General features: G+C 40.6%; 2 protein-coding genes across 13 annotated transcripts; one reads left to right on the top strand and one right to left on the bottom strand.

Moving 5' to 3' along the window:
• Window positions 1-1,352: 1,352 nt before the first annotated feature.
• NDC80 (NDC80 kinetochore complex component) lies at window positions 1,353-16,400 on the bottom strand. Of its 7 annotated transcripts, none has more exons than XM_083748337.1 (17): window positions 16,322-16,400; window positions 15,049-15,181; window positions 13,217-13,306; window positions 12,070-12,196; window positions 11,371-11,543; window positions 9,213-9,315; window positions 8,598-8,687; window positions 7,863-7,956; window positions 6,448-6,554; window positions 6,185-6,329; window positions 5,411-5,616; window positions 4,724-4,876; window positions 4,226-4,315; window positions 3,655-3,747; window positions 3,047-3,177; window positions 2,714-2,816; window positions 1,353-1,788 (listed from the first exon to the last, which is right to left on the bottom strand). In XM_083748337.1, exons 2-17 carry the CDS (start codon window positions 15,147-15,149, stop codon window positions 1,651-1,653), a joined length of 1,944 nt encoding a protein of 647 aa, XP_083604463.1. In that variant the 5' UTR covers window positions 15,150-15,181; window positions 16,322-16,400; the 3' UTR covers window positions 1,353-1,650. The 7 variants fall into 7 exon arrangements, with proteins under 7 accessions (XP_083604463.1, XP_083604459.1, XP_083604460.1 ...); XM_083748333.1 differs by having other exon boundaries at window positions 15,049-15,178; window positions 16,169-16,328; XM_083748334.1 differs by lacking the exon at window positions 16,322-16,400 and adding an exon at window positions 16,169-16,314.
• Window positions 16,401-16,503: 103 nt separating this feature from the next.
• On the top strand, window positions 16,504-32,681 carry METTL4 (methyltransferase 4, N6-adenosine). 6 transcript variants are annotated; one of them, XM_083748345.1, is made up of 9 exons: window positions 16,504-17,117; window positions 18,223-18,720; window positions 19,355-19,417; window positions 19,794-20,154; window positions 20,725-20,794; window positions 22,942-23,116; window positions 24,125-24,231; window positions 25,526-25,617; window positions 31,413-32,681. In XM_083748345.1, the coding sequence occupies exons 2-9, from the start codon at window positions 18,298-18,300 to the stop codon at window positions 31,562-31,564; spliced, it is 1,443 nt and encodes a 480-aa protein (XP_083604471.1). In that variant the 5' UTR covers window positions 16,504-17,117; window positions 18,223-18,297; the 3' UTR covers window positions 31,565-32,681. The 6 variants fall into 6 exon arrangements, with proteins under 6 accessions (XP_083604471.1, XP_083604473.1, XP_083604470.1 ...); XM_083748347.1 differs by having other exon boundaries at window positions 16,512-17,684; XM_083748344.1 differs by having other exon boundaries at window positions 16,517-17,684; window positions 24,125-24,237; window positions 25,529-25,617.
• The last annotated feature ends 28,267 nt before the right edge of the window (window positions 32,682-60,948 follow it).

Here is a 60,948-nt window from a genome sequence, read left to right as displayed (position 1 = left end):
TAAAAAGTTGAATATACATGAAAGAAGTATGGCTAGTATTGTTTAAACTCAAATTAATGTAAATAAAGGATATATTAATCATGGATAATTAAGAATAGATGTTTGTAGACAGTTTAAAAATAGAATAATTAATCAGAAATAAATGTCTAATAAACTAATAAATAATAAAATTAGACATTGAAGGATGGCAGTGTGTAACCACACTATGAGAAAGTTGGGATGGGTTAGTCAGAAGAGAATAAGGCTCCGATTGCTCACTGTGTAATACCGGTTTAAGAAAATAGAGCTTTGAACCTTCATTTGTGGTCTGGTTATTTGTCTTAATTGTTGCAAAGAAAGACCACAGGTTGTGGTCTGGTTGTTCATCCTAGTATCTTTGCATCCCCCTTTTGCAAAGAAAGATTCCCAAACTGGGTATCTCATACCTGATCAACGTGGCACACACAGCAAGGCTGTTGTTCAAAGTTCACTATTCAGTTCCATCCCCAAAGTGGCATATGACAATTGTGCTGCATCCCAAGAACTCATGAGTTGATCTTCCTACCACTTCTGCTAAAGAAGGAGGCCCTTTTTCTAATTTTACATTCTTGCAAAACCTGCTTAAGGGTAGGAGTCGTCTGAAGCAGCATGAGCAGCTTAATGTATGACGAAAATTCACACACACACAAATCCTCCCTATCCTTTTAGCAAGCGCCTCCATTGGACTGAAGGCCCTTTTTGTTCACAGAGCAGTGCCTTAGGATCCTGTATGATTGTACAATATGCAGGAATACCAGAGAACTTTGCATTTCAATTCATCTCTGTACAAACAATGTCATGGGTATTTCTGAAGAAAGCATGGTCACCTTCCACTATGTGCTCATAGCTTATCTTAGTAACAGTGGTTTCACCTTGAAAAACCTTGGTGACCTTCTTAAGGACCAGGAGAGTGGCCATCATTCATATATTTTAAAAACCACCATAGCATATAGCACAGGGTAGCAAGCAACATCTATTTAATAAAGGTAACTATGGATAACACACAAAAATAATACACAAAAATAGGATAATACAAATGATGAAAAGTATAAAATTTAACAAAACATATACATGTTATTAAACTCTTCAGGGAACTATACAAATTGGTAGTTTAACAGATAATTTAGATAGTGCTAAATAGCTCACTAGACCAAGTCCCAACCCTTAATTGCCTTTTGAAATTACTTAACCCAATATTAATAGGAAAATAGTTATATGTGTTAAAAAACAAGCCGGTATAAGAACAGTCTTTGTATCTACAGTTTGTTTTGTATATTGATTTTGGTATGTCATTATAAAAAACGAAGCCATTTGCCTGCAAGAATATTTTTGAAGAAGGGCTGCAACAATTTACAAAAAGTGAATGAGACAGATAGCATCTTAGAAAAGGTGTAGTGTGTACGCCTATCCATGATGCTAAGTCCCATTCAAGTAAGGACATTAAACAAAGTGAGGGATATTAACAGCATGTGACAACACAGTACCGGATCAACACAGCTTTTTTTTTTTTTTTTTAAAAAAAACCTTTTTCATCTTTAAAATACTTACATGCTAAATTGGAATATATGGAAATAAAGTAAAGTTAAGCATAGGATAATGTTATTTGTAAAAGATTCAAATAGGTTTTCACACTTATTTTTCTGAAGCATACAAAGTCTCGACTTTCTTTTCGTAACTATTTAGGATTTCTTTCAAGTTTGCCAATGGATCTTCAGACATCAGTTTACCAAATGCCCTATCAACTTTTGCATTTTGCTCAGTCAGGTAGGTCTAGAATAAAATAAGAGGTCAGATTTTAGAACTGTATTTTTGAAAGGCATAGCAGCAGAAATCTCAACCTTTTACCTTTTATAAAAACAAAGCAAACATTGTGGAGAAGCAACATAAAGTTATGTTGGGAATATGTCTCATCATCGTGCTAGAAACTCTTGTCCAGACCCAGGTAAGAAAACCAACACAGAGAAACAAGCTATTGCCTGCATATCATTTGTTGGATCAAGAACCATAGGCATACATCCAATGCACTTTGTTGCCCTCAGTTAGATGTGCACTCAAATAAACATGCCCATGCAGTAAATCATACAGTATGATCAGGATTTTTTTGAGAAACTAGCATAGCATGATTTTAATAAATTAGTAATCCCGTAGAATCATAGAGTTGGAAGGGACCCTGAGGATCATGTAGTCTAACTCCCTGCAATATGCAGCTGCTTGCCTTCTTTCTAAGCTGCCAGAGAAATACACCTACCTATGAATCTTAACCTATAATATGTAGTATTTTATCAGGCATAATTCCAACGCATATATGGAAACAGGAATATAATATGAAAGTACCAAATTATTTTATCTCCCCACAATTTGCAAAGCTTCCATGTACCTAATCAGGTCACTTGCTCCACCTAAACTCAGTGCTATCTGTTCTGACTGGTAGCAGCACTCCAATGACTCAAGACTGAGGGCTTTCTCATCACCTAGCTCATGGAGATGCCAGGGACTGAACCTGGGTCTTTCTGCTTGCACATCTTTCTGCTCTGTTACTGAGCTATAGCCCCTCCATATGAAAAACACATGCATGGCTATTAAGCTATGTATGGTCACTCATGAAGAAATAAGCACTTAAAGAAAGAATAAGCATTTAAGGAATCACAGATTGATGAAAATAAACAACAGTTTAAGCTAGTGTAGAATTAGTTACCTTTACAGACACAAGATGGCTAGATGTCAGTTCCAGACAGAGTTGTAGATTTTTATGCACTCTCCGTTTCTCTTCCGATGTTGTTTTCATAACCACTTGGTATCTGGGGAGTAAATACATCATGACTACAATCCAAAACTGTTAAGTATGCTTATTCATTTTAATGGGTGAAGGCATACCAAATTTGGTGTTAGATATTTTCTTGCACATTCATTCAATATAGATACTGTTCAAAAATAACTGAGCACTTGCAGAAGAGCAACAAAATTCAGATACATTAGTGTATTTTAAAACAGATCCTACATCTACATCTCAATAGACTATTCCACTTACTGGCATTCGAGTTCTTGTAGCTCTTTCTTAGCTTCACTGACACCTTCATTGACTCCACCCTCAAGCAAATATTTATGTTTTTCCAACAATTCAAGCTCTTGGATACCTTTTTCTTCCTCTTCTTCAGTTTTCTGCAATATGAATTATCACTTCAGAATACCTTAATGTAATGACATGCTTGTAACATGTATATAGACACTATTCAAAGAGGAAATTGGGAGGAGGACTATAAATATAAAATATAGTGGCCTTGTTTCAATTCCGGAATATTGCTCTAGGATAGGGAATATTTTTCTTCACCAGCAGATAATTAGCTCCCATTCCAGGTGGAGGCTGTGAAGACTCTTGTGGTGTATCCTCAAGCTTTCATGAAAATTCAGACACACTATCTGTCACAAGCAGTTTGTCTCTTACAAGCCTGCCAATTGAAGTAATCAACCACTTCCCAATTTCAGACGTCATTTCATAAAAGCAAACATTGATTGTCCTAAGTCAGCACTTTAAATTATTTAGAAACATATATTTATAAATAGATGCAGACTAGCAATACAGTAAACAAATTACTGTTTTGTAAGTGTTCAAACCTGTTTAAGCAACACTTTACCTACCTTCATTATTTGATGATAATGATCTTCCATTTTTTGGCCTTCTTCTCTTAGCATTTTCAGAGTGCTGTTCTGCTCTGCTACCATTGTGCTTCCCTTTAAAAATATGCATTTAATAAAAAGATATCAATAGCAGAAGAAAGGAACAAAGTAGCCCCTGTATCCAGTCCTTTTCTTAGACATCTACACTTCTAGTGGCAGACAGAACACTCCTAACATGCTGCCTTAGAGGATCAGGGAATGAGTTTAGAATCAATCATATTGTCAGATTTGGCATCTCAAGAATCTAAACCTTCATTACTTAGCCTACATGCAGAACAGGGTTTGAAAATGCATGAGCTATATCTACATTCAGAGAAGTTAAGTGTGTAGCTGAAAAGGGATTAAAGGCACCAATAGTTCCCTGTCTTTTCTTTATTCCACTATTCATTCAGCTATTCCCTCCACTACTATCTAGCTACCTGTACTTAACCACCAACACAAATCTACTTAGTTTATATTTTTTGCTTTGGGGACAGTTAAAATTTTGAAAGGCAGTGGCTTCCCATTGGAGCCAAAGTATTTGGACACTCACCTGTTCTAAGGCCTCTTCTAGACCAATTTTTCTCTTTATTGCACTTTCAATTTCGTCTTCAGTATTGCTTATGAGGTGCTTAAGTGGGACCTGTAATGATTATAGAGATATTGTAAAGGGGGTGGGGGGGGGGGAGAGAGAGAGACAAAAACTGAGTGAAAGAGATTTCCATGAACTGATAGGATACCCAAGGAGCCAAATTAGTTCTGACTGCTTGCATCCTTATCCCACTGTGACAACTTTGGAAGACCTAGTTATATTTTAATAAATTTATGATAATACATTATCATTCTGATTCATTATCCATTCTATCATAAGGACAGCCAGCATCCTCTTTAACAAGTTGCCATCCAGGAGCCTATGGGAAGTTCACAAGTAGGACAGATTAGTTCTGCTAAGTGTTCTTCATTTGTAAGCAATGTTAAAATCTACCCTCCACACACTTTGCATGGCTTTTTAAAGAGGACTATTTATACCAAAACATAAGCATACACTTACATGAATTTGTTCTCTGTATTTGACCAGACAGTTTGGCCCTGAATCTGGCTTAAACTTAATCTCAAAATCAAGGCCGCCGGAGTTCTCTGAATTTATAGGTATTAGTTTCAGCTTTCGAGCCCCTCTATGGAACTCTGCCAATTGGGCTTCAATCTGTTAAAGGTGTGGGGGGGGGGAGAGGGGACACAAAAAGAGGTACAGCTTTAAAACACTGCAGTTGATAAATTGACAATAGCAAGGAAACAAAACCTAAAGTATTTGGTGCTTTTTTGGTTCACATTTGTTTTGTGCTTCAACGTGGAAAAAATACCCTTTCTATATTGTCTGTCAGTGTGATTCAGTAAAAAGTTAAGTAGTTGTTAGACTATAGTGACCCAGGCAGCAGTTGATCCAAGTCAGTTTTGCTACACCAATTCTCAACAAAAATATGCACTGTTGTAGCTGAAACAGGATCCAGTGTCAGGCAAACAGAACTGCAACTACTATTGCTTAAGTTAAAGACTAAAAGCAAAATCGTGGCTATACCTCATGCTCTAGCTGCTTGAGAAACCGTTGGGATTCTAGCAATCACTCTTCTACCACAAGAATCAAGCTCTGCAATTTCATCCAGTTTAGAAAGCATAAAGTAGCAGACTTTGTGAGTGGCCAGAATATCTGATTTCAAAACATTAGTGTAGATTCACATACCTCTTCTTTTCCTCTAGCGTATTTTAATTCCTCATTCCACAAGTGATGTTGCTCTGTCTCCAGTTCCTTGGTTTTTTTATTGACTGTCTGCAGCAACTCCTCTATTTCACTCTTTAGCCTCTCAATATCTGCAACTGAGTGCTTCTGATTATCACAAATGTACTTCAGTTGAGCATTCTCTTGTTTCAGGGCTTCCATTTCCATGGCTAAATTTAAGAACATGTAAAACTTTGTTAGGAACCCAAAATGAAAAAAACAAAAACCAGAACCAGTTACGAAGATGTTGCTGCAGATCACAGTACTCATTTCTACTTCTTTTAAATTAGCTTAAAACGCATTTGTGGATAAAATTCCAGAGTGTTTGGAACTTGAGTTCTCAAGTGGAATTCTGCTTTTTCACAAACTGAAACTTATTGAAAGAAATGAGAAACTTACCAAAATTATGAAGGGAAGATATAGATAATCTCAGTGTTATTTTTTTCCTGGCACTTGGGAAATACCACAAAAAAGAACCTGTCTTATAGTTTGGAATAAGCCCTATATACTTTAAGGGTACCTTTATTTTAGATCTAAAAATTATCTTCATATGACTAACTTGACTTTGTTTACCAGCTCAGAGTGTTCAAAAACAAATAATTTCTATGCAAATCCCTCCTTCGGAAAAAGTTCACTACAATACAGAGGTATGCACAATATTTTATTTTAGAAAACCTTAGATGGGACAATGAAATAAGTTATACAGCAAGTTACTGTTGAGCAGTGTTTTGTCCTTACCACCAGCCTCCAACTCCTCCGTAATACTCTTTGATTTTTGACTGAACGCATTTGAGCGAGATTCCAGGTTGGCCATGTAAGCATTATATTTCTGAACATCTGCCTTTAAAGATGATTTCAGTTTCCGTAGATTCCCTAACCGGTCCTTTAAAAAAAGAAAACAAATGCCCACAATAGATAAGTTAACATACTGCAATGAAATCATATCCTGAATGGCAGATAAAACAAATGTGGGGAAGATATTTTAAATAGTATTCCCACACCGGTTCACTTTCTCTCTCCTTCTCACGCTTTGCAATCTCCTCATTCAGCTTTTTTAGTTCTGCTTCAAACGCGTCCAAATGATGTTCATTTATCTTAAACAGATCCTCTGAAAGAAAAAGAAAAAAAAGTCAAAATAACCTGCTTATAACTCAAAAACACCAATTATACCAAAACAGGGAACTCAGAACAAAGAATACATTAGGAAGCAAATTTACACAGGCTTCTGCAGATTTTACAAGCCACTGCTATTTTGCAATGCAATGTCCAAAAGGAATGAAGTTGCTGCATTGCAGAATAGATTGCCCTAACTGCTCTCTGTGTGGAATACTTTGTCGCTTGTTTACATGAAATACAAGTTGTGTGTGATGAATACAGTAAAAGTTTCAATTAGCACTTATTTTTATTCGGTACATTTATATTCTACCTTTATTTCATCATTGAACTCAAGGTGGTGTATAAAGGGCTCCCAAGTAGTCAATTATCCAGGCAATGTCGGTACATAATTAGCCAAAAAGCTACATCATGGGGCTGAAAGCATGTCCTAGGACCATTTACAGTTCAACCAAGGCTAGAATAGTTTGGTTGGATAGGAGAAATGGAAACTACCAGATAAATGGAAACACCATACGGAAATGTAAATGGGCAACATATATGGAAACATCAAAAAAGGAATAGATTTCAGGGAAAGATGGAAAGCAAGGCAAATGTATGAGGACGAGAATTTAAGGTACCAAGCTTTCACTAGTTCATCACATATTTCTCTGTCAAAACAGTGTGCACAGGAAGACCTGATGCCTGGTTGAAGCTGTTTGAGACACTAATACTATTCCCACCACCACATCTATGGGGCATTAAAAAAAAATCAGTCCCCATATTTTTGCTAAAATTTAATCAAGCATCCTATACTCTTACCCACGTTACTCCAGTGTAGCAGCTCTGCTGTGGACCTGGATACTGCCAAATAGCAATATTTAATATTAAATACCTATGGACTATTGACTAGAATGCCCCAATGACCTAAAAACTAACCCATGCCTGTCAGAATAGACTGATAAAATGCAGGAACTGTAGTTTATCAAGCACAAATTGTTTATTTTTTATAATCAATGATTACTTTAATCAGGGATAGGGTTTCCTAAAGATACCTGGACTGGATTGGACTGTTTTTATCCATATGACTTCTAGAGGCTAGATATAAGTACTTGGGTTCACAGAAAAGGGAGCTGGGCAAAGTGACAAGGTTTTGAGATATGATTCTTCCATTTAACTAAATGATTGATTATATTTCAACAAGTTCACCATGGGTTAACAATTTTTTAAAAATATGTTAACTACAGAAAAGTGCTGAAGAAACCACAAGATTAGCATTTGCACCCATTGAGTTCTATTTAGTTTTTAAATGAAAAGTACTTACTTAATTTGGAGTATATTTCAGCATCGAATTCTTCAAAGCTGTCTCCACCCCTCATAAAATGGTCATAACATTTTATAGTGTAGTCTAAAAAAAGCTGCAAATAAAGTTATTCAAGTCAGTTTCATTATAGGGATTTTTAACCACAGAAGCAGAGGCCAATCAAAACTGTATTATGTAGCAAGTCTATAAAATAATCCAAGATGAGCAACCAAGTTATTTATTTCTACATTTCCTGGAATCAGCTGCATTTTAGCTAGAGCTTTAATGGAACTTCAAACAAATAAAAAAATATTTTTGTATTTTGAGGGACATTAGGCGCATGATTCTGTCTGCTAACTACACTTGCAGGGGTGCTTTAGGAATTGGTGCAAATCTTCTGCACCACTGTATTTTGGAAATACACCACTGTGTGTGTGGGGAGAGCAGAGAAGAGGTGGTAATGATACACTGTTGAAACAAATGGAATTATAAAATACTCAGATGGATACTCATCCCTGCCTATTAACAGGAATTAAAGCATGAGATTAGTAGAACTCAGTAGAAATTTTTCTGTTTCTCTCAAAATGTTCTAAACTCTGTGCCTATGTGTAGGCTCACAGATGAAGAGACTGTTGGGGCAGAGTTGGGGAAAACAGGAGGGAGGGGAAGAGAAGATGTCTCTTCCTTTAGACCAGAACATTGCTTTTTTGTGTTCTTGCAAAAATCGCACGTTTCCTGATATTTCACGTCACATACTTTGTTATGTATAATTCCATCTTCAGTCTCTCCTTCCAAGGTCTGCCCTTCATCAAATGATGGCATGTTTTCTTTCAAATAAAAAGACAGCTGAAAAGGACAGAGAAGATCATATATTAACATGCATGAATTAGTACTATTCAACAGAATACAGCCGACACCTAGCTGCTGCGGTAGACCAGCGCAGTTCATGAATAAATGTGCAAAGTAGATTTCTTTACATTTATACAGGAGTATGTAGGTTTCCTTGGTAACAGCAATGAAGCTGTACAAATCTCTTGTCAATACCACATTTACCAAAACAGATGTAACCAAGAAAATGCAGTATTAAAATTACTTAGATATTATTGCTTTGGCCGAGGCTTCTCTATGTCACCTAAAGTCAAAGTAGTTCTAGAACTCTTAAGTTGCAAAGAACCTTGCTGCCAAAATCGCCAGAAGAACAATGAGTCCAAAATGGCTACGAGTTTAAACATTTTACATTGGTCAGGTAGACTCTCCATGTTTATAAAAATATAAAAAGTAAAAGTAAACCCGAGCTTTCCATGTTTGATTTACAGTACTTGCAAACCCTGTAAAAGTAACTGGAGACTTATTCCAATGGCTTTATGGTACCTTGACACAATCTGTCAGCCAGACCAGAGCTCCTACAATCTGAGGCCACGTATGCGGTGCTCCCACTGTGCACATAGCACTTTTTGACAATGCAAAGGGGTATCTATAACAAAAGCAGAAAATATTAGAAAGTTGTGTAATATATTTTGATTTTTAAAAGATACAAAAATATATGCTATTTAATATTAAGGTTAGGAAGTGTAGTCAGACGTGAAAAGCATTTCCCCCCTCCACTTTGATTATGCATCAACCCCACTAGAGATTAGGATATGGTGGAGGTGTTTGCCTGCAAAACCCAGCCACCTGAGAGACCTTATTGAGGTTGCCAAAAGCAGTCAATTGAGAAGCTATTTACTGCTAGCAACGATCCCATCACTGGTAGCCAGGGTAGGGCTCTGATTCAGGGCATTACAGGGGTGGAGCAGAGCTAGCTAAGGATCTGTTGGATCCACGACTGCTTCCTGCTGAGAGGTCCCCTATTAGGACTCCTTAGGTGCACCAGCCTGGTGCTACTGCAGTAAGAGACAGACCACATATCTGTGCCTCTCACACAAACACACTATACCAGTACAAGCAGCAAGGTTTTGGATGTGGCAGTGACTCTACTCTGCCATTCAGTTGCTCCCTAGCCCCATTTAGGATTGCTCTGCCCAAAGTTCAGTTATTGTTATTTCTTACAATCCACAATTTGGCTATTTAAGTTGACTGTGCATAGCATATTGACTATGCCTGTGTCAAAAGATAACATCAGGTTATCAAAGCTAGCAAGACCAGGTTAAAGTCAAGACTTGTTGCATAATTGTCACCCAGTCAATATTTGCAATATACTTACTTTGTGCCAATATGTTAGCGAGATAGACCACATGCTGTATACTCAAGCACTTCAAGAGAATGATTGACACAGAGTAGGAATCTCTAGTTATACATATAATGGACTCAGCTAGATTGGTATAGAAAATGTGTTTTATGTGTGTTTTACAGTGGTACCTTGGTTCTCAAACTTAATCTGTTCTGGGAGTCCGTTCGACTCCCAAAACCGTTTGAAAACCAAGGTGCAACTTCCGATTGGCTGCAGGAGCTTCCTGCACTCAATCACAAGCTGCGGAAGCTGCGTCGGACGTTTGGCTTCCAAAAAACGTTCTCAAATCGGCTAGTCGTTTGAGTACCAAGGTACCACTGTATATGGATGCATTATAAGTGACACCAGATGGTGCTGTGGAGTTCCATCTTTGCTAACACAATTTCTCATAAAGTTCACAATGCATTTAACTGAAATGCTTCCTTGATCTGTCTAGATCCAGCCAATTATCATTTCCTACACAAAATAGGAAAGATGGATCATATTTCTACATTTTTGATAAATATGAAATAGTATTCTTAATAAAATAAAAAAATTCCTTCCAGTAGCACCTTAAAGAGTCTTTAAGGTGCTACTGGAAGGAATTTTTTTATTTTGTTTTGACTATGGCAGACCAACACGGCTACCTATCTGTAACTAGTATTCTTAATGTGAGCCAGTGTTTTATGAGTAATGAGCCAGTGGACTACACAATGGTAGTTATTTCAGATTAAAACAAATGCCATACATTATGCCTACAGGCTTTGTATTGGGCACAGAAGGGGGAGGAAACCTGAGCTACAGAGGAAACTGTCCCTTGATAAAAGGTTAAATCAATGTGATGAAGTCCATTGAGAAGTCTTGCAATATGTTTCTTGGCTCTGGCACCTAGTGGCTCCTTCCTCCCTCAGTTTGAGGGACAGAGTGTGATGATGCCTTCACCTGGCAGCATGTCAAAAAGTGTAAAATGCTAATTAGTGTTGCTGAAACGATGTTTGATGACTGTGTTGAACTAATGTAATGAAGGGGTGGGTTTAATGATTTTACAATGCTATGTGCATGCATGTATTGTCTTTGAATCCTTTGTAGTGACTTCCACAATTGGGTTGCTACTTTGCAAATGCAGTCATTACCTTATTATTGACCTCCAATAAGGGAATCTCCAAATTTTCCTTACATAGGGAGGATGGTTGTGGCTTCCCTTAAACAATCTGGTGGGTGAAGTTCGGCCCACGGGTCAGAGTTTTCTGTTTTTAGCAGTGTAGACAACGTTCTCATACTGACAAAAATGTGCATATAGTATATTATCCTGGTACTTACCCAAGCTCTTTAAAATTTCTTGGAATTTCTTCTTCAAACTTAGAACTGGGAAGCTCATAAGAAGGGCAAAATTGCCCATAAATAAAAGTGAAGATTTTCACAAAGTCCTTAGTTGATGGAGCCTGGAGTGACTTCACAGAGACGGTAGGACCATATCCATATGTAGTAAGAAACTGAGGGGGGGAAGTTATATTTCTATCACATTTAGTTATCTAAAAATTATACCTCTTATTACAGTAAAGATCTATGAACAGCTTATACATAGGGTATATATGTTAGATTTCACGCCAGAGCCGCATGAAACCACACAATCCAAATTAGGGCACCACACAAATAAAGCTAACCATGCAAGTTAAATGAATTTGTCTACAAAGACTTGTATGAGCAAAAATACTTGTCTTGTATGTTGCTGGCTTTTTAAAAAATCCTTTTTTCAGAAGGTGGCATCTTAGAAAAGGCATCCCCACCCCTACCAGTATAAAAGAAAGGAATGCCTCTTCTAACAGCACCAAGCATTTTAAAAAAAATAAATGTATCAAAGTATTTAACACTTTAAAAAATCCAGCTGCTCATTTACTTAGGGTATTTTTTTTTACCCTTTTTATCTTACAATGAGATTCCTAAGGTGGATCAATCAGGGGCAAATAAAATCAGCTAAATATTCCAAACCCAGGCCAAATGTAAGTAGTTTAAAAGTACTTCGTAGAGTTGTCGGATACATTGCTGGACGTATGCTTTATCATGAAGTGGCCTAGGTTCCTTGATCTTTTCCATATTCCCGAATGCCCCATACTGGCTGCTTCGTAAGCTTCCAGGGCCACTGGTCCTAGAAACAAAGGAGTAAGATGAGAATCTCAAGTTAGCTGCTACTACGCAAACAGAGCTACTTGGACACAAGTGTTAGGTTACAAGAATAAGTCAGACTCACAGTTGACAAAGTCATTCAACTTGCCACACCACAGTATTCCACCAGAAAATTAAAGTGAAGTGGGTTTTTTTCCTTTCCTAAGGTATTCTTATTGTTCTTTCTAGCCAAATAAAAGTGTTAAACTGCTCTATATCTGGCTTGAAAAAACAAAGCAACGTAGAGTTCTCCCACATTCAAAGGGTAGTGTCAGGGGACTGCCATCAGAACAGGGAAAGGAAGCAAAGGGGCAGTTGGGTTACAGGGAACCTCCAAAAATCTTGCGAAGCATTCCTCTTCCTGTGGTGGGAAAGCCATACCTCCAGTGGGGAAGAGGGGGAGGGACCAGAAGATGCTGCTGGGAGCTCCAGCAACGCACCTCGCCAGTCTGAGGGTGGGGAAAGCCACACCTCCGGGGTTAGGGAGGGGAAATGCTGCCGGGAGCCTCAGCTCCGCTTCTGGCCAAGCTGGCCAGGAGGGAAGCACGCCTCTTCCGTCGCCCACCCTACGCAGAGGTGCAAAACGCAAAGAAGGAAGGAAAAGGCTGGGGGTGACTAAGCTCTTATGTTGGGGGAGGACCTGGAAACGACCACTCCCGGATTCTGCTAGCGATTGAGGCAGACATGAACTTGTGGTTCTGCACTGTAAATAGTTTTGCACCAAAATAAAACCTGTAAAAGACAGGTCAGAGTCCTGACTGGTTACTCACGAGCAACCACCATTGCCACCTGACAGGTAGGTATAGCTTCTAAGCTGGTACTTCCAAGCATAGGAAATAACAGTGTTGCAGCATTTCCGCTGGCTGGAAATAGCATCACAAAGTTACACCGTTCCAGCCTTCTAAATGGTGCTGTGGCTTAAATAGCCTCATGCCCATTTCTTTTAAAAAAAATTCTGCCAAGTGTAGGCCTTTCAGGAGTTTTTGTCTTGGTGTTCTATTACCTTTTGCCAAAGAAACTGGTTTTCCTTTCCGATGTCACTGATCCACGTTTCCCCACACTCAGCTTTCCAAAGGTTGTCCTCCTCTCTTGTCTTGAAAAGAATATTGATTTGCACACATCATAGTGAAATAGGTTACCTTTAAATTCTGTTCATTTAAGTTGCCAGCTATTAGTATCAAAGTGCAATACAGATGTTGTTAGGCTGCATACATTAAGTTCGATATACATCCACTTAATTACTTTTACTCTTGCTTACCCTAAAAAAAGACCTTTTACTGTGACTTATGCTTATTTTTAATGTGCTATATAAAGGTAAAGGTAAAGGTACCCCTGCCCGTACGGGCCAGTCTTGACAGACTCTGGGGTTGTGCGCCCATCTCACTTAAGAGGCCAGGGGCCAGCGCTGTCCGAAGACACTTCCGGGTCACGTGGCCAGCGTGACATTGCTGCTCTGGCGAGCCAGAGCCGCACACGGAAACGCCGTTTACCTTCCCGCTGGTAAGCGGTCCCTATTTATCTACTTGCACCCGGGGGTGCTTTCGAACTGCTAGGTTGGCAGGCAATGTGCTATATACAACACCTTTAATAATCTCATTAAAATAGAAACCAGACATCAATAGGACTCCAATTTTCAAATGTGTACTTTAAGAATGTAAGACAAACCTTGCTGAAAGATGTTACCAGTGAGAAGCTTATGGGAAGTTTGTGGATGAGATCTGAGTGGAACATTGCTTCTTCCACTTGCAATTTCCAGGAACTGGTATTCAGAGGTATACCACCTCTACTAGTGGAGGTAGAGCATAGTTTTATCCTCCATAATTTTTTCTAGCCCTTTAAAAAAAATAATTCATGTTGGTGGCCACCCCTATATGTGGTAGTATATTCCATGGCTTAACTATGTGCTATGTTAAGAAATACTTCCTTTTGTCCGCCCTGAAGCTCTCAGCATTCATGTTCACTTAATGTCCCCTGGTTCTGATAAAGAGGAAGAAACACTATCCCCAATCAAACTCATCATGTATAACTTTATACTTCCATCATGCCCTTCCCTGGCTGCTTACCTGCCTTTTCCCCAAGCTTAAAAAGGCCCTGATGCTGTAAGCCCAGGCTTCCTCAAACTTGGCCCTCCAGATGTTTTGAGACTACAATGCCTACCATCCCTGACCACTGGTCCTGCTAGCTAGGGATCATGGGAGTTGTAGGCAAAAAACATCTGGAGGGCTGAGTTTGAGGAAGCCTGCTATAGCCTTTCCGCATAGCTGCTCCCCACCTTGAACATTATGTTTGCCCTTTTCTAGCTCTATAATGTCTTTTTAAGGTATGAAGATCAGAAGTGCACCCAGCATTCCAGGTGCAGGTCACCAGAGAATTGCATTGGTAGGTTTGTTGTTGTTGTTTTGTTCTGTTCTAAGAATTTTAAGGTCACACACACACACAATGTTCATAAATGTACCAAGCAAACGCATACAAATATGTAAACCACATGTCTGAAACCCACAGAGAAAAGTCCTGAAACCATTTTCTCTTTCCCAAAATGACCTCAAATATTTCTCTGCAAGGTTGAAGGAAATGGGAAAAAACCTCCCCACTGTCTCTGTGCTCACAAATCCTGCCTTAAGGGCACATTTAAGGTGTGAACAGGGTGAGCCTGTGACCTGGATTCAGGAATTAAGTAGTTATAATAATGAAAGAGTGGCCAAAACCCATATAATGCAATTGGGTAACCTGCTAGACAGGAGATAACACACTCAGGATTCTGAGCAGCATCCCAGGACCCCTTTTGTCTTTCAGGAATGAAACCCTGCCACAAGAGAAATTACCTATCTTACTTACGTTAGAGGAGTATTGGGCACAGCCTTGTTGGTATCCTGCACCCTGAGAGGATGGATGGACTGCCGGCAGCTGAGGCGGCTGGTACTGGAGCTGCGATGCATCGTTGTAGGCAAACTGCAGAGGAGCAATCCTGCTGGAGGGAGTGAAGATACTGCCTGGTCAGCAACAGAACTGGGAAGGTCCAAGCAAGGCTATTCTTTTAAAAGCTGGGCATCTGTCTATGTTGGTTTTTTATCTGTGTGCTGCCTTGAACCCCATCAAGGGAAAAGGCAGACTACAAATAAATATAGGTCACCATCATCTACCACGAGGCAGGAAGGTGACTGGGGATCTCGGGGGCGAAAGTCCTGCCCCATTGAGAAAAGGGCCTCGAGCCGCCCCAGCAGGAGAGGACACTCCAGCACCCTCGCCAGTGGCGTAGCTAGCTGCTGGGGTGCCAGGTGCGGCGTCCTGCAGCTGGGGAGGAGGCACACTACATGGAGCCTCCCCCTCAGCTGTCAGGCGGCTGAGGGAGAGGAGGAGGGTAGACACAAGTCCCACGCTGCTGTTTCAGGCAGCGCAGAGTCTGCAGGCGCCCAAGCCACCATGCAGGCCCCGCGGTAAGGTGCCCAGTGCCAGCCGCGTTTTGTTACGTTTGTTGACTGAACTAAAAGGTTTTGTGAGCTCAATTTTTTAAAATTCTTTTTAAAAACTCATTTTTGTCATCTCCTTCAGGGATGCCACCCAGAGCAGCCTGCACACACCTCCCCAGCCACTGACCCTCACCCTGGGTTAGGCAGAGTAGGTCGAGGAGAACTGCGCCCTTCCTGAGAAGGGAAGCAAGCAGAGAACCGGGAGGGGGGGCACTTTCGTCCCTTGAGGCTGCAGCCCTGGGCACCCTTTTACCCGAGAGCAATAAATAAAACTCCCGCTTGAACACACCGAGGCCAGAAGGTGCGGTTAAGGGAGGGTTTCTTTCCAATGGAATGGGAGAGGGAGAGGAATATTTCCAAGCATCTCACATTAGGAGACGGGAGGCTTCGCAGAGCCTCAGCCCACCGGCGAAGGATCAGAGGAGCCTTAAATTAGGGCGTTCCCTGCATAGGGCGCTGGGAAAGGAAACGGTTCCCCCCGCCATCACCTCCTTCCGTCGAGTTGAAGAACCCCCGACCCCACTCAAGGCCTGCAGCGCCTGCGCCAAAGGGCTTTCAGCCCCCGGTCCCGTTGTTTAGACCCTTCTCGGTCTAACCGCGGAGCCGCTCTTGCTTAGTTGGTTGTTGTTTTTTTAAATTACCCGCCAATCAGGAACGTCACCAGTGACTCCCTCAGTATAAGAAAGCGTGAAGGGAGGAGAGGCGACGTCACTTCCCTCACAAAGAGGAAGCCGCTCCTCACGGGCGAAATGATCGCAACAGCAAGTACGTTTTCATCTCTATGGTTATCTGCGGCAGCCGTCGGCTAGGGCGCCTCAACCACGTGACCGTGCCTGACGTACGACAAGGTGGCTGCGGCCATGGGAGCGAAGCTTCACGGCTGTGCGGTGGTCCGTCGTGGTCTCCCCTGTGGCGCTGGCGTTGTAGCCGTGGCAGGGAGGCATTGGGTTGGGTTGCTGGGCTGCTCTGATGACCTCTCTGACTTTAATGCGCTCGTTTCCGGGAGTAAACTCTGTTGAGCTCAATGCGATTTGGCTTCCTAGTAAACGCATTTGTAGGTTTCCTGCACGAGCCCCCACGGCACAGATCTCTCTTCAGCCACGAACTCTCTAGGCAGTCTCGAAATGGTGACAGCAATGCTGTTCCACCCTATGGTAGGGATTAGAATAAGATAATGTATATTAGCCTCTCTAAAATCAGCCCTCGAAAGTGCTTTATGAGTGAAATTGCCACATACATCTTCCCTTCTGCCCTTCAGTAAAGCAAGCAGTTTTATTTATCCTTCCTTTGGATGTTAGTGATTTGGGTTTGCCTTGCCCAATAGTCTCCCTCTAGGTGTTTTTATTACGATCTCATTGGAAGTTTTACTGTTGCCTGTGTTACAGATGACTGCAGTTAACTAGAACATCTTAAAATGTCTTATGTGCAGACATTCTTGTAAGTGCTAATGATAACTTTGCTTAATGGTTTTGGGGCAGTCTGAATGACTTGTTTTGGACAACTTCCAGGAGGGAATACTTTTGCAGGAAAAAGAGCAAGGAGTTTTTTGGTATCTGGAAAGGCCCGCAAAAACTTAAGTTTAAATTTCATGTACATTTCCAGCTATTCTAAAATAGGTGTCAGAGTTTGTAACATGATGTGGTGCTCTCAGACTAGATTTGCACATTGTTGCTGCCATAATAGTGCATAACACGTTGCATAAAAAGCTTGGCACATTTTTTTTCTACAAATACAAAGTTGACTTTTAAGTACGATTTGCTGAAATGGTTAAAAACTTGAAATTTACTTAAAGCAATAAAGCTGGATAAATGAGGTACATCCTCCCTTGGTTTTTAAACATAATTGGCATCCAAGTGATAAACAATTTACTTCTGTTAATTTCAATGATAGTTGTTTTTAAGTAGGTGCAATTATGATAAACTAGTGATATAAACAAATGTATTACATGGGTTGAGAACATGATTCAGTCTCAGAATTACATTCTCTCTCTCTTGCATATTCAGGGTAAGTGAGGCAACCCTTTCAAATCAATATGGGATTTTTTCCTGTTAATTTTTCTCTATCCATGGTGACAAGAGCAAGTTTCATGATCTGGAGACCCCATTCCAATCTCACCTGAGTAGAAAACCCAAGTAATGCTTGAACAATCCCATTAGGAGGCAGAGATTTAAATAATGTGGTTCCTACAGTTATACAAATTGTGTAACAAGGGCTAAATAACAGTATTGCACTTAGAAGCATTAAAATGTATGCCGCTGCTATCTATGATTTAATAACTTATATTGCTGTCATCAAACTACAATCTTGTAAAGAATTTTAAATCAAAGTCTTTGAATAATTTAACACTGTATACTGGAAGAAGTTTATCTGTCTTTGGCTGTAGTACATTTACTTGTGGAGTAAGACTCATTGGATACAGTGGGACTTACTGCCAGGTAAACTTCGATAGAATTATGCTGTTAGAATATTGGTATTTTTGGTTAAAAAACCCCCCAATAATAAATTGCAATACTTATAAAAGGTTTACTTTTTTACTTTTCAGAGATACTGATTTATTTATTTATGTTGAATCCACTTGGAAGGTCAATACACTGAAAAACAGCAGGAAAAGCAGAGAATGTCTGTTGTTTGTCATCTATCAGCTGGGTGGCTACTGGACCACCTCTCCTTCATAAACAAAGCTAACTACCAGCTATGCCATTCCCATGATCATTCCGGCTTGGCCTTTGTTGATGATCCTGCTACTGCTGCTTCTTCAGATGGGGCTCTCGTTGAGGCTGTAAGCCTAGATGCTAAAAATTTTTGCAGAAAAGATTCTATTGATGAGATCAAGGCCCCAGAAGAAAAAGCAAGTCTAATGGTAAAGAATACATATGTTTTTCGGGAAGAATTTTTTAATGTGCTGAAGCCACATGGAGTTGCAAACAATCAAATGGAACTCCAGCAAAAGGGATCTGAGGCTGGTCTAGGAAATGGCGGATCAGAACAGCAAGAAAGAGTCAAGATGAATGGCTCTTACTATACTGCTAAAGCCAAAAAGGTACAGTATAGAGGAATTGCTGCAAAGTATCTTCCTTTGAAACGAGTTCTATTTGTCACTGTTTTACAAAGGGAAACATATAACCCCCTAATTTATTGTGAACATTTTACCCACTGCTTTTGTAGCTCAATGATCACCTTTAAACACACATGTTGAACCCTCTCTATAGATGCATAACTATTTTCCTTCTTTTTAATATGTCACAAGTTACTATAAGCACATGTTGATGTTTGATTACTTTAATGAACCGAAGGCTCAATCCCTCTAAAATATTTATAGTCCCATTTCCTTCAGTGCCATTATAATATTCACTAGTTACTTGGAGTAACATAAATAAAATTAACATCCGTCTTAGACTTGAACTACGATGTAGGTTTTTTTATTCCAGTGAGTCAACTAATTAACAACATTATTTAACAAGGTGTGCTTATAATATGTCTGCCTTTGACAGTGCTAAAGTGTTATCAATTTGGGGGCACAATAGCAGCAAGGCTTTGGTTACTTCTATCAAGTTCTAGAGTGCAAGATGCATCACAGAATCTACCTTTATCTTTTTAAGTATAAAGAACCATAGAGTATGGCAATATTTTAAAATGATAGAGGTGCTGATGTTTGCGCATGTTGTTAACTTTAGAAACGAAAAAGAAGCAGTGAACTTAACCATGGTGAACGTGATGCTTTAGAATACCATTTAAAGGTAAGTCGGAGAAATAATTGTGATGGAGGAGTTGCTTGTTTGAGTAACCTCAGATGCACACTTCCATGATTAAATATGCATATACTATTACTTGATAGCTCACAATGCTAAGAGCTGCAAGTTGAACTATAAATAGCACCATTTCAGTATTTAAAGTAGGATAATGAATGCCAGTGTTTTAGAATGACACTTTACTTGGCTTGATATTTAAAATGCAAAACTATCAGAATGATTTATAGTGTGGACTGTTCAGTCATTCATTCAGATAATCCTGTTTACAGACTGAAGATTTGCATGTCTGTGGGTATGTCTCTGTGGATTATAACAACCCGCCTCAGATATTTTCTCTCTTTTTTCATTTTTCTTTGCTGCACAGATCAGCGGCTTGATTTTGGATGGTACCAGGAGTTTAGTCCAAGAGGGGCTTAGAAGTGGTTTCCTCCAGCCTAGCTCTTCAAAACAGATTTGTGCCAAGACTCCTGTTATAGAACACAGTAGTTTAGCTGAATTATGTGAGATGGCAAAGCAGTTTCCCTCAGTGAATGAAACAGAACAAAGAGCTGTATGCATGATAAGTGAGGACTCCTGTGTTCCAGAACAAGTTCAGGTTTCCTGTGTTACAGAAAACACCACAAACTATGCAAAGATAATAACATTAATGGGACAGAAGTACCTATTTCCTCCCAAAAGTGCTTTCCTTTTATCTGATATTTCTGTTATGCAGCCGCTCTTGGACTGTAAGTACATTTCCAAGCAAAATGACCCACTTTTGGTTCAATGTTTCATTAATATATTGACAGAGCAAATTGTGTAGATTTTGGAAGGAATTTAAAGAACACCTGTTAGCAGAAATGCTTAGATTTGAGCATCAGTAATTGTTACAAGCACATATTCATACTATATGGCAGTCACTCATTTTCACCTGTTATCCGATTTCTAGCATACATAGTGGGAGATATTAGAAAAATTAGAGGCTAATACATCCTTTGTGGAACAGAAACCTCTGTTAATAAAAGAGAATCATTTTATGCTAGTTTTGGAACTGACATGACCGCCTCTTAGTTTGAATGAACGTGAAATGGAGCCACTTCAGTTTGATCAGAAGTATGTTTATATCTTTATTTGTAATCAGAGCAGGGTAGCGTTACCACTTTCAAAGACAAAACATCACATTTCCATGTTCTTTTAAATAGTATGAAAATTGTTTATTAAAACTTGGTGAACAACTTGGTTTTGTTGCAAAAAAATAAAAATAGACATAATTTGAAATACTGAAAAATGTGTATTCTTGTTGCTTTGTTTTCTAGATAAAAAAAAGTTTGGCATAATTATAATAGATCCACCATGGGAGAACAAGTCTGTTAAAAGAAGTAACAGGTAGCCTTTTACCTTCTAAAACATATATTTTATTAAACATACATATTAAAACAGCTCCCTTTTAGATGTTAATGGTGCATGTGGAATGACAATTTCTGGCTTTACTAGTGCAATTAAGAGTTGCTTACAAGAGGAGACATGTCTATTCAGAAGTAAGTTCCATTAAGTCCTTACTCCCAGGGAAGTGAATATAGGGGACTGCGGCCAGAATCTACTGATCAGGCTTGAGGGGTGGGGGTGGCAACTAAAGGCATATTAGCACATTTGTTGCTTTGTTTCATTTCTCTTTTTCTGGTTGATGTTCTCAAATGTAATGGGATCTGTTCTGTAAACTCAGATTACTACATTAGAATGCATGCATCTAATTCTCCAGTAGATAACTGCAATTTTATGTCAGTAGAACTTCAATTAAACTGAATTAATATGAAAGTTCTACGAGGCAGTGGGGAACCTGGTTTGATAGTTTTCTAAGGTGAAAATATAGTTATGCTGGCGTTGGGGAATGAGATTACAACACTGAACCTTCCCCGCCCCCTTAATGAGAATACTTAATAATTGAAAATACTAACTTCTGAGCAATATACCTCTCTGAATGCTCTGTTATTTGAAGGTTAATCAAAATGAATGGTTTCTGTGCCTGTGGAGCGTTTGCAGAAGTTAAAGCTACTCTAGTTTGCTGCTAATTAATTCATATTTTACAAAAAGCTGTTAGGTGGGATGGCCTTAGTGTCTGAGAGGGAAGCTGGCCAAGAGCTGTACATTCCTTTTAAAATAAGCAATGCGTTGAGACTAGTAAAGCAACATGTTTCCACTGTTGTAGGAGGATTCTGATTCCACCATTTGCAAGACAGGAAGGGAAATGTTTGTATCATATTATGACGTGGGAGGGATGAATGGAGGAAGTTCACATTAGAATAGAAGTAGAAAAGAAGTGGTACTTCTAGAATGGGAGGAATAGAAGGAAGAGTTGTCGCAGAAGAGCATAACAGCACTGTGAGTTTATATACTACCTTGGGATGGGTCCCCCCCCCCCTTGTTAACCAAACAGGGACAAATACCCCAACAATTATTAGGGACAACTGCTTCCAAGAAAATAAAAAAGCCCAGTTTAAAGGCTTACCATTAATTCCAAATTACTCAGGCGTCAAAGCTTATATGTTTAATGTACAATTTGCTCCTGTGCAGAGTGAAGTATGCCTGAGCCTATAGAAACTGATAAGCTTTAATTTTTAACTGATTTCAAATTCATCAAAATAAGCTCAGGGTTCAGATTTTAGGCATGGAGGCATATCACTTTTCCTTGTTGTCTAAAACTCTATGACTACCCACCCAGATGGATTCTCAGGTGATCAACAGGCATGCCTCTTTAAAATGCAGTACAAAAAAATACAGATATCTGGGTGATGGGCATTTCACTAATACAAATCACCTGAACTATCACTCAGAAAGCTCTACACTTCATTGTGAAAAGTCGTAGATTTTCATGTCAGTATTTTTCTATTTGTATTACTGCAAATTTGTATTACTGCAGTTTTAATATTAGAAGAAGAGCCTTGCAGAATCAGAGCAAAAGTCCATTTAGTCCATCATCCTGTTACCCACAGCAACTGGTAATTCTAATGCTTCAGGTAGCATATAGCTATCAATACTATTCACTGTTTCTAAAATTATCTTCTATGAATTATTGTATTTTCCTTTAAAAGTTAGTGGCCATCACCACATCTTGTGGTAGCAAATTCCATTGCTTAACTTAATTAGTAGCTTTTTAAATACTGTATGACTGTGTTGTAGATTAAAGTCGGGGGGTGGGGAATCAAAGTATTAGATATTCTGCATTGCAGAGAATTGCTTTAATGTAATATGTAACTTTTAATGACCATAAGTTCAGTTTCTATGCATAACAGAATTTGGAAATGGAAGGATATTTATCGCTGCGCCCAGTGGATCAGAATGTAAAGAAACAGGTGTTCAAATAGGATGGGAATAGATTTCACCACTGGATGTCACTGTTGGCTCAGTTTTAATTTATCTAAATGTTGTTAGTATTGAAAAAAGTTTGCGAAAGATTGCTATTGCTTTGTAAAGGCCTGCTGTTTTCTTTTCTAGCTTTGGTCCAGCTCAGACTTTATGAATTTATTCATGTGTAGGTACAATTACTTGTCGCATTGGCAAATCAAGCAAATTCCTGTCCCAGCGCTGGCAGTCCCAGGTTGTCTTGTGGTCACTTGGGTGACTAACCGACAGAAGCATTTATGTTTTGTGAAGAATGAACTCTATCCCCACTGGTCTGTGCGTGGAGTGGCGGAGTGGTTCTGGGTGAAAGTAAGTTTGCTGGAACCTTTGGACTTATTTTTATATATGTTTAGTTTTAAAATTATTTCCCAATAACTGTTTTTATTGGTAGTATTTAAAATATTTGAATATTAACATTTTTGAAGCAGATTTTTGTTATGTATGTAATTTTTTAATATATTATCTCCCAAGCGAAGTTACAGTTAAGGATGACACCCAATTAAGGAACTCGCTCAGCACAATCCTATACATATCTGCTCAGAAGTAAGTCCCACTGACTTCAATGGGACTTACTTCCAGGTCTGTATAGGATTGCAACCTTACTATGTTAACTGCATGAGTTCTAATCAATTACATACATTTGTACATGTATGAAAAAAAGGGGGAAACATTATTTTATTTGAGCAAGTAGCAGAAGGAGGCAGTCCTTCCTGGGAAGAATTTGTAAATAGCCTTTTCTCCCCCCCCCCCTTTTTTAAAAAAAAGGTCTTCCTGGTTAATCTGATGTCGCTTCTTTTTTCTTTTAAATCAAAATATTTTAAATCAGTCAATGAAGTGTTGCAACCCCAATTGCAATTCTTTATTTATTTCACTATTTCCCCCATAAGTAGAGATGGGAAGGCCTGGAAAAAAACCAGGAAAATTGGGAGGGAAACTAGGTTTCCCTCCATTTCCCCCCCAAACAGCTTTGGAAACTTACTTTGCTTTGACCAGTCTTGGACTGTCCTGCTGATCATATTTCAAATTTGATGTTAGAATTCTTGATCTGAAGTAATTCAGATGAGGATTTATAAATGTATATGTAGCCACAGCAGTGTTAAGGCTCATTGGGTTCAGTGGTCTACCCCCAAGCCACCATTGATAGACTTCAGGGTGTAAATGAAAAAGAAAGTAGATTACACAAGCCTGAAGACTACCCATCTCTTAACTAGACTTGGGTATAGTGAGAAAACATCCTTAGGATAGATGAATAGAAAATAAAATATTGTAACATTGATTTGTAACTTGCAGCATTGATTTCCGGTTCCTTTCTGTCAGATTACAAAGTCTGGAGAGTTTGTATTTCCATTAGACTCTTTTCACAAGAAGCCTTATGAAGTTCTTGTATTGGGAAGAGTCCAGCAAAATACAGATGTGCCATTAAGGTATGAGTCCATTGATTTCTCTATATTATTAATGGGAATTATTATTATAAGGCATTCATTAGGAATGCTCAGCTGAGGTTCAAAGGAGGGCGCAATGGCCTTTCTTAACAAAACAATATGAAGACTGAAGTAAGCTTGTACTCCAATTCCCTTGAAAGACTAGTTTTTAAGAAAGCTGTAAAATACACCAGACTCCTTCTGCTGTTCCCTTTAGATATTTAGTTGTCTGCTTCTTACAGTGCTGTGAAATTCAATTTCTCAAGATATGACACTGGGAAATCTTGGAAGCAGATGCCTTTAACTGATGACAAATTATCACTAAAATGGGTGGGATGTCATTACAGGGCCAAGATCATTAACTGCCTTGAGCATTCATTTGAATTGGAATAGGAGGAGGGGGATCCCAAAGCAACTATGTCTCTTCCCCTTTAGCAAAGTGTAATCGGTTTATGTGAATATTGGGGCTGGGATCCAAAGAGCCACTTAGCCTAATGTGAGGGGCTTGTGCAACCCCAGTGGGGATATTTTCTTTTTCTTACCTTCTTTCTTTCAACAGGCAATCTCCACGCCATAGCACAACATCCACATAACTTTCAATTTAGAGTGTTGTGCCTGCTATAAGCAAGATTAAAGCCTCTTTGGGCTTGCAGAACTACTTTCATAATTCTTTGGTCCCTTGCCAAAGTATCTTTGAAGAGGTTTTGAATTGGTGATTTAGTACAGCTGCTTGGATTTTTATGTGCATGATTAAAATAGCAAACATTAACCTATACAGGAAAGTCTTGCCAAAACAGGAATTCTCCTAGTGATATTATATGAAGTGGGTAGCTCCATATCTTCTTTGTTTGGCTAGCCCAAACCAGATCTTCTCCATGTCATCCATGTTAGCCCTGCAGGGCTGTTGGTTTCTGCTGCCAAGTTAGACCACTTGTTCCCCTGTATTAAGTATAGATCTGTTTTGATAAGGGCAAAAAATATTCTAAAGTTGAAACATATATTGGCTGCACTTTATTGGTCTTCTTGCAGTCATATTTCTTTATTGGCTTAGTTTTTGAAGAAGCTTAAGAAATTTCATAAGCTGCCCTTTGTCTTTCAAGAAAACAAATACACTCAGCATTTAGATATTTAGCTTCCCAGGGGCTTACCATCTAGTATGGCAGTGAGAGAATGACTTTTTCATATTATTATAATTATTCTGTTTAGAGGGGGAAAGGGACCAATGAAGGTTTGGATCTTTAGCAAGATATTCTCATTTGTGCTCTCACCATTTATTTTGTTTTGATCTATACAATAGGAGTTCAGAGGATGACATGCCTCAAATTCCTGATCAGAAATTAATTGTGAGTGTACCTTGCAACCTTCACTCACACAAACCACCTCTGACAGGTATGTTCCTGAAATGGTTCTATAAGGCTAAACATTTTTGATATTTTCAACTATTGATACCTTTGAGACGGGTTAATGGCTTGAGTACCTCTGTTCATTTGTTTGTATTGTTAGTTTCTGACCATCAATAACGAACAACGGAGGTTAAAAATTTACTGAAAATTTTGATATTTTTATTGGGTTCTAATTGTGGATTCAATTAGGCACGAATTAGGCATTTTAGGTGGGACAGGCTTCGTCTGTCATACTTGGCTTTACAACTGGCATAACCACTTTAGAAATAACCTTGATCTTGAAGAGGTGAATAACTAGTAGGTTGCAGTTGATTAGGGACATTCCTGCTAATGGAAGTGAGGGGAGGGAGAGGCAAATTTAGCTAATTCCTTTGCCTTCCTTGTGCCCTCTGAGAAGCTGTTACTGAGGGTTGGGATCCAACCCAGTACATTTCTTAGTATGCTGCATTTGTGTTCCAGCTAGAGCACTGTAGCATGCATGTTGCTGCCAGTTTGAGGAATTCAGGTAGATATTCTTTGGTTCTAAAATTCCTCTGATATTATTAAAGGTGCTGATTCATAGCCGTACTTCTAATAACCTGGACCTTGGGTGGCTGCTTTGAAAGACTGAAACTTTTATCGTCGTCATAGCAAGCAAGTTCACTTTGAGTCAAGGAAGTTACTTACTGAGCTTGTACGTTCTTGGCTTTTCGAGAGGAATATGGGGAGGCAGAGGAAAATGAGAGATGAAGCCACCTCCTCCCATTTCCTCAATCCCTTTCACTCACTGTGTTTTGGTATCTGAAGAAGTGTGCATGCACACAAAAGCTTATACTGTACCCAGAACAAACCTAGCTGGTCTCTAAGGTACTACTGGACAATATTTTAATGTGTTTTTGAATGCCCACTTGTAGAACTTTTGTTTACAATATGACAGATAGCAAGACCTTTCTTAATATCCCCATGCCAGGCAAATATCATTTGTATCATATATTTATTTATACCCCACCTTTTCCACTGTCAAGGACTCGGGGGGAAAAATAAATGCACCTTTGAACTTCCATTTTTGGTTGCACTGGTTTGTGGTCTATGTGTGCAGCTCAGTTAATCCAGGAAGCTATGCCTGAAGGCATAACCCCACATAAACTCCATTTATCTAGGAGTGAGCCCTGTCAGGGAACTGCCATTGGGACAGGGAAGGGAGGTAGAGGGGCCGTTGGGATATAGGGATCTTCCGAAAGTCTTGCGAAGCAGTTCCTCTTCCTGCGGTGGGGAAAGCCACGCCTCCAGTGGGGAAGAGGGAAAGGGATCAGGATGCTGCCGTGAGCCCCAGCACCGCTCCTGGTCAAGCCGGCCAGGAGGGAAGCACGCCTCTTCCATTGCCCACCTTGCACAGAGGGGTAAAGCGCAAAGAAGGAAGAAAAAGGCTGGGGGTGACAAAGTTCTTAGGTTGGGGACAAAAGAGGAAAAAGCCACTCCCGGATTCTGCTAGCAATTGAGGCAGACATGAACTTTGGCATTCTGCACTGTAAATAGTTTTTGCACCAAATAAAACCTGTAAAAGACAGGTCTGAGTCCTGCCGGGTTACTCGCGAGCAACCACCCCTGTCATCTGACAAGCCCCATTGAATTCAGTGGGACTTACTTCTGAGTAGAAATGGCTTGGATTACTGTCTTCATTGATTTGCAAGGTCCTGTATTAGTTGTCTGTCTTGTAAGAAGATCCCTCATCAGTGAGCTCGTTTCTTTCAGTAGTGTAGAGCAAGTTCAGCTGGTCTTGCCTTTGCTTGGTTCTATCTGCTAAACCCAAGCAAGACCAAGCACATGTTACATATAGTGGGTATGTTTGTACATAATAGTTAGCTGCTATCAACTTACGTATGGTTCATGGTTTTATGTGTGACTATTGTAAAGTGCATGGTTTTGTTTATGAACAGCAGTATATAAATATTATTATAAATAGCATTAAGACAGGGTTTTATTATTGGCTTATGGATCAATGATTGCTGGGGCCCTGCAAACCATAATACTGTACCTGGTTCAGCAATAATGGGAACCCAAGGTTTACTGGTTTGTTTATCACATTAGCAACATGGGAGGAGTGAATCATTCAAGGTAGGCACAATATGCCCCAAATCCTGGTTTATCACTGCATGTCATTGTGGCCAGCATGAGATGATTTGAGTTGAGGGAGCGACAGAGAAAAGTGAGAAAGTGGGATTTCACCATTAGTGGAAGCTTTGTGTGAACAAGACTTGGTGAACTGTTCCTTAAGTAACAATTATTTACTAATGTACACAAAATACATACCCACCAAGTGTCCTGGAAAAAACCAGGGCATCCAGTTTTTCCTGTGACATCATGGCAGCCATCGTGGCACCCTTGGTCATGTGTTCTGATACTTATCCTTTAGTCCAGCTTCTTTCCAGAGGGATCACAACATAGAGAGTTGTATCCAAATAAGATACTCAAAGCAGACCCCCCAGAAATTAGTGAGCTGATGTTAGTTACGTCCAGTAAGGCTAAATTGGATACAACCCAGTATTTAGAAATATAAGTAGTTTATGATGTGTCAGTGGTATTTTGAATCTGTTCTCTGCTCTTACCATAGTTTTACATTGGAAAGATGGGATATAAATGTTTTAATCAAAAGATTGTAAGATGCTAACAAAAAAATGGCCTAAACATCACCGTTCTGAAATAACATTAATTGCTTTAACAAGTTATTTAGTTGCCTTTTCATATGCACATCTTATTTAGTCTATAGTTCATTAGATGTATCTGTCTTCAGGCTGTGAAAGTAAACTTGTATTCCAATTCCAGTGAAAGGCTTCATATTTATTAAGCTGTGAAAGATGCCAGTCTTCTCCTTCAATTCACTTTAGGTGAAGAGTGAAGCATGATCACATAGCAGAGGTTGAGCAGCCACATCTTAAATTATTATGTGCAAGGCTCTTCTAAACCAGCTAAGACTTGTGCAAATGTTAAATTTTTATTAAATTGTCTCACCTTCCTGCTGAAGAGATTCCCTTTTCCGGCAACGGTGACATTTTATGCGAAGAAGCAAACTTCAACAATAACATCTTAACACAGTTTCATAGTTTCTGTGTTTTTACAGCATTGGTAGCAAAGGAGATTAAATGCTCTGTTTGTGCAGATAAAACTGGAGGAGTCTGAAGGGAAGGGAGAAACAAAATCTGGTGGAGGCATCTAGAAGAGGGGGCACGCACAAGACAGTGGCAAAGTGGCAAAGTTAGCACCCTTTCAGTGGAAATTCAGGGTGAAACATGGGGGAATTTTCACACTACAGTGGTACCTTGGGTTAAGAACTTAATTCGTTCCAGAGGTCCGTTCTTAACCTGAAACTGTTCTTAACCTGAGGTACCACTTTAGCTAATGGGGCCTCCCGCTGCCGCCGTGCGATTTCTGTTCTCATCCTGAAGCAAAGTTCTTAACCCGAGGTACTATTTCTGGGTTAGCGGAGTCTGTAACCTAAAGCGTCTGTAACCTGAAGTGTCTGTAACCCGAGGTACTACTGTACTCATCTTTTGTAAGCAGTTAATTCTGTGATGGGTAAGGCTAACATTAGCAACAAACAGAGGCAAACCCGTCCCCCTCAAAAATCCCCTATCAGGCAGTGAAAGTTTTCCTGTGACACCTGGAGAAACCCCCCCACCCCCAGATTAGCACCTACTTTGCCCACAGAAGGAATCTGCTGGGATCTCTAGCAGAAAAAACTGCTGGTGGTGGTTCTGTAGGAGGGGATGGAAAGGGTCCTTGGAGTGGCCTTCAGGCAGAGAGCAGCATGTGTGCCCTATCCAGCCAGGGGAGGTGTGTTCTTCCTGTCCTCCTGTCCACACAACCTCTCCTGCTTCTCAGATACACACACACACACACACACACACACACACACACACACGGGGGGAGACCCACAATACAGCTCCTTGGCAAGAGCTCAAGTGACCCTAGGTGTCCCTGTGGCAACAAAAAAGCTTGTTATTCCAGACATACATTCTGACTTCTTATATATTATCATTATTTCATGCATTTCTTGTTAAGTTTTCCAGAAATTATGAAAACAAGGTAGGCAGAAGAGAGGAACAGATTCAAAACATACGGACTGGCATTAATGTACATATGAAACCACTTTGTAGTTAATCTGGATGGTAAAAATGTTAGCATTTTGAAACAGTTGAACTCAAAATGTTAACAAGGACATACAACAGCTGTAAAACAGGCCGAAATTCAGCAGGTTGCTGAAGAGAGCCATTGGTGGAGAAAAACGCAGCAGCTGAATTTTTGTCTACTGCGCAACTGTTCAAGTTACAGATAAAATTGTAGAAACAGAAGTATAGAATTGACTGTGAAATGTAAAGGGGAGAGAGAGAGAGAGAGAGAGAGAGAGAGAGAGAGAGAGAGAGAGAGAGAGGAACATAACCTTTATTGACATTTATGGATAGGACCTTTACTGATAAATGATTGATGGGTTTTTTTTAGTGGGGGCAATTTGGGGAGAATCAAATGCACCTTCATTTTGTTTCCCAGCCTTTTAGCATTTCTGTCATCATGTTTTCAGATATGTCTGTATTCCTGAATGGTGCTGTGTCTTCACTAAGCAAGGAGTGGGAGTGTTGGCCTGTCCATTTTTAGTTGGTGAAATATATGTTTGAACTCAGCTGATGAGCTGGTTGACTGTGCTGAATGCTAATGAAGAGGGATACTAACACCTGATAGTATAGTGCAGATTTTGTGGGGTGCCGGGGAAGGAGGGCCCTTGCTTCATAAGTGAGATTCCACTCACGTAGCATTGGATTCCACCCACACAAATCACTATATAAACTGTTAATCAGTTATTTAAGTGCAATCCTATAACAAAGTTCTGCTGTCTTGCGAGTATAGTAGAGGCATGTCTCCAGGTCATAATGCAAATATAGGATTGCTCTGCGCAGCATCTTAACTGCGTGTCTTAAACAAGTACAAAACTGCTTTAGCTGGCAGCTTCCTCCTAACAATTTCCAAGGAAGTGGAGTTCTGTGAAGGAGGTAATGATCTGCAGCATGCTTAATAAACTGCAGTCTCCAGGGATCCTTGGAAGGAAACCATAAGAATCGGAATGGCTGAAGAAGAGATATGCCCCACAACAAAACTACTTCAAGCTACTAAGCTTGCAGATCTGCGGTTTCAATCTTGCACATGCTGGGAATAAGTACCATTGAGATGAGTGAGGCTTCTGGGTAAGCATTCATAGGACTGGGCTGTAAACTCTGCTGCGAGGGAATATATTAACCAGTGAAATCAATCGGTGCCTGATGTGTCTACTCCTTTTAAGTTTCTGTTTCAAAGCTTAAGTTTTTAATGAATAGATTTTAATATGCATTGAATATAGCTGTCCATGTGTTGTTGTCCCCCCCCCAAAAAAAAATAAGCACTCCCATTTGAGAGATGTTATGGTGACAATTCTGAAAACACTATGGCGGTGCTGAAGCTCTCATTCCCTGTCTCCAAATGAATACTGATAAATTAGAGTGACTGGAAGCTTTGACAGTATTGTTCATACTCTCAAGGTCGTTTATTTCATATTCCTTTCTGGCTATAAATAGTAAAGCTGGCTGATGAGATCCTTGAAATTAATTTGCGCTCTCTCTCTCTCTCTCTCTCTCTCTCTCTCTCTCTTTATTGAAACATTCTTCCCCACCACCCCCACCACCTTCCAACAGCTTTGAGGAAATTGAAGAAACAGAGGTGTGTTTTTTTTTTTTAAAAAAAAAAATTAAAATCAATCTCATGATTTTTCCTCCCCAGAGATTCTAAAAGCATATACCAAGCCAGATGTGGAATGTATGGAGCTGTTTGCTCGGAATTTGCAGCCTGGATGGACCAGTTGGGGCAATGAAGTTCTCAAATTCCAGCACATAGATTACTTCACTGCATTCCAGAACAAAAGTGACAAGTAACTGTAGGCTGGGGTTCTTGCGAGCGCTCTAGATTTTGTCCTTGACATCGATGCTGCACTTGGGAAGCAGTATGAATTAATTGTAAGTCTGCATGGTGTTTTTGAAATCTGTGTGATGAGCAGAACAGTGATGCCTTCAGGTATATAATTTGCTCCTGGGTTCACCATATATGTCCTCTGCAGTGGTAGGGTGACTTTTGCAATCATCTTCTGGAGTTTTAGTTGCTTGAGCCACCATATAAACAGCAGCCTTCAAAAATTAGCCATGCCCTTTGCAGTTGGGCTCCAAGGTGTGTCTGTACATTGAGTCATATCTCATGGAGATGATGGTAATGATGATTCCTATACCTAAGTTGCCCCCTAAGGCAACTTAGATTCATACACAAATACAGGATGCAATTTATATAAAAAATTAAGACGACAAAATTTCCACATATTACCAAAAGTCTAAAAGCCAAATGCATCCGTATTCCAGCCAAAAGGATAAAGGTCAGCCACCCACAAAATGTCACAGGGCAGGGCAGGTGGAAATGTTATCCCTTCCTAGTCCAATAGAGTATGTCCTGAGAGAGACACACAGAGAGTGTGAGAGAATGTAAAGAGCCCAAAGTCAACAGTGTTCTTGTCACAACAAAAACAATAATCATGGTTTATTTGGTTTCTGTGGGTTTTCATCATGATTAACTTCAGCTTGATTTAGGTCTCTGTCTGTATTCTAATGATTCCTCTTTCTCAAATATACAGGACCAGAATTTCCCTGAATATGTATTCTGACATTAGCTCTTAAAAAGATATTTTAAAATGGTTACTGCAATAATTTAATTTTTTTTTAAATGATAAAGTGCTTTTGTTCCTTTCTCTCCCCCTTAGGGTTTACTTTGGGGGGGGGGGGAAATGCTCTAATAAAAATTACCATATGTTTGTATGCAAGACTGTAAGAAAAGGAGTATATCTTAAGAAGGAGTAACCATTATTTAAAAGAGAGCAGAATAAATTTGACTCTGCTACAAATTAAATAAACTTCGGATTGTTCAGTGTGCTGTTAAATTTTTAAATAAGCTCTGGATGTTCACAAGTTGACTGGATTTTTTGTACTTTAATAATAAAAAATCAATTTCAGAGATATTTTTCTTGATACATTATTTACGGGCTTCTTGTTTTTCCAAGTTAAAGTATTTAAAAGATTTTCCTTTTGTACTTTGAGATAAACAAAGTGAAAACAGCAACTTTTTGTTTTGGTTTGTGGAAAGGTGCAAACCTAAAAGAGAAGTAACAGTGCAAAATATATGTGTCTACTCAGATGCAGGCTTCATTGAGTTCCAACAGGGCTTACTCCCAGGAAAGTGAGTGTAGGATTGGTGCTTTAATCTTCATATAGGCACGAGGCAATTCTGACAGCAGACACCAAAGCAAAAACCTCTACAGCACTCCCATCCCAACGCTGCCCAGCTTCCCTTTTCATAGCTGATCAACCTGTCATGATGTAATGTTGATGATGGCCTATCGACAGGCTCTTCAGGCATGGAAATGAAACCAACCAGTGCAGCAGAAAGCCCAGCATTGGAGGCCCTCTCAGTACTGATGTCCTCCATGTCCATCTCAGGTCTGAAGGCATACCTAAAATCCCCTGGACTCTCATTTGTCTTAGTAGTACCACCAAATCTATAAGTGAGACTGGGTTTGATGCAGCCTTCAGTAGTAGTTAAATCAAAACAATCTGCTTCATCCAAGCTGACAGATCCTACTAAGAAGTGGGCCATGCTAACTGAGTTCTAAAATGATGCTTAGGCACAGATGGGTCTGCAAAGATGGCCACTTGGCTTCCCTAAAGCAAGACGAATAAGGCAGCAAGGCATGAATGTCCTGGTCTTTGAGGCAGAGCCCACAAATTCTTACTAATTCAGTATGTGACAGGTGATAGTATTTATTTTTTACAGTGATGTGGTTTACACATAACATTTAAACCAACCTATAACTTACTCCCCCCTTGCCGTGGCGAAGGGGCTTGAATAACTCAGAGAAGCTATGAGCTATGCTGTGTAGGGCCACCCAAGATGGACAGGTCATAGTGGAGAGTTTTGACCAAACGTGATCCACCTGGAGCAGGAACTGGCAAGCCACTCCAGTATCCCTGCCAAGAAAACTCCATGGACAAAGACAACGTGCCTGGCGTGCTGTGGTCCATGGGGTCACGAAGAGTCGGACACGACTAAACAACAACAAATAACTTAGTGCAAGGGTATGAGCTCCTGCTGTTGCTGCGCTGCAGTGAGCTAAGCCCTAGGTTTAGCTTAGTGGGTCATCTGAACTTAGTGGCTCATGGTTTGTCTCACTCTAGACAAATCAGGAGTTGTAGGCAAGGTTTGTTCTTGGGTTTATAGCTCATGGCTTGTCTGGAGGAGGCAAGCAAGGAACCCACATTTGGATGACAAAGTATGGCTTAGTTTACAGCAGGAGCCAGGAGAGTAGCACAGTGACCACAATCTCTCCAGGCACCATCTTCATAGGAGGTTCTGGGGCTTTAACCAGCCTGGAATTATGCCACTGATCTAGTTTTTCATCTATATGCAGATAGGTAGGTGCAGTTTCTGGTCTGAATAAAGGCATTACACATATGCTCCAATGTGCTCTTTATTATTTATATGTTAAAGGCTGCAGATTGGCACAGAAAATGAGGTCTGGGGCCTGACAGTAAACAATTTAAGGCTATGACAGGTGTTGCAGTTGTCTCTGATTAGAAAAGACAACATCCTGTAAGAATATGTTCTAATCTCATATTTAGATTAACTCAATGAATGTTATAATCAAACTTTTTAAAAATGAAAGTGAAGGATTGAGTTTGATTTTAAAATGTCAAATTAGCATATGACCTTTACTTATCTTTGTAGTCTAATAAGCAAAAATACAGCTGGTAATGCTTTTGTGAGATATTTTTGGAATAGATAAATTAATGGAGGCAAATGATGGAATTAGGCTTGCACAGAAATCTGCCAGCAACCCTTGGTTTGAGAAGGTTAAACTGGATGCAAAAAGAAAGTACCTAATGTGTGGTCAGTTGTTCTTCTGCAACTGCATTGCCTGCAGCCTAACTTAATGTCAGTGATAATAAATAGCAGAAATTGGGGTGGGGAAAACCTCCTGAGGACATTGCTGTGATGCTCAGGAGATAAGAGGGTTGACGTCTCTATGTTCATCATCACCCTTCAACCATTATTTTGAGATAGATGTGAAATACAAATTAGGAGTACTCTTACCTCACTATTAATAGATGGAATGCTGGAAGATATGGGGGCATGCGATATTTATTCACATTGTTCAAAGAAGACTCATGGTGATGACTCATTTTACAGATCTTTAAACTTTTGTGTATAGCTTGCACAGTCAGTCTTGACTTTTTCTAAAAGTGACTTTCAACCGAACAGTATTTCCCAAACTGGGCTGGGACCTGCTAGAGAAATAGATACTTAAGGCAGCATCACAGCAGCCATTATCAGCCTGGGGACGGGAAGCTAGAAGCTTTCTAGATGTTGGACTTCAATTCCCATGAGCCAGGGCTCTAATGGCCAGCAGTCGGGGATAATGAGCGGTATTCCAGCACTATCTGGAGGGCCACAGTTTTGCCATTCCTGGACTATGAGCATAAATGATTCTGCCATGTTTCTGCATGGAGAGTTATTGAATTAACTAATTATACCATATGAACCAAGATTGCAACGTACCCTCATAGCAACTCGCCTGCTCCAGCTCTGTGAGGTCCCCTAGAGCAGTGACTTACCTGCATATATCCATTGAGTGAACTTGGTGCGGCCATTAGGTAAACACTTAATGGTCTTAAGAATTGGGGTAGTCCTTGTTAGGTATTACAGTGGTACCTCAGGTTACATACACTTCAGGTTACAGACTCCGCTAACCCAGAAATAGTACCTCAGGTTAAGAACTTTGCTTCAGGATGAGAACAGAAATCGTGCTCTGGTGGTGCGGCAGCAGCGGGAGGCCCCATTAGCTAAAGTGGTGCTTCAGGTTAAGAACAGTTTCAGGTTAAGTACGGACCTCTGGAACGAATTAAGTACTTAACCCAAGGTACCACTGTACTTTACATACTTCAAATGCAGGGCGGCCTGCCTGAGGTGAGCTTGAGACTGTTGCTTCAGGTGGCAGAGCCACACCTGAGGAAGATGCTTCTTGCCGCCAGCTCCTTTGTACCTGGGTTGCCATGGTGGCTGCACCCATGCGGCGCCTCGCCCAGTTGCACGCAGGGCAGAGCAGCAGCATGGGAGCAAGGAGGGCACAGGGTCATGGGCATGTGTCTATAGGGAGCAGGGTAGCAGGATGTTCTGCCTCAAGCGGCACAATATCCTGGGCCAGGCCTATTCAGATAGTCATATCAGATAGCTTAACTTGCTTGTAAACATGGGTAGGCCACTCACCTGCATTTGGCAGGGAGCCCACCTGCGTTGAGTAGGGGGTATCTAGTTATGCATTGCCACAGTCCAGCAGGAGAGTCATCTATCACCCAAACGTGCCAGTTCAAAGTCAGCTGAGAATACAGAAGGGGTGCCTTGCGTTCTGTTATGGAGAAGAGATTCTTCTTAGCACATGTTATAGATTGCAGCTGGTTATATAATTCTGCCTCTCTCTACCCATACATTTCACTGCCATTGTTCGAAATAAGCTCTGTGTGCTCCTGAACCCAACATTCCTTGCCTGCGCTTGTGAAAGGACTTTTGAAAACCTGGTGAAGTCAAGAGAGATGGCACAGAATGGAAGACGAGCAAAGCCAATTCAATAGACTGACGTCATTTTTCTCTCTCCTTAAAAGTCTCATTGCCACGGCAATTTGTAGCAACAAATACACCATTTGGAAAGGTTACATCAGTAACAGATGTTGGGGGCTCTGTTAAAATGGAGAACTTGCCTGTTTCTTACTCCTGAAATGTCAGCCTTAGGTCTTTACAGGCAACCTAATTAGGTGTTTGGTTCTTAAGCAGCTCTTTGTTGCAAAGAAGCCTCTTTGAGCCAAAATGAAAAAAAGAACCATTGTAAATAAATTCAAAGGCACTACAGATGTTGAGTCTCTCCAAGCAAGCACAATAGGATATTATCTGTTGCCTAGATCATTTTTACTGGCCAGTCATTTATAAAATGTTTTCCCAGTGAAGATATAATTGTTTTCATTTAAAAATCATGGCACAAGACACTGAGTCTGAGGCCAGCTGTGACACTTAAGCATTTCCTACTCTGATGAACCAGACAATCAAATAATCTAATTAGTCCCCCAATGAGAAGCAGTCAGAAGTCTGATAACTTCCCTATTTATGAATCAATAAAATGGCTACATAGTAAAATATGTCCAGGCATCTGTAATATAAATGCTTTATGGGGGGGGGGGAGAGAATAGAGACATCATAAAGACCTGATTAAGGAAGATTACTTATATCTTCATTTGCAATGGGTAATGATTAGCAAACTGTGCTTAGCATTTTTCATAACGTTAATGTCTGAAAATGAAGGCAAACAGTAGTTACATTAGCAGCTATTCGGAAGGAATACATTACTAGATGTATTCAGTAATACTGGATACATTACTGGATTCATTCTAGTGATAAAGTAGTAAGGCTTGGGGGGTGGCGTATTTCTTAGTTGATATAAAATGCCAAAAACTATAATGACATCATTGAAACGGTGCCAGTTTACTAGAACTTAGGTTGAAACTCAAAATGGTTCATTGTAAAATTCCACACACATCCACCCTGCTTCGCAACAGCTGCTGTTTATAGAAGAGACATGACTTCTTCCCAAATGAGAAATAAGACACAAAACAAAAGGCAAACTACATTTGGATATAGTTTCTTTATTATGGGAGGAGCAATCAGTATTCCTTTTCCATTTTTAGGATCTGTTTAAATGCTACAGCTCCCACGCCTGGGTATCTCCTCAGAAACAGATTAGGACAGGACCAAACAGTACATGCTTTTTCTCTCCTGTCTCACCATGGGTAGAGATTTTGTGGATGGTATCATTATATAGTTTTAGTCACTAGGTGGCACTAGAGTTAATTGTATCAGGGCGGAGTCAGGACTTTCCTGTTCCTGTTCTGTTCTTGTTGGGAAAAGATGGTAACATTCTTGTTTACTTTCCAGACTGCTGTGTCCTTTAAGCCTACCCTAGTATATGCATCTTCACACTCATTACTTGACTTGAGAACTGCATTTCAAAATTGGGAGAATTTTTTATTTTAATATGGAACGCTTCATGAATTTGCATGTCATCCTTGCACGGGGGCCATGCTAATCTTCTTTGTATTGCTCCAGTTTTTGTATATATGTGCTGCTGAAGTGAGCACAAAATTTGGAGAACTTTTGAAGGATGGTTGTGCTTTGGTTCATGGATTGTGTAAAAAAAAAATGCAAACTGGGCAAGTTTGCCTTTACATGCAAACTTACTCTCATTTCTCCTCCTTCCCTATCGCTAACCATCTATGGGTTGGAACTGCCAACACACACACACACACACACACACACACACACACAGGGGAAAAGCCCCTTTGCCTCTATTTATTGGTTTAATTAATGGTTATTTGCCTCTGATAGTTTATTGACAACAATTTCTTGCCTTCAGTTATCATGGAAAGATGAGGATTACTACCTACTGTGATGGCAGTCCTGTCTTTTTTCTTTAGCCTTCAGCTGGATTGCCCCTGAAATATTGTTCCATAGTGTTAGCATATTTTTTATCTCTCATTTGCACAACACCATGCTGGTCCTTGTGAACTGCCGTCCCAGAGAGCAGAACTCTTTGACTTCACCAAGGAATCCGAAGCTGTAAACAAGGTCTAGAATTGCCTGTTGCTTTGTATATGTAAAAAAAAACTGGGGGTGTCATCAAATCTGATGAGTGAGAGAGATTTAGAGAGGGAGATAGTTGCTTCACAGGGTGGAAAATATGTTTAAGCACTCTGAGAGAGATGTGCATTGGTAGATAAAAAGAGCTCCATTAATAATAGCATGTCAAGGGGAACTACACAGGTTTTGAAGGGAGGCATGCAGCCCAATTCCATTTATGACATTAGCCGAGGGAATCATTCCTGAAACTAAAGCTGATGAATCAGATAATATTATAAGTACAAATGTTTGCTTTCATATTTATTTTTGAAGTCATTGCTATGGCGTATGGCAAAGACAAAATATTTTTTTGTTGATGCTAACAAATGTTTTCCTTATTCCTTATAGCTTTGCAAAAGTTATTCTCACCTTGAATTGAAATTCATATAAATGGCTTTACAAATTTGCACAAATACTCTAACGAATAAACATTTTAGTTTGCATCTGAGAGTGCCCTAGACATGCATTGTATTTGCTTAAAAATCATGTGGCAAAACGCAGTAAACTACAGCTTTTAATTGATAGCACACTTTTAGGGCCTTTTTGAGCTTGAGCTTGACATTTCCCTGCCATTTTAGCACAGTTTTGACATCTGTGTTGTGTTGTTTTGCATCATCTACTGTATGGACTTGCCTTTTGTACAGATGAAAAGTGTGGGAATGTTCAGGGAGGCAGGAGAGGATATATTGTTTAATGATATCCTTCCTAACTTGTGTTAGCAAGTTCTATATCTAAGCAGAGTTTAAACATTCCCCTTTAAATGCACAGCGGTTTGCTTGTTTCAGGCTAGTTTTAGCCTCTAAATATAGGATTCCTGGAAAGATCCCTTGTCCCTCTTAAAAAGAATAAACATGACAATCTTATTAAAGTAAATATAAAAGTAGTTTACTCACATTCATTCAGTTCACAGTTGGATCCCTGAAGACAGACTTATGTTACAAAAGTATATACACATGTGGGACTATCCCATAAGGGAGTTAGTTCCTAAGTGACTACGAACAAGCAGTCACTTCTCCTCACACATAGAAAAACAAAATGGAAAAGAGCAGAAAGAGAGAGAGGTGTGCTCCCTGCCTTGCTCTTGTTCCCGGGCAGAGAGAGGGCCAGATTATACCATACCCGCCTCTAGTCACATGCAGAGGAAGTTTGTCCCAGCTCATGAGGAAACAGGAAATGTTCTCCTGGCTGGTACAAAGCATCCCCTAGCATGTCCACTCTAGGAATGTTGTACTTGACTGCTATGTGTTTCACATCCCACAAAAAAGTGGGCTAGAAATCCTTTAAATAGGGCTAGAATATTGCCTTGTGCCACCCCAATCTCTGAGCGGTGTGAGATTCAGGAGTTCCAAACACTTATATGTTTCCTTTTGGAAATGAGGCACAGCAGAGACTGTAGTGTCTTTTTGGTGTATGGTTTATTTACACATGTATACAACCTGAGCCTACAATGGACGGGTTCACAGCACTGACACCCCAAAAGGGTCTTGTTCCTCCCAGAGCCAGAGCCCTGGAGCCAAACAGAAATCCAGCATTGCTCTCAAATATTGCTCTCCCCCTCTTTCTCCACCTTACTGCTTTACTTCTAGATCACATCCCTGCAAACTCTAAACTCTAAACCTTGCTTCATCCTTGTAAGTAGCTGTGAGCTGAGGAAGGGCCCCACCCACATGCCATCTCACACAGAACCCCTTTCTTTTGTTTCCCTTAATGGCCCTTCACCCAGCCAATCACCTCAGCCCAGGAAATCAGCCTGGCTTATATTTTAACACTTGCTGGATCCAGGGTTTAGAAGGATTTGGCATACAGCCTACTCCCTCTACCCCAAATTAATACAGTCGTACCTTGGATCCCGAACGCCTTGGAACTCAGATGTTTTGGCTCCCGAACGCTGCAAACCCAGAAGTAATTGTTCTGGTTTGCGAAAGTTCTTTTGGAACCCAAACATCCGACAGGGCTTCCACAGCTTCCTATTGGCTTCAGGAGCCAATCAGAAGCCGCACTTTGGTTTCCGAACATTTTGGAAGTTGAGCGGATTCCGTTCGACTTCCAAGGTACGACTGTAACAATATAGTTTCCTTACTTAAATGGACCAGATTCATCAAACAATGTTTTTAAAATGTTTTGTGAAGAGGTTTGGGCAGCCCCAAATAGAGCGTGTTGCAGTAGTCCAAACAGGATGTAACTAAGACATGTGTCGCTGCAGCCAATAGGGCATTTCAAGGAATGGGTACAGTTGGTGCATTAGCTTTAACTGTACAAATGCACTCCTGGCCCCCGCAAAGACCTGGGCATCCAAGCTCAGGGCTAAGTCCAGGAGCATGCCCAAACAACCTGTGTCTTCTGGTGGAGCATTAGCCCATCCAGCAAAGGCTGAATCCCTATTACTTGTTCCGCCTTGTGACTTACAAAGAGCATCTCTGTCTCGTCCAGGTTAAATTCCAATTTGTTCACCCTCATCCAATCCATTACTGATAACAGACACTGGTTTAGAACCGATACATCTTCCTTTAAGAGGCATCTGAAAGCATTTCTGTTTACCCAGGCATTTGACGGCTGAAAGATATTATTTCAGGCAACTCAGAAACTACTGGTTGAATGTTTCTTTAACTGTTTTCAGAATGCTTTTCATAATGTTTCATATTATTGGTGTGTTTGCCAGCCTGGGCTCCTTTGGGCATAAAGGCAGGAAATAAATTGAGTAAATAGTAATAATAATAAAGAATAATATAGAGAGCCACAGATTCCTGTTGTAGTAGATGCTGCCCCAAACTCTAAAAAGTTAATACTCTGCTTCATCTTCTGACCATTCTGCAATCAGTTGTGATGCTGCCAGGTGAAGAATACATTGACTAAATACATTCTTAATGAAATATTTGGCTCTAGGATCATCTTTTTGTGGCTATAACACAATGTAGAAGCCATCAGATGTTGTCATGGAAACAAAGTTCTGCAAGTGCTTTGTGCAAAACCCAAAACATCAATTACAGTAAGTTATAATATCAAATCAGTACAGATCTAAATGGCCCTTATACAATTTACTGTCTACACACACACACACACACACACACACAAAGAGAGAGAGAGAGAGAGAGAGAGAGAGAGAGAGAGAGAGAGTGTTCTGTTAAGACATTCAAAACACCAAGAAAGATCCTTGAAGTGGGGGAAGCAGCTAGTAGATTTCTTTAGAAAGCCATTGAATGATACTCTAACTTTCACTCTTCTCTGCGATACAATCCATAGTCCTTTCCACAGTTATTTCACATTTTTATTTTAAAATATACACTTGGTGATGGCAGTACCGAGTTTCACATTCATGAGTGATATTTCTACAACACTTTCTCATCTTGATTTGTCTCTTGTGTCTGTGAGAAGCACCGTTCTCCTTTTATCATTATTGGTAACGTTTTGCTGCAGTGGTTTGCTTTAATCCCTTTAGCTCCTGTGGCAGAGCATATTGATCATTCTCCATCACCACTCTTCTTATGGCACATTTCATCCCTGTTTCTAATGTTTTATCACCACAATTTCTCTTTGTAGCCTTTAAAAAAAACCCCAACTTTAATAGGAACAATTTATATGTCAGTTTTACTTCTACTATTATGGGTCTTTGAAAATACCTTTAGTATCTTATCCATTGAATTCTAAAAGTAGTGTGGATCCATAGTGTGATACACACGCTCCTGTTTTAATTCATAGATTACTTGGGATCAGCAATACCCTTTGGCCCAGGAAATCTTGTAGGTAAGATGGGAATCCACCCCATCCTTCTTTCACTCACAGAAACTGATTGGCAATTGAATTTGACTACATCACTGACTACAGAACAGATGATCAGGCTACCTTGGGGGCAAAGGCCAGGCCAGGCCCTTTGGCATACTAATATCTGTCCTTCAACATCTGAGTGCTATTGCTCTCTGCCACTCTGTCTAATAATAGTATTGGTCCTGAAAACCATAAAAGAAGGAGTTAGGGAGCAAATTTTGCCACACTCTGTCCCTCAAAACCTCACCTGTAGATTGTAGCAGCGGCTTGTTGAGATTGTTCTCAACAAGCAAAATGAATCTTGGGAAAGCACTATTGTGCTGGAATCCTATACACAATGAACTCTGAGTAGATGTATAGGATTACGCTGTCAGTATGTTTTAATATATTGGGCAACCCAGTCAGATGGACGGGGTACAAATAATAATAAAATATATATGATGCTCGAATAAAATGAAAACTAAATATTCAGTACAAGGTGCTATAAAAATTGATTCTGTTATTTCAATCTTTTACAAGATGAAACTAGAGTAATACTTTATTCCGTGGATAATTGAATAAGTTTCCATTTATCAACCTTTACTTATGCATTTCTAGTGACATAGTGAGGTCATAATGCGTGAATTTTTATTATTAACAGTGGATTGTGCCTCTGCCCATTCCACTTGTCAACCTCTCTGCTATTCCCCCAACAATAACAGCCTACAGCTTCCCCTTCCCACCCCATGGAACTATAAAGCTCATTTTTTATCTCCCATCCCCATTTCTGAAGCCACTTTTCTATTCTGCAGCCCACTTTATACCCATTTTCACCTTCACCCCCATGTTCATGCCTCCTCCCCATTGCTTTTATGCACCCACTTTGCACACAAACCTTTGCACACAAACCAGTGTGGTGTAGTGGTTAAGAGTGATAGATTTGTAATCTGGTGAACTGGGTTCGATTCCCTGCTCATCCACTTGCAGCTGCTGGGGGACCTTGGGCTTGTCACACTTCTCTGAAGTCTCTCAGCCTCGCTCACCTCACAGAGTGTTTGTTGTGAGGGAGGAAGGGAATGGAGAATGTGAGCTGCTTTGAGACTCCTGAAGGGGAGTGATAAAGCGGGATATCAAATCCAAACTCCTCTTCTTCTTTCCACTTTCCACTCCTCTGTCCTCCCAGTTATGAAGTTACCATCTCCTCCCATTCTGCAGACACTTCCATGCACTGCTTTCATCTTCAACCCCCAGGCCTCCTACATCCTCCTTTTTTGCAACTCCCTTTGCACCCCCATATTCACATTCACCTCTTCTTCTCTGCTTCTCCGCCACTCCATTTTCAGCTCTCCCTTATACACAGATCATCACCTCCCACTTCCATGTCTCCTCCTCCCCTCTCCTATTCTGTGGTCCCATTTGTGCACATACCTCCAATTGATATATATATAGTTCTACTGTATCTTTAAGATGAATAGAATCTGAGAGCAAGCCTATGTTAGAGAAGGTTCTGTTCAACTGATGGGTGTTGTACGTATCTGGGTGTTTGCTTGTTCATAAAATGCCTGTTCTACGTTACTACATTCAATCTAGAACTTGGTGTTAAAGACAGCACAGGGTGCCAAGAGCATAATGCGTTAAGGCAGGCACTATGAAATATGTGAGGGCTCCACCTCCTTTCTCTCTCCTTTCTCTCTCTCACATGAGGCAGCTGATATCCTACAACTGGTATTCAGAAGCACACGGCTCCCAAAAGTGGAGATGGAACCTAGCCACTGTGGCTAGTAGACACTGATAGCCTTAACTTCTAGGAGCTTGTCTAATCTTTTTTAAAAGCCATCCAAGTTGAGGGCCATGACAACCTCTTGTGGAAGTGAACTCCATGGCTGAACTATGCATTGTGTGAAGAAGCACAAATATTCTATCTGTGGCTTTCTTGAACCTTCCAACATTCAGCATCATTGGATGGTCCTGATTTCTAATGCTGAGGTGAAAGGCTGGTGGTGCTGTTTTCGATTTGCCTTTTCTCTAAACTAACCCCCTCCCCAGATGTTGCAACCTTTCTTAATGGGGTGGGGTGGGGTTGCTTCATCTCCTTGGTCATTGCATTTGCCTTTTCCAGTTGTGCAATATCATTGCTGAGGTGAGGCAACAAGTTCGTCTTAAAAGGGCTCATGTAAACAACAACATAACCCTCAGAGGTTTGTGAAGCCGTTCAAAGCTTCTACATTTCTAACTTTTTCCTGGGGTCAATGAATACAGATGCCAAGTGGTTGGATCTTTGCCAGAAAGTGCTGACACAACCTTGATGAAACCTTCCTTGAAGTACATGGTGACCTTTTCTTGCTGTACATCACAGATGTCATTAAGTTTATGGCACTCTACAGCAGGGGTCAGCAATTTTTTTCAGCAGGGGGCCGGTACACTGTCCCTCAGACCTTGTGGGGGGCCAGACTATGTTTTTTGGGGGGGAAATGAACAAATTCCTATGCCCCACAAATAACCGAGAGATGCATTTTAAATAAAAGGACACATTCTACTCATGTCAAAACACGCTGATTCCTGGACCACCTGTGGGCCAGATTTAGAAGGCGATTGGGCCGGATCCAGCCCCCAGGCCTTAGTTTGCCTACCCATGCTCTACAGGTTCAGTTTATTAATAATACTCTGTGTGGCTTTAGATAGTATGATCAAATAAGGAAAGTGTGTGTGTGTGTGTGGTACCTCAGCAGTCTAGGCTTCTGATGTAACTTCAAAACAGGTGAGCCATGTATCTCTTCTACAGAGAGAAGTGTAATTGTCTTCATGTCTGGGAAACTTTGGGGCAGAGAAAAGTGCATGAGTTCTCTCTTTAGGTGATGCACAGGGAATGCTCAAAGCAAATGTGTGAATCTCTTGTTCAGCTAAAGGGAACACAGAATTAGAAGACATACTTGGTAAGGAGTAATATTTGAGTATTCAATTACAGTATTCTATTTATATCTTACTTTTCATGGAAGGAACTTAAGGTCACATGGTAGATTAAGCTAAGAGACTGGCCCAAGGTCACCCAGTAAGCTTTGTGCCTCAGTGGGGATTTGATTCCTGATCTCCCACGTCCTTGTGCCATACTAGTTCAAATGTTGACTTGAAGGACCTGTACGCTAGTTTTCCTTCAGTGGCACTCCTGTCCGTGCTGGCAGAAACAAAGGTGTGATATGATGAGGAAGCTGGTTGCAAGGAAGGGACAAAAGAAGGCAATCTGCATTAGGACTGGGCATCTGGGCAAGGGGAGGAATGTAAAGAACAAATGTCGAGAACATCAGCTTCCAGAATGTTCAGAGACCAATATACCCTTTTCAGCACCCCATTTCTAGGTATATTCTCTTAATCCAAGTGCTGTGAACATAAAGGATTAGCATCTTTCTTCATCTTTGAGCAGGCAGCATGAGACAGAAAAGCTGAAAAACTGAAAAGTTTGACAATGTTCAGCATAACCATGCAACCTTGGACAAGATGCATATGTTCTTCACTCTTTTTAGATTACAGCAAGGAAATGGGGAATTCACGTCAACGTGTATGGGTTGATAAGCCAGAGACTTATCCTTGGTGCACATGTTATGGGGTAAAAGCCTGACATTGTCACTGCATCACTGTGTTTTTGGTATAATTGTATAAAAGCACAGTTTTTCATTAAACACAATGGAATAACCTTGAGTATGTCAGTACAGGCAATTATCTACTTATATGTGAACACATACTCATCTGTTTATAGTCCGCTGTATCTTAATCATGTTTTTGATCCTCTTGTACTTTGCATTCAGCAAATTCAAGGCTATAGGTTCAAATATCTACTGGCAATTAAGGTCCTTGGAAGGAAGGACTTACATTTCCTGTTCATCTGTATTGCCAAATCTGCCCTTGATAACTATGGATCTTATTTCTTAAGGCATTCTGAAAAATGACTCTTAAGAAAACCAGATAAAGTTACATTATATAGCCATTCTAAATTTTTCATGTTTTCATATTTTTCTGAGTATAGCTCAAATAGTGGCTGCATTCTTTGGCTTATGCAACACCAACTTAAAACATAGCTAGGTCATTCTTTTTCTCAAATTGGTTGAAAGATGGTTTTGAGGAAAATGCGTCAAATGCAGCATTTCTTAAGAAACAATAGGATAGATATAGATGGTGGTTAACGTGGGTGTGCTGCTTCCCAAACCAACGATGGAAGCACACAGAATGCAGAGTAAATTGGAGTGGGCACACAGGTTCTGGGCAGGTCCACCAAAGGGCAGGATCCCAAATTCAATTTACAGTTGAATCCACAGTATCATAAACCAAAGGCCTTTGACAATATTTCCTGGAAATTTATGAAGGGAAATTTAAAAGAAATGGGAGTGGGACGGGGTTTTGAGAATGGGATTGATGCAATATATTCAGACCAAAGGGCTAAATTGATAGTCAACAATGTGGTTACAGAAGAGTTTAAAATTGAAAAAGGAACACGACAAGGCTGCCCTATTTCCCCTTTGCTATTTATTTCGGTTCTGGAGGTGCTCTTGAATATGATTAGAGGGGACCGGTTGGTGGAAGGAATTCAGGTCGGAGCGAAACAATATAAACTTAAAGCTTTTGCAGATGACCTAGTTTTGACCCTGCAGGAGCCAGAATCTAGTATGAAAAGAGTATTACAATTGATTCAAGACTTTGGTCGGGTGGCGGGATTTAAATTAAACAAACAGAAAACCAAGGTACTGGAAAAAAATCTGACAGATACAGAGTCAGAACGGTTTCAGAGAGAGACAGAATTAAACGTGGTTAAAAAAGTAAAGTACCTAGGGGTAAACATAACAGCAAAAAATCTGAGTCTATTTGTCAGGGCAAATTTAAGGACAACTATGAAAAATGTTGGTCAGAAATCAAGAGAGACTTAGATAGTTGGACAAAATTGAAACTTTCTTTGTTAGGCCGAATTGCTGCTATCAAGATGAATGTATTGCCAAAAATGTTGTTTTTGTTCCAAACGCTACAGATTGTGGACAAGACGGAGTGCTTCCGGAAGTGGCAGAGAGACATCTCTAAGTTTGTCTGGCAGGGCAAAAAGCCCAGAATTAAGTTTAAGATATTAACTGATACGAAAGAAAGAGGGGGCTTTGCCCTGCCAGACCTAAAGTTGTACTATGAGGCCGCAGCTTTCTGCTGGCTAAAAGATTGGCTACTTCTCGAAGACACTGATGTACTGGATCTGGAAGGTTTTAACAATGCTTTTGGTTGGCATGCATACTTATGGTATGACAAGGTTAAGATCAATAAGGCCTTTAAGAACCATATTGTCAGAAAAGCAGTGTTTATTGTCTGGACAAAATATAAAGACTTATTGGAAAACAAAACTCCAAGGTGGCTTTCACCTCTGGAAGCTAAGGCCCGAAAAAGACCCAATATGGAGGCCAAATGGCCAAAATATTGGGAAATATTAGAAAAAGATGGAGACAATTGGAAATTGCAGAGCTTGGAGAAAATGAAGGATAAAGTGCGAGACTGGTTACACTACGCTCAGATTAAAGAAGTCTTTAAAAATGATAAAAAGTTAGGGTTCCAGGTGGAGAAATCGAAATTGGAAACAGAACTGTTAGAACCTAAGACTAAGGTACTTTCAAGAATGTATAACTTGCTGTTAAAATGGAACACACAAGATGAAATGGTTAAATCGGCTATGATAAAGTGGGCACAGGATATCGGGTATAATATCATGTTTGAGGACTGGGAAAGGTTGTGGACCACTGGGTTGAACTTCACTGCATGTAATGCTTTGAAGGAAAATGTAATGAAAATGATATATAGATGGTACATGACCCCAGTGAAACTTGCTAAAATATACCATTTGTCTGATAACAAATGCTGGAAATGTAAAGGAAATGAAGGAACTTTCTTTCACCTCTGGTGGACGTGCCCTAGAGTGAAGGCTTTCTGGGAAATGATATACAATGAGTTGAAAAAGGTATTTAAGTATACCTTCCCTAAGAAACCAGAGGCCTTCCTCCTGGGTATTGTCGGCCAGAGGGTGATAAAGAAGGACAGAACTTTTTTCCTCTATGCAACAACGGCAGCAAGGATACTCATCGCTAAGCATTGGAAAACTCAAGATCTACCCACACTGGAAGAATGGCAGACGCAACTGATAGACTATATGGAACTGGCTGAGATGACCGGCAGAATCCGAGAACTGGGAGAGGAGAAGGTTGAAGAAGACTGGAAGAAATTTAAGATTTATTTACAAAAATATTGTAATTTGGTTGAATGTTAAGAAGGATGCTAGATCATAAATAATTGAGCACCACTAAATTAGATGGAATTAGGATGATAAGTGAGATTGAGGAAAATATAAACCTTTTGGAAATTTATTATATTATATTTAAAAGAGCGGGACATAAGAACACAAACAAGATGATAAATTGCTGGTAAAAATCTATACTGATATAAGTGGGAGCGGGAGACGTGAGGGAGTCCAAAGAAGCTATGAAACTATGTTATGATATATGTTATATTGTTTATTATTTTTGCATTTGTATTTAAAAACTTTAATAAATATTTTATAAAAAAAAAAGTTTAAGAATGACTGGTGTAGAGTATTGTGGGCAATTACAGTTGTGGCTGCCTGGTGATCATTGGATGAGTCAAAAAAAGGGAGACCTAAGGTAGCTCTGTTAGCGGCAGAGGGGAGGGTCCCCATGGCCTTTGAACTACCTTACCCATTGTGGCGATTGCCTCCCAGGTGGGTCATAAGGAAAGGGTTAAATGAGTGTGAAGTGATTGGCCAGAGAGAAACTGATAGGAGGAGTTAGAGTTAGAGTGGGAGTTGTGTGGAAGTCAGTTGAGAGTTGGGAATTGGAGAAGGAAGACGGAGGATAAGTCTGTGGGTTGGTCGAGTTGTGTTGTGAGATAGAGTGAGAGAAACTGATAGGAGGAGTCAGATAGATAGTTGGGATAATTAGTTAGCAGTTATTAGGAAAGGTATAAGCCAGTATAGAAGCTAAGATTAAGAAACTGACAAGAAAAATTATCTGAAACCATAAACTTGTTAAGGCTTATAAAATAAACTTGCTTATTTGATTTAATGTTAACAACTGTCTTGACTCCGTGTGTACCCGAGAGAAACGGGTTGGTGGCAGCGAAGAGGCAATCAGAGTAGTGGCACAGGGATCACTAGACCATCAAACGTCCGGGGGCCCTGTGTGATCGCCACACCCATCTTTTTGGAATCATAGCGAAGAGCTTAAAAACAAGAATCACGTCTCCATGTCCATATGTATAATGTAAGAATTGTTACCATGGTGCACACACACACACACACACACACACACACACACACACACACTTGCCACTAGCAAATATGTTCCCTGGCACTCACAGGGTCACCTCCCCCACTCCTCCTCTGAAATTAGTCTTAAAAGAAACATTCTATTATAACCAATAGAGTAGGTTGTGGTATGTGCTTGGTTGCAGTGTGCTTTGTGCCCACAACTGTTTCTCCAGTTTGCAAATGGGCTAGTGGGTGCAAAAATGTTGGCGACCCGCTGGTATAGTGCTTGGCAGAGTGTTGCATCTGATCTGCCTGGAGGTTTGTATACCACCTTATATCTACTGCTCAACACAGTTACATAAATTTAGGACCCAACAATTAATGGGTTTGTAAAATGTTGATTTCCCCACCCATCTCACTCCGACTTCAATTAAATTATATTCTGATTTTTTCTTAAGGACTCCAGGTCTGCATCCCAATTCTCAGATGCATTTAGTAGAGCTTGGTACACGTGTTCCATTGTCCATTAAACAAAATGCACTTTAATTAGGTTTGTAATGGATTCCTTATGTTGTTATTCAAGGTTTTCTTGCCGTGTGTTCTCTTGTGTCTTTTCTAAATGGTAAAATATTCATGAAATGCTTATATATTAGAGCAGAAGCAATTCTTTGAAAATGCTACATTTCCATCTGAAATCGCTGATAGACATTCTAGTTTCTGTGAGCACAGAAGAATAAATGCATGACAAAGACACAAAACACCTGGATTCAAATCTCAGCGGAGACATGGACTCAACGGTATCTTTGAGCAAGTTCGCTGTCTCTGCTTTTATTTCTCCTCTAGAAAAAGTGAGTAATAAGAATCTTTCTCACACCAAAAAAGATTCAGTTGTAGCTATTTAAGCTAGGGGATGGGAGGGAATGACAATTCTCATCAGAGGTGCCAACCTGAATAAATTGGGGGAGGGCAGATAAGCCCCACACTGTATCCCACAAGATGTGGTGCGTGCACACACCATTTGAATGGGAATGCCTACCAACTTTGGGGGACCTCTGTCCCTCAAATATTTTATTGGAGGGCTGAAGGGACCTCGGCCCCTAGGAGTTGGCTCCTATGCTTCTCATTGACCAAAGGACCAACAGCTGATGGAAGTTTGCTCCTTTTTCCTCCTACATAAAACTCCACGAGACTTGGCAGTTGCCCTATGGCTACAGAAGCAAGAGACAAGGCAGCCAGTGCCCCTCTGTTATTGGGCAGAAAAACAATTGCCAGGAGTCCCCCCCCCCCCTTCCAGCAACAACCCGGGCCTTAAGGGAAGCTGGACACCAACCACTTGTCTGTGTACTTGCTTTATTATGACTTGGATTCTTTACCAATTTTCAGTTAAGCACTTGGGAGGCTCCCATCTTTGTTGCCTAAGTTATAAATTATAGTTATAATCAGCGCTATTTTTCTAGAGAAAGATGTGCCAGAACTCACCTTGAACACCTTCCTTCTTCTTTTATAATGGCAATGGCACCCACCTGAGAGGTGCTGGAACTGAGTTCCAGCAAGGTCCTGGTGAAAAAAACACAACCTGGTTATAATTATAAATTAGTTATAAATTAATTATGCATGGGGGTTTAGGGAGTTCCCATTAGTTCCAATGGAAGCTTCCCTTTCAGGGTTCATCACAGCTTCAGGGGAGATTTTTGCTGGAACCGCTGCAGGAGAGGAAGGGGTTAAAAAAACCTCCCCAAGTATCAAGGTCTGGACAAAAATTGCTCTCTTGCACCAACATGCACACATATGCACAAACAAATGGAACTGCATGTGTGCATTTACTGTCACACTGAGTTTGGTCCAGGCAAAATTTTAGTTTACACTACATCACCTTGCCAACAAAGGTCTGTATAGTAAAAGCTACGGTTTTTCCAGTAGTGATGTATGGAAGTGAAAGCTGGACCATAAAGAAGGCTGATCGCCGAAGAATTGATGCTTGTGAATTCTGGTGCTGGAGGAGACTCTTGAGAGTCCCATGGACTGCAAGAAGATTAAACCGATCCATTCTTAAGGAAATCAGCCCTGAGTGCTCACTGGAAGGACAGATCCTGAAGCTGAGGCTCCAATGCTTTGGCCACCTCATGAGAAGAGAAGACTCCCTGGAAAAGACCCTGATGTTGGGAAAGATGGAGGGCACAAGGAGAAGGGGATGACAGAGGATGAGATGGTTGGACAGTGTTCTCAAAGCTACCAGCATGAGTTTGACCAAACTGCGGGAGGCAGTGGAAGACAGGAGTGCCTGGCGTGCTCTGGTCCATGGGGTCTCGAAGAGTCAGACACGACTAAATGACTAAACAACAACACCTTGTACTGGGACCTGACATCAGAACATTTTATTTCATAGGAACACAGGGAGCCGCCTTATCCATGCCATGAATACATCTAGCTCAGTATTGTCTGGCAGTGGCATTCTGGAGTTTCAGGTGAGAGTCTCTCCCAGCCTTGCCTAGGAGATTGAACCTGGGACTCTTTGCATGGGTTCATTGATCACTGGGATATCTCTCCCCACCCTTCCTGACCCAAGCCCACTGTGCCCGGAGAAAGTCTGACATACAGAGTGAATTAAGTGAAGTACTCACACTGCCCAGGTGAAGGAAGTCTCTAGGTCCTTGGACCCTGGCTTGTGGCAAAGGTCATTTTGTCACTTGCTGTACCTGGGAAATAACTCCCAAGAGGCAAATTCAATTCAATCATTTCAGAAGCTTAAGGAACTGCCTCTCAAAATTCCATTTGCCTTAGTTTGAGCTGAATGAGTAACTAATACTGAAATTTATGAATAAATTTTCAAAATGGCTTGAGACTATGCATGAATTGAATGAATGGTTTGAGACTATGCATGGGATTCGGTGTTTGAATATTGTGCAGATGGCTAAAGAACGCAGCCCTCTGAAGCAAAACATAGTGTACAAGCTACTTGTGAGGGAACTTTTCCTAGAAAATTCACCAATTAAATAGTCTCATGTTAATGTCTAAAGCTGAGCAAGTGAATATACAACCATTAAACCATGCTGGCAATATGGATGGTAGCTCTGGGGCTTTGTGTTGTAAATATTGTGAAATGATTTGGCTTTTTTTTTTTTGTAATCCTGTAATTAGAATAGACCCTAAAGGTAGATTTTAATTCTCCAACACAATGCGTAAGCTCGTTTTTATTAAGTATCTTAAGGGTATGATATTCAAGAAAATTAATTAAATGCAATTTAACATGATGTTGGATGGAATCAGTGTGATGCTTTCTGCATTTATCCAAGCAGCGGAAATTTCTGGGGTACGTTTTTATTCAGGTTGGATTTCCTTCAGAAGGAGCTCACAGAAAGTCATACTAATGGCCCAATTTGCTTAGGTTCCTCATCCTATGAGGCATCCAGTTGTCTCCCTCTGCCTTCATAATAAAATAAAATTCTCTTGCCTGTATCCATCCATCCATCCATCCATCCATCCATCCATCCATCCATCCATCCTCTCCTTCTTCACTTATGGCATTTGATCCAGAGGGTGGAATAGTTAGGCATTAGAGGGCCTTTTTTTTCAGCCGGAATGTGCTGGAACTCAGTTCCAGCTCCTCTCAGATGGGCGCCATTGCCATTACAGTGGTATCTCAGGTTACATATGCTTCAGGTTACATGCGCTTCAGGTTAAAGACTCCGCTAACCCAGAAATAGTGCTTCAGGTTAAGAACTTTGCTTCAGGATGAGAACAGAAATCGTGCTCCGGCGGCGCAGCAGAAGCAGGAGGCCCCATTAGCTAAAGTGGTGCTTCAGGTTCAGAACAGTTTCAGGTTAAGAACGGACCTCCGGAATGAATTAAGTACTTAAGCTGAGGTACCACTGTATAAGAGAACAGTGGTGAGTTCCGGCACCTCTTTTTCTAGAAAAATAGCACCAGCATTTGTCAGGGCCTCAGGATTGACAGAAGACCTGCTGCCCTAACAGAGCTACCATTTCCACTTTGCACAAAGTATCTAGGAAGATCAGATGCACCCTAAGAGAACGTTTAGTTTGCCTACCTCATTTCTTCAAGGTTAGCAAGCCTACTGAAGGTGCTGTGTCAGAGGGTGCCTACAAAATCATGGAGCTAGGACTGAAAAAAGCTGGTGCTATTCAGAATTCTCCATAAGCCCTTCAGTCATTTTGTCAAGGAGAAAGGGATAGTGTATTATGTCCATTTTCAACTTGTGACTGGCCCTATGAGCCAGTCATCCCATGCATAGGGTATACAAATAAGTTTCAGTTATTGTACTTTTCTGTGTAAAAGACTAGGTTGGGTTTTTTTTACGTTAAAATAATAATTAAAAATTGGGGTTGTCTTATACACGGATAGTGCTGAGTGTATTTTCTTAATTTTGAGTCTCCAGAAATAGGGGGTGTCTTATACACAGAAAAATATGGTAATTAATTATGTTTTAAAACAAGCATACCTTGCCAAAATCCTGAGAGAATGACATGAGTATTTATGGGAAATGTGTGGTTCATCTATTAGCACCAGGACAAGAGACAAGTTGAAATGAAAAGTTGCAAGGGCTGCTGGTACAGACATATATTTTAGAAGGTGGAACTTAGAAATCCAAATAGAGGTGTAATGAGATAGGCTCATTGTAATCCATTCTGATTAAACTAAAAGGAATCTTCCCTTGTCAGTTTCATCAATAATTTGAATAAAGGTTTTATATTTGGCCTGCAGGGATTTTCTAGCTAGTGAATTAGTTACTGAGATTGAAAGAAGGGTTGTATTCTTTTTCCCTTTTCTGTTAGGAAATCATCTTTAAAGATGTGACTACAGCCTGCTTGTGCATAAAGCTGAAAAGTATTTGCATAAAGATTTGGACAAGTAGCAGCATATTTCTAGAGGGATTCTCTCTTTGTTTAAGTACCATTATTGCATCCCTAAAAGTGCATTTTCCTTTGTTAACATTATGTGTTTGTCACATCAGCTTTACAAAGGAAAAGGCTGCTGTCCTGTATTTCCACAATTACAAAGTGGGATGACTAAAGAGAGAAAGTCCTTGGATGCCCACTGAAAATTCTGAAAACAATATGAACAATTTCTTGTTATTTCATTTATGAATCACTTCCCATGAGGCACCCCCAATATACAATATAATAAAAACATATATAGAACAGTTACATATATATGTACTTGTTGTAATTGTTTTTATATAGCACACACACATATAGGTAAAGGTAAAGGGACCCCTGACCATGAGGTCTAGTCGTGACTGACTCTGGGGTTGCAGCGCTCATCTCGCTTTATTGGCCGAGGGAGCCAGCGTACAGCTTCCGGCTCATGTGGCCAGCATGACTAAGCCGCTTCTGACGAACCAGAGCAGTGCATGGAAATGCCATTTACCTTCCCGTCGGAGCGGTACCTATTTATCTACTTGCACTTTGACATGCTTTCGAATTGCTAGGTTGGCAGAAGCTGGGACCGAGCAACGGGAGCTCACCCTGTTGCGGGGATTCGAACCGCCAACCTTATGATAGGCAACCTTCTGATGGTTTAACTCACAGCGCCACCCACGTCCCCTTCACACACACATATACATGTGGACAAAAACACACACAGTTCAAAATAACACCAGAACATACAATCAATAAAAAATACAGGTGCCAACTGGGATAAAGATTGCCATTTAGAAGGCTTGTTGAAAAAGAAACTTCTGTAGCAGGTGGGCTGGGTGGGTGTTGGGTTCCAAAGGGTAGCTGCCACCATCCTAAAGGCCCTGTTCTGACAGCATGAGGAATGACCCTCCTGGTAGGATGGTATCTGAAGAATGTCTTCTCTTGTGGAATGCAGTGATTGGTTGGGTATGTAAATGAGGAGGCAATCTGTTGCAAGCTGTGTAGCCCTATTCAGTTGAAAGGGGAAACACAAGTAGAAAGGGGTTGTGGGAGCAAACTTTTAACCCCAACACCATTGTTGTCTCACTTGCACAGATGCTTCTGGCTTCCCACATGTTCAGAGCAAATATTTGCCGCGAGGAGCCTGTTGTAGTTGTGTAGGCCTCACTGCATGATCCGGAACCCTGCTCTAAATTGCCCGGGAGCCTAAATGATGACAACAGGCTTCCTGCTGCAGAATGTGCTGGAAGGAGGCATATGACGAGGATGGTTCTGAAAATGCAACCCGTTAGTGCAAATTATCACAGAATTGTAGAATTTGGAAGGTACGACGAGGGTCATCTAGTCCAACCCTCTGCAATGCAGGAATCTTTTTCCCAAGAGGGGGCTCTGACCCATGACCCTGAGTTTAAGAGACTCATGCTCCACTGGTTGCACTATCCTGACATTCCCAATGTATTATGAAATCAATGCATAAAAAGCACAATCAGCATCTATCTGGATGTCATGCCAAAGAGATTCTCACATGCTTTGAGCAGAAAGATGCCACCATGCTATTCCAATAAAAGCATGTGGAGTTCCAATTGGATTTGCTCTCCTTATTGCCTTTCCGCAGATTAACACAACATGACACAAATGTGGCTAATCCTTATTCTTTCCCCATTATCAAGAGTGGAAAAATAGAAGGTTTAAAAGCGGTAAATAGCCTACCAGCGAAAAAGAAGCTTTAATACAAATCCGGATTTACACAAATCGTATCACAATAAAGATTCCTGCCCTGACTCAGTGCCTCTACCTCGTTCCCTTTGCCTAGCGTTGCTATGGTGATGATTGAAAGTAAGTTGTTTCATTTTTGTACATTTCTGACAAGAGTATGGAACATGTAGGTTAAGTTCTAAGATTTACAAGGAGCCATGACTCATTGTGACATCACTTACTTATTTTTTTTAAAAAAGCACGTTTATTGAATTTTTGTCGAATTACATTAGAAAATTTCACCTAATACAGTACCACAAAACAAATATATATGTAAAACCATAACAAAAACCCACCACTAAGCATGAAAACAACTTGTCTACTGGTTAAGATACATTGTGAATAAACATAAAAAGAATTATACCGTAATCATTCTCATTATTTGAGGTAGCCCCACATTGCTGTTTTGGATGCAAATGGCCTAGCGTGACTATGAGATTTAGTGATATAACTAACCATACATCAAAATGGTCCCATTTTGCCTTACTCTCAATGACTTGCCTATGTTGTAGGCAATGATTAATAAGGACGCGGAATAATAAAATATGAATAAAAAAGTTTCTGATCCTTTTTGAGGCATGTGACAAACCCATTCTTAATAAACAAAAAAATTTTTTGGGGGGTGCAATCCAATCTATATCTTCTCAGAAGTAAATCTACTACCCCTTAAAAAAAGGCATCAGAAATGTACTTTTTATAAAATGTGTTTTGGATGAGCAGCTTTCAGTAGTAAGAAATATTATTACCTTGTCATTAGTTTCTGTCCTTGTTCGAAATCTGAAACAGGTTGTTTTCATAGCTCTGTTTCAAATAGCTCTGTTTCAAATCTTTCACATTAAAGCAAGGCGGGGGGGGGGGGTGGTTTGCCAAAACAGAGATGCCTTTAAGGTTATTCTTCTTTCCTGGGAAAGTAGGAAGGCTGTCAAAAAATGTGTACATCTGAAAGTATCTGACTTCTGTTTCAGTGTTATCCAGAACAAGATCTAAGGCACTAATTCCAGGGACAGGGAATTCTGTCTTCAGCCTTTTTTTGGGGGGGGGGGCTCTGTTCAGCAGATTGTATGAGCCACTCAGAGCCTAGAGTCCCTTGCACCCTGGGCAAGGCGCTATATTGCCACCCCCACCCTCGGAAAAAAATCTGAGACACAGGTGAGGTTGCCTGAACAGGAGGAATGTACTTGCTTGGGACTGGATGGGATGCCCACACTGCTGTGTGCCTTGAAAGCCTCTTTGAGAACCCCTTGTACCCCCTCCGGCAGCAGCAGAAACAGCTTTTCCTGCTTGAGATCCCAACAGATTCATTCTGAGGCCAAAGAAGGTGCTGAGTCTGGGTGGGGAGTGTCATGGGAGGACTTCAATGCCTGATGGGTGATTTTTTGTGCCCGCCTGCCCCACCCCAAACCTGGGGCTGGTATTACCAGCCCCTGGTTATGCCTCTGGAGCCACTGTGCTGCACAAACAAATATAAAAGCTTTAAGCTGAGGTAAAAAAAGGTATAGTTAAAGCTATGGTTTTCCCAGTAGTGGTGTATGGAAGTGGGAGCTGGACCATAAAGAAGGCTGATCGCCGAAGAATTGATGCTTTTGAATTATGGCGCTGGAGGAGACTCTTGAGAGTCCCATGGACTGCAAGAAGATCAAACCTATCCATTCTTAAGGAAATCAGCCCTGAGTGCTCACTGGAAGGACAGATTGTGAAGCTGAGGCTCCAATACTTTGGCCACCTCATGAGAAGAGAAGACTCCCTGGGAAAGACCCTGATGTTGGGAAAGATGGAGGGCACAAGGAGAAGGGGGCGACAGAGGACGAGATGGTTGTACAGTGTTCTCGAAGCTGACCAAACTGCGGGAGGCAGTGGAAGACAGGAGTGCCTGGCGTGCTCTGGTTCATGGGGTCACGAAGAGTCGGACACAACTAAATGACTAAACAACAACAAAAAAGGTAAAGGACCCCCAGTCCAGTCAAATTTGGCTATGGGGTGTGGCGCTCATCTCTGGCTCATCTCTGCTTTCAGACAGCTTTCCGGGTCATGTGGCCAGCAGGACTAAACTGCTTCTGGTGCAACAGAACACTGCCAGAGCGCACGGAAACGCCTTTCAACAATGTCAGGTCATGTGACATCATGTTGGCATCCCAAACTAATAAAGGACATTGCACCAGTGGAATGATAATGGTCTACCGCCACTGCGGCTGCACTAGCAAAAGCTGCTGCTGTCACAAGGAGCAAGTCCCAGATTCCCATCCCTGGCATCTCCAGACAAAAATTGCTCAGAAGGAAGGGTGTTGGCTCTGTTCCTGTCCCTGGTCCCAGGATGTTTCTTGTACTCAGAATGCCCCCTTGGTAGGGAACTTACACAAAGAGTTACATTGCCCATTTGGGTTTTCAAATTTCAGCGGCTCCCTGTGCAACACAAATATGCAGTGCCTGCCCCCTTTTGTTTTTTGTTCTCTGTCATTGTTGTGGTGCCCCCTGCGGCACCCTTTTGTCTCGGTTTTGCTCCCCTAAATCCACCTCTGGCACATGTTGCCTCCTCTTGTCAAAAGCAACAGCACCTGGCACCTATATTCATGCAAAACTGTGAATGTATCAGCTCAGAGAGATGACTATCCAGGCCTATAGCTAAAATCCTGGTATCTGCCCATCATTTTTGTCCAATCTGCTAAATGTTTTTACACAGGTTCATTTAAGTGTTGTGAGAAAAGTTCATGAAACATTTCAGGTAACCATGAATGTTTATCCAACTGACAGTGATTGACTTAAAGTATAACCCCTTGCTCCTTAAATTTGTAATATTAGCCTACATTAACTCATCCCATGACAGGACAAAAGCTCATCTTTTATGTCAAATAATCCCTCCCATTATTTTATGACAATGTGAAATGTCATGACTTTGTTTTGATCAGGTAAAGCAATTGGAGTGTTGGCAGAAAGAGAGACAAGCGTGGCATTTACTCGTGACCACTGGGCTGAGTGTTGGCATTTTCTCCATCTTCAGCACCTGTAGTTATTTTTGTAACATTACACGTCAGTGCAGTTACAGATTGATCTGATGAACAGGCTACAATAGAAGAACTACAATAGTGTTGTCAATGTTAAAGCCAGACCCAATGATCCAGTGAGTGACAAGCAATGTAGAACTTTCCAGTTCCACTTTGCTTGCTGAGCAAATATCTGGCTACAGCAGGGGAAAAAGAATGTATCGATGTAAAGGTAAAAAAGCTAAAGGACCCCTGGATGGTTAAGTCCACTCAAAGGTGACTATGGAGTGTGATGCTCATCTTACTTCAGTCCAAGGGAGTTGGCGTTTCTCCACTGACAGCTTTCTGTGTCATGTGGCCAGCATGATTAAACCACTTCTAGCACAATGGAACACTGTGACAGAAGCCAGAGTGCATGGAAATTCCATTTACCTTCCTGCCGCAATGGTACCTATTTATTTACTTGCTCTGGTATGCTTTCGAACTGCTAGGTTGGCCGAAGTAGCATATCCTGGACTACTAGTGGCGGTGGAGGGTGGAGACTGGCTCATTAGATCAAAGGGGCTGCTGCCCCAACAACCTCAGTCTGCTCTCAGCCAGTCCATCTGCCTACTTTCTTATTATTGCCTGTCATTGTCTCTGGTTCCACCTACTGCTGATCTCCCTGCCAAATGGCACCACTGCTGAGGGATTTTCCATAAAGAAATCCCACCAGATGAGTGACTGGTGCAGCAGTTCACAATGGTTACATGTCTCACCTCAATGAGATGTTTGCTGATGATCTTCTAGATTATTGACCACTTCCTGTGAGACTTTTCTCTGATGGGCATTAATAACACTTAATCTTGAGTGCAGTGAAGGTGACTACAAATCTTCTAAGGCCAAGAGTGATGGTGTTTGGGCTAAGATTGTTACAGTTGCCTGCTTGGGGCAGAGTTATCCACCAGATATACTGGTTGATTCCCCAAGTGTCTTCCATCCCTCACCCCACAAAAAAAAATCTACCACCCCAGCCAGATTGACATAGTAATGCCCCAAACCCAAACATACCTCCATGACATTGCCAGGGTTCCTAATGCATGCTGACATTCTTTCTGGCTTATTGAATATCCCATTTAACAAAAGGCTAAATATGTGGCATTACCTAATTTACAGGTGCCCACAACATGTTTGCAATTTCTTCACTCATGTTAAAGTCAAGCTTTAATAAAAGCACTTTCCCCCTCAAACAAATGCTGTGAAGAAAACTACCTAACAGATTTTCTGAGGTTGCTTCCAAGTCTTGCGATTTTGTCTTGCAAATGCAGGCACTTGTTTCAGAAGGGTTTGGCTAGCATTATATACAACCATTCCCTTCAGAGTTTTGTAATAGCCGAAATGTCATGGAAGCAATCTTGTCATTTGTCATGATAATGCAATATAACGAACAGTACCTTATGGGGATGAAGATGGAAAAGGCCTTTATATGATTACATCACATGATGATAAATGCTAACAATTTATGTTCATTATGAAAGCAGCATTCCAAAGAAAGCATTGCTATAAAAATTGCCATTGCCCCCCCTTGCCAAGAAATTTATATATATTACAAGGTTAGAAATCAACAAGCAAGCTCAAGCAAATCTGGCTAGAGGAAATTAGAATTTGTGAATAAAAGCCCACATCTCGTTTAGCTGAAAAGCTTCCAATTAGAACATTAAGAAGGGTAAGAGTAAAATATCGACACAATTACTGTAGGGCAGCTACTTTCCATTTCTTTTAATGACCAACTGTACTGTGTGATTAAATTTGTGTGGGAGTGAGAAGGCAAAGACCTCTTTTGCCCTCTACATTCATGGTAGCAACACCTTTACAATGCATCGGTTAATCTA

This window comes from Podarcis gaigeae (assembly GCF_964106915.1).
Source record: "Podarcis gaigeae genome assembly, chromosome: 7".
Taxonomy (NCBI): Eukaryota; Metazoa; Chordata; class Lepidosauria; order Squamata; family Lacertidae; genus Podarcis; species Podarcis gaigeae.
Note: the sequence above shows the minus strand (reverse complement) of the source record. Positions and strands in the feature narration are given on the sequence as shown.

Bases quoted from the DNA above. Each gene is read 5' to 3' on its own strand.
- NDC80 (XM_083748337.1), bottom strand. From the start codon at position 15,149: ATGCATCGCAGCTCCAGTACCAGCCGCCTCAGCTGCCGGCAGTCCATC. The intron at 9,316-11,370 runs GTAAGTACCAGG...CTTTTGTTATAG, and splicing joins AGAAATTTTAAAGAGCTTGG to ATACCCCTTTGCATTGTCAA. The intron at 8,688-9,212 runs GTACCATAAAGC...TGTCCTTTTCAG, and splicing joins GGCTGACAGATTGTGTCAAG to CTGTCTTTTTATTTGAAAGA.
- METTL4 (XM_083748344.1), top strand. From the start codon at position 18,298: ATGTCTGTTGTTTGTCATCTATCAGCTGGGTGGCTACTGGACCACCTC. The intron at 18,721-19,354 runs GTACAGTATAGA...TGTTAACTTTAG, and splicing joins ATACTGCTAAAGCCAAAAAG to AAACGAAAAAGAAGCAGTGA. The intron at 20,795-22,941 runs GTAGCCTTTTAC...ATTCATGTGTAG, and splicing joins TCTGTTAAAAGAAGTAACAG to GTACAATTACTTGTCGCATT.